The sequence below is a fragment of the Strigops habroptila genome, chromosome 3 (assembly GCF_004027225.2).
Source record: "Strigops habroptila isolate Jane chromosome 3, bStrHab1.2.pri, whole genome shotgun sequence".
In the NCBI taxonomy this organism is placed as follows: domain Eukaryota; kingdom Metazoa; phylum Chordata; class Aves; order Psittaciformes; family Psittacidae; genus Strigops; species Strigops habroptila.
Genome location: NC_044279.2, coordinates 17,340,136 through 17,412,224, shown reverse-complemented (window position 1 = coordinate 17,412,224; position 72,089 = coordinate 17,340,136).

Sequence of the window (72,089 nt, the reverse complement as noted above, 5' to 3'; positions counted from 1 at the left end):
AGCACAGAGAGAAGTTGCACAGCTGTTTGTCTACAGTATCTGTTATGCACTTTTAAAGGAGTGACAAAGGTTATAGTGGTATGAATGCCACTTCTGGTGCTGTGTTTGTACACTGGCTTTTATCTCCTGTTGTGTATAGAATTCAAGCTAAAATCTGCACTCTCCATATTCCAGCATACTGGAAGATAAAGTAAGGCCCAGTTCACCAGCTGCTGCTGCTCTTGTCATGATCTTCCAAACAATAAAGAAATTACACTCACACTGGTTGCTTTCATTCTACATATTGTTCTCTGCAGACAAAGTAGTCTGTCCTTCATTGCTAGTATGATGCATTACACATCACATGAAATATTTTGGGAACACATATCCATAAGGTAACTCCTGGTCTATCTCATGCTGTCTCAGTTTAAAAGGAGGAGATGATACACTTTCAAACTCTCCCAAAGTCCAGTCTGTTTCCATGACTGTGCTGAAGAGAATTCTACAGAATCATTAAATACACTTGAGTCAATAAAAGAACACTGCTATTATCCCACGTTTCCTTTGAATGATAGTGGTATAGAGTGTGTACTGCTGCAAAATTATCTAAGGCTTTTCATTTGAAAATAGGAAAACACAGTTTGTTGTATAGAGATCAGGTTTGCTTTGCAGATGTAGGATAAGGCTGAATAGAAGACCCCAAGTCCTATACTAGGTATTCTTACTTTATTTTTGACTAGGAGTAAATGTATCTATTTCTACCAGGAAAAAGGGGAGGACCCCTTCTTCACTTCTAAAGTGTTATTATGCTAATAATTAAAGACAGCTTTTTAAAAACTTGGCAACAGTGGTCAGGCTCTAACACTCTACCATGCATTAATTTGATACCAACACACTATCTGATATTACTTCCTTATCTTTTCTCTCTTATATGTATCCTAGAAACATTGTACAGGCTATGGGGCCTCCAAACTGAAAAAAATATTCTAAAAATCTGTCCTGTATTAATCATAGAGAACTCTTTGAAATCTTCTGTTCAGATGATGAAGGCATACTTAGTGTATGAAATCTATAAGCCAAACTTATTTATGAAATTTGTGTGGTTTGCATATATGGGAATTGTATTTAGCAGCCGATGTTCTGATTCCAGAAATTCTTGTGTATATTAGTACTTGTGTCAAGTATTTTCATTAAAATCAATGGGATTACTTTCTGAAATAAGTTTTTTACTCAACTGTTGACATTTACCCCTATCTATTTAACAAGCAAAGCCAACTAATAGTACCAGCATCTGCCAGAACAGCAGACTCTTCCCTTTGCTTTTGTGCATCTGTTTCTTTTCGTTTCAATTTTCTTTGAAATCTCCAGCCAAAATATACAGGGACTACAAAATTGTATATGTAATTCTTCATCTAAATTATGCTAGTTTTACACAAATTTGGGAATGAGAGGTACAAGTAAGCTTCCATGGAAATTTAGTTTCATTCTTACAGAAGTTATTGTTTCTTGATCATGAACTGCGGAATAGAAAGTTATTGGGTACAATACGTCAAGGAATAGAGATATGGTGCCTGTACTGTTCCCGAGGAGCAATATCTCCAAAGTTTAAGATAAGAAATGCATTTAGCAGTTCCAAGATAATCTGTTTTGCTAGTTTGTACTCAAAGTCAAAATACCTCCATTTCTAGTTCTTTCATAAATTCTCATTTTTAATAAGATTAAGATGTTTAGTGTACAAGTAATCTTGATATCTTTAAGGTAAATAAAATGTGTTTTTCAGTGTTCAGAAATTCACTTTGTTTGCTCTTTCAAGACCATTAGCAAAGTGCTGAATATCTATGTCCTGGGTTCAGCTATAGCAGTCTTTTTTCTCCTTCTTAGTAGCTGGTACAGTGCTGTGCTTTTGACTTTCAGCCTCAGAAGAGCGCTGATAACACCGATGTTTTTAGTTGTTGCCAAGTAATGTTTACTCCAATCAAGGACTTTCTCAGTCTCATGCTCTGCCAGGGAGGAGGGGAAGCCAGGAGGAAGCAGAGACAGCACACCTGAGCCAAACTAGCCAAAGGGGTATTCCATACCACAGCACGTCATGCCCAGTATATAAACTGGGGGGAGTTACCTGGAAGGTCCAGATCGCTGCTTGGGTCAGGCTGGGTATCAGTCAGCAGGTGGTGAGCAATTGTATCCTCTCCCCTTGTTATTTCCCTTATCATTATTATTATTGGTGGTAGGAGTAGTGGTTTTGTATTATACCTTAGTTACTGGACTGTTCTTATCTCAGCCCATGGGAGTTACATTCTTTTGATCTTCCTCCCCATCCCTCTGGGAGCGGGGGGAGGACAAAGCGGGTGGGGAGTGAGCGAGCAGCTGCGTGGTTCTGAATTACCGGCTGGGCTTAAACCATGACAATCTAGATGTGAAGTTACAGCCCAGTCACCAAGAATCTGTTCATTCTTTTGTTAGCCAGATAGTATTTTGCATTAACTCCTTTTCATCTGAAAATTTATTTCTTCTATTCAGGAATATCAACTGGCTCTGAGGCTGGTACTACAGAAACATGAACAAGACACTGCTGAGTTCAAGATCCCAAAGAGAGAAGTGTCAGGGAGAAGCACTGAAAGGCATAGGGCAATCTCTCAGAACCAGTTCAGGAATTTGTTGTGTGGGGTTTTTGGTTGTTTTTAGTAGTGTTTTGATATGGGATTTTTTTTTTCTTTTTTTTTTTTTTTTGTTTGTTTGTTTGTTTGTTGGTTTGGTTTGGTTTTTTATTATTCAGCTGACTCTAGTTACTGAGCTGTCGGAACATCCCTGCTAGCATAGATGAATCTTCTTTATTGCTCAGTTATTTGGCCCAGCAGTCATCCATGTCCCCTCTCCAGCTAGGATCTGAAGTGTGGAGACTGACTGAGAGGGGCCCCATATGCAGAGTGAAAAGCTTTTTCTTGCACCTGTACTCAACACCATTTGGAAGAGGAAACTGAAGCTGGGTTTACCATATGAGTGGCCTAGAAAAAGTGATTTTTCTTCAGTCTTTATCACAAGACATGAACTTGGGAACATTAGACAGACTTAATCAATGACTGATTAAGGTAAAAAGATTAAGTACGTTTTCCTGGAGACCAGAGTAGAACTCTAGAATTCGTTGCCAGGAGATGCTGTAAATACAAAATTGTGGATAGATTCGAAAATAATTGGCCAAATTCAGAATTATTTCTGAAGATTCTTATATACAAAGACATAACCTTAGACCAGGAAACCAACATGAAGATTTAAAAAAACTGCCAAGGGATTACCAGTGGAAGGGTCATTCTACAAATCTCATTTGTTTCTAAAATGCCCACTCCCGTCTACCATCAGAGAGAGGATGTGGGCTGTAGGCCTCCATCTAACTGCTTCCTATATACCTAATCTAATCTTTACCACTGTGACTAGTTAAGTTCAGAAATCACAGCATCATAGAAAGGTTTGGGTTGGAAAGGACCATACAGATCATCTAGTTCCAACCCCCCCTGCCATAGGCAGGGATACCTTCCTCTAGACCAAGTTGCTCAAAGCTGCATCCAACCTGTCCTTAAACACTTCCAGAGATGGGGCAGCCACAACTTCTCTGGGCAGCCTGTTCCCACTGGAACCACTCACCACTTTCACAGTAAAAGACTTCCTAATATCTAATCTAATTCTACCCTCTTTCAGCTTGAAGCCATTCCCCCTTGTCCTATCACTACTTTCTAATGTAAAAGTTCCCTCTCCAGCTTTCTTGTAGGCCCATTTACGGTACTGGAAGGCCACAATAAGTTCTCCCCGGAGTCTTCTCTTCTCCAGGCTGAAAAACCCCAGCTCTCTCAGTCTGTCTTCATAGGAGGGGCGAGGTGCAGAAAAGGCCTTGATTCTGTGAGCACTGCTCAGCAATAACAAAAACATCCCTGGATTATCAACGCTGTTTCCAACACAAATCCAAAACATAGCCCCATACTACCTACTATGAAGAAAATTAACTACCCCAGCAGCAACCAGAATAGTCTTTTTGTTCTTTATTCCAATGTTCATGGTCCAACACAATTTTTTTTAAAAGACAGATTAATAACATACCCAGCCATGAAAAGAAACAGTTGTGAAAAACAAAGGTATGGTTTAAGACCTGAGAGCAATCTTCACAACACTACTACTACCCAAAGACATCATATGTTGCTTACAAATAAAATCCATAAAACCAGAACTGTTACTTAGCCAATTAGCAAAGGAGAAATAATCATTCATCCTGTTATGTCCCAAAGACTAAATTTTTTTGTTGTTCATCTGTTTGTTTACTTTTGTTTGGAAACAGTCCGATTTGGAGCCAATAAGAGTGAGGACACCCCCAGCTTCGTGATGGGGAATTGCATAAAACAGGTGTAATGCTGGGAACCTGTTTAACAATGTTTTCCTTGAAACATTTTTGGGGCGTTTTTTCTGGTGAACGTTTAAGTAATTTCAAATTTTAAAAAAATACAACAATTTGCAAGGGACTAAGTTAATCTGGGAGCTCTACTATTGCCACTGGGGGAAAGTGAAGAATGTTTGATAAGGTGGATCTGATTCAGAACTTGCTCAGAGTGCTCGTATGGAATGTAAGGCTTCTTTCAATAAAATCTTTATTTCTTGTTGTTATATAGCTATTTTTCCTTTTTGCATTTAAATTCCTCTTAAATCTTCATATCCTCTGTGCTACTGAGTTTATGGATATAAACAGGGCATAGGTTTGACATTTTTACCAAGGTTGATATTTTAATAATGACCTTTATTTGGGTACAGTTATATAAATACGGTGGAAAAAGACATAGGTCTGAGAGTGACAAAAATAGAGACAGTTTCTTTGTTTTAACTGTATTTTTAGGACTATAATTTTTGTGTATTAACAAGTCCTTACTCTAAATGTCTACTGCAAAACAACTGTATTGTATCTTCCCCTCTTTGTACTTCATGAAGCTCACCACCATGCTTTTACAACACAAAGGCGGCTAATGGAAAGGCAAGACCAGGAAAATCACATTCATATATTCCAGCACTATCTTAGAGTTGTAATTTTAATTTATGCAAAAACTTATATTTCTTGAAATTAATCTCCAGTGTTCCCCTGTAAATTTGTGGACAAGCTCCAAATATTTGTAGAGTCTGCCATGCTACTATGCTGTCGGAGAGTTTTAAGATGATTGTGGGTCCACAGTGAGAGTTCTTATACTCTTGATATCTAACATTGTGACTGCTGTGTTTATACAACTTGTTTAGATCTTAAGTTCCCACATGTCTAAACTTGCTTCTGCATATACTCATAATTTCTGAAGTCTGTGTGGGACTTATGCCTCCCTTACTACATATATAATTCAGTTATTCATCTGTTTATGCGAAGGTGTTTTTTCAGGTAAGCAAATGCAGACATGACAAAAAACCAAGGTTACAGCTCAAAGTCATTAAACAAAAGATATAAATCCAATTCTGTCAGTGCCAGGAATTCCATAGTTCTCTCAGTGTCTGAAAAACTCAGTCTGTTTCTAGTTTTTGTCAAATTAGTATTTTACAGTTTTGTATATTCAGCCTTGAATTGTAAGAACCTTCAAAATTCCTCCTTTAAACATTGTTTTTGCTTGAGAAGGGCCATAGAAAATGAATTGTTCTCTTTCCCAGCACTTTTTCTGGAGGCTGTGAGAAAGAGAAGAGCATAAAAAATACCGTACCGGTTTGACCCAAGCTACGTTTATACCAGTTTTCTGTCTGCTATGGTCAATACAAGCACATGCCCAGGAAAGACTATCGGAATAAGGCAAAAAGAAATTGATATTTTTCTACATATTCTTCTAAACTCCAACTATTCACAAACTGGGGACTTCATCAGTGTGGTGTGGTTTCTCTTTACTTCTACTGTTTTAGACTAGCCACCTAAAAGAAAGCCAAAACAGAATCTGAAAGAAAAGGAACCTTGGTCAAATACAGACTACAGCATTCTGCTTAGTATAATTTGATTAATCACTTAGTATTTAATATATTTCATAATAGGATTAATAAAATATTGTAGTAAGTTGTACAGAGGCAAAGTCAATACTAGAAAATTTACCTTGATTCTGCCGAAAGTCCTACTAACTAGACATGAGAACAGTAAAGAAAAAAAAACAAACTTGAAATCAGAATGCTGCTTTCGACATTTTTCAGAATGCTTTGGAGTTGCTGCTCCAAAGATCAGCATAAAACACAGATGTGTAATTTATTATATATTGATCACAGAATGAAAAGCTAATAGCTAACAAAATACTGATTTGTTTTGACATGGGCAGCCACAGAAGGGATTACATGAGTAATGAGCAGACTAAAAAAACTTTCATGAGCAGGCACTTGAGTAAAGCTGTTGAAAGACTGAAGAGTTTGTTGGTATTTCAGTGACATGCTATATTCATTTATCGTGAATAATGAAGACACTTATTTTGTACTGCACCAATGTGCATTTTCATTTTTGTCATGAAATCAGCTATAATAACTGACAGCACTTTCCCCAGACAAAAATAGGTATGTCTCACCTACATTTCTGGCTAGGTTCCGGGACCTGATTATTTAGTCACCTCATGTTGATCTAAACAGTGAGAGAGGATGGACATGGCACCATTTACAATGAAATACCCTAAAAAACCCAGAAAAAAATCTTAAAAAATACTACATACTATCAATTTTACCCTCATTCCATAAGGTGGGTATAATTATTATGTGAAGTATTTTGCCATTCTTCTTCACAAAATTGTGCTCAAGTATTTTACAAGGAACATTTTCCTTGAATGGCATATTGGTGTTCAATTTTTGAAATCTACTGGGGCTATGCTAAGCATAAGATACTCATTTACTGTGTGACTATCTTACTACAATATATACTTCATAGAAGCTGCAATTGTAATTGAGCAGGAAATAGTACTCCATCAAGACTAGGGGAGGAGAACGTTAGCTTCAGTTCTGGGAAAATAAGTGTGTTTCTGGTTGAGCCTTCAAAAGTAGAAAAATAAAAAATCTGACAAAGAGAAAACAAAAATTGTTTGAGAAAGGGCAGGAACGGAAAGCAAAACAAGGCTTGAGTTCTGTTTAAACTGCATGTCCTTCCCTATTCTCTGAGCTTGAGGTAGTGGGAATATTTGCTTCACTGGCCCTAAGAGTTCTGCCAATAGGAGTTTAACTTTCTTCAGGACTGCCCAGACTGCACCTATCACAAGGTGGAAAATTCAGATCCCTCAGGTTAATGTACTAAGAACACAACCACCTGGTTTCATCTCAAGAGGCAGAAAAAGCAGCTCTTTCAGCAAGTAGCACGATAGCAATCAGGCAGTCTTACTTAGGCTGACAAGCTGGGAAGGATTCTGAATGAGGAGTAAAAAAGTATGAAAACGAAAAGAAGAAGACTGGATCTCAAGAAAAAACTAAACTTAAAAAAGACTATTGTAGACACAATTTGATGCTGATAATATTTAAATAATAAGCCTTATGTGGGAAGCTGGCATAGAAAAGAGGAATATAGAAATTATTTTAGTGTAGCTAAGTATCTTATTTGCAAATTCTTGTTGGAGAAAATATGTAAAACTGATAAATAAAATGCTAAAAATGTTCCAGAAAGAGGCAGTCTGTGGTGCTTCAAGCAAAGAACATATCAAAAGCACCTTGAACAGGTCAAGAAGGTCATTAGCATACAGCTTTCATGCATGTGACTAGAGATTTTGAAGTTGTGATCAATTATTATTTAAGATCTATTGCCCTTCTACACCTGAAAAGAGTGATTTCCTTATGTAAGTTCCTAGATAAAAATTTTTGCTGAATAGTTTTCTAATGGAATTTCCCTTCTGAAGTGGTCTAATATCTTCTTTTCTGACTTTATGAGGATGAATGTGAATGTCTGTATTGCTTGGCAGGATTTTTCTCCCATCATCCCTCCACAAGGAGAAACTTGAAGGAACCAAAATCCATTAAATAAGTTTAAAATTAATCTGTCTTCATTCCAAGGATCTGTAAAAAGGGCACTTTTTGCTTTTTAAGGAAAATATTAAAGGGAGTATAAATAAAACTGGCAAACATGAATAAGAAATACGAATGTTCAAAAACGTCTAAATTTAAAATAAAGTGACGCCGGAAGACACTCAAAGTTAACCTAAAAATAAAACTTCACAGCTCATAAGAGTTGCAGATGTTCATGCTACCTAACACATTACAGAAATCTAAAGAACAAAATTCTGAAACTTGATATGTTTTGTTCCTGGATATTTAGAAATAGCTGAGTCACTGGAAGAGACTGGCCATTATTACAATTTCTAGGCATGGAAAGGTCCTTCAGAGTATCCATGTGTGTTCCATCACCACAGCAGCTTGCTGTGTTTTATTTTCTGACATCAGAACAGTAAAAATTGTGGCCCAGCTTCATAAATGACTTAACCTTGCAAAACACGGTGAAGTTACTTGCAGAGTAAGTCAATGTTTAGTTTGGTAAAGTAATTATTTTAACTCAAGTAGGTTCTCAGTCCTTCATCGAACTGTATGTCATTCTAGGCATTAATTATTTTTACTCACATGTAAACACCTTAAATAGATTGTTTGAAGTAGTGCCTGTTTTACTGTCTGTTATAGCTCTAAGAGATGTAAAAGAGCTATTGTCCTTATTCTGTGTTCAGCACATATCATGGGTACCAAGGATAAGAAAGAAGGACTGTCTGAACTGGCTGAACTGACAGAATTGTGCCATGCATACTGGCTGTCAGCTTGGAGAGCTAGACTACATTGTCAATGTTTGATTGTTCCCAAGATGCTTAATATTGGCATAACATGATTTCTCTTAATCCTATCCTCCTCCTACCTGGATAAATAAGGTATTACAATGGACATCAAGGCAGTGAGGAATTTTTTTTATCTCAGCTTAGCTTTTGAGTGAATATTGAGTAAAGCACATTGGCGCCAGTTCCCCACCTTTGAAATTGAGAAAATATTTTTCACTCTAAAATGACTTTTAAATATACTACAAAGATATAAACCCAGCAATGTTCAGTTGTTTTTTTAACAATTCTGATTTCTGAAATTCTAACAATTTCAATATTTGAAAATGGTTTTATCAGTGGTTGTGATTGATCCCTTAGAAATTTTACAGATTAATTTAAGGAGCTTAAAACAATGTATAAGCAGGATGTATTTCTGAACTTCACTGTTTTGACAATGAAGCTACCACAACAAAAGTATTTTGATCTATACTTGCTAAGTTTAAGTAATTAGTTAATAAGACTGGAGCAGAGACAACCAGGAATCAAACCTCACCTGTTAGGATCCTCTCTGGGAAGTGTTGTTTCCTTCCTATCTTAGATAATCTTCCTTATCCATTCCTACCGACTTTTGGACCACACTAGTGAAGACTTTGCCTCCAGCTGCTATTCTTTTATTAAACTGTGAAACTTTCTATGTTGCAGATCTTGCCTGCTATTCTCTACCAAAGATAAAAGGGTCAATAAATCTTCACATACTAATAAAAAAATAAATATCAGCTCGTAAAATTTCCCTCTTTCCTTCTGCAGATTTATATTATCCATGAATTTTCATACGATTTTATCTTGCTTTGTTATTGTTAGAAGTGCGCAGTCCCTGTGTAAAACTCTGATGGTAACATCTGCTTTTCCCTGAATCCAGTCAACTGAATAGTGGATAGTAGGATCAAAATAAAATCTCATACATATATTTTGAGTATTTAGACCATTTGGAACAGCAACAAAGAACGCTGTAATTTAGTGCTGAGTAATATACACAAATTTGTGATTCAGCACAAACTGGGTAAGACCATTATAGACAAACACCATTAAACTTTATTTGTGTAAACAGAAAAAGGAAGAGAAATCAGTACAGGAAACTCTCATCTATACTAAAGTTCAGTCACTTCAGATGTTCATTTGACATCAACATTATTGATCAAGAAGATGTAGAGTTATTTTTTTATTTATTTAATATTTACATGGATTGACCAATATTTTATTAAGTATACTTTCTGAAAAGATGCCCACCCATGACTTTGCAGCTTGAGTCAGAGTTGTAATTCCTGGTGACTAGAGCAGATTTTCACTTGCATTAAATGTTGCACAGTTCTGTGGGATTCTGCTAGAAATACTCACAAAGTATTTGGTGGGTTTTTCTTAGTATGGTCAGTAGTTTCAGCTAGAGTATCAGGACTTGGATAAAGTTTTATGTTTTTCTACTGGTGACATGGATCTTGGTAGGTATAGAATTTCTCCAGAATAATAACCTAAGGAAAAGCATCAATAGAAATAATTGTGATTACATGTGAACCGGTTTCAGCTGATGTACAAGTAACAGAAAACTAATTACTCCTAAATTATGTGTAATATTTTATCCTAGACATTAAAATTCAATAAACCTGAAGTTTAGACTAGATCTCTAATCTGTTTTTCTATTTCTCAGTAGCTATTGGAAGACTAGATGCCTCTCTGCCCCTATTTAATGTAGAAAAAGAGGTCAAAAGAGACCTACATGGCCCAACTCCTCTTTTGCCTTTGGCAAGAAAGATTATTGTCTAGGTTAGTCTAACATTTCACAAATAATGAAGTTATTTATTATAATAGCACTATAATGAACTATTACTTGTAAAGTTCTATGATTTATGAAAATTTTGTAAAACTCAGTGTGACTTTAATTTTGAAGTTATCAAAAAGCCATAAAGCCAATAGTTTTGTTTTTAAATGTACTTGAACAATTACAGAAAAATGATTGAAAGGTAGAATTCTAAGATGCCTAATTATTCTAATGAAGTTTTATGAGAGTTGGTGAAAAAAATCATTAGAATATTTTAAATTCTAAGTTTAAATTAATACCAACAGTAACAATTTTTTCATTTAAAAATGTTAAAATACCAACACTTCAAAACATTTATTTTTTCCTGTAACTTAATGTATTAATTCAATATTTAATTGTTTTTAAAATAAATCATTTCTCTCCATAGAGAAGATCAGGTCGGATACTGTATACCAATTTACTGTATTTGTGAAAAAGTGACATTTGGAGCCTAGTGAACAGTAACAAAATCTAATCCACAGTGTCTTTGTTCTTCCAGAGCTCACTGATATTTATTGCCTTCCTTTTTACTTTTCAGCATAAGGTCCAGCAATTTCACAAGGACCTTTCCTATATCAGATACTCTGCTGTTATTTAGATGTGCTTTACTTAGATCATAGAATCACAGAATCATAGAATCATATAATGGTTTGGTTTGGAAGCGACCTTAAAGATCATCTAGTTCTAACCCCCCTACCATGGGCAAGGACACTTTCCACTAGACCAGGTTTTTCAATCACAAATCTTTTTGTATTTCCTCATAAACACTCCCTTAGACCCAATGAATACTTCTTTCCTACTGAATATGCTTTGAGAATTCTTGCTTATTCACCCTGCCACCTTATTGACTAACAATAGTATGTTCTGCCTTAATCTTTCCCTTCTGTACTTGTAATTATTTCACTTCTCTTTCCATTTCTTCTCCTACAGTATTTCAGTAATTTATTCCAACTGTGGTGCTTTTAAAACATTTTCAATCTTGAATTGCAGTTATATAAAAGCAATTATATTTTCAACATTTCTTTAGCAGCTGAATATGCATTGAATTTATATTACAGTATTTCAAGGTTTCAAATGTTTTAAAAGCGGTATAGCTAGAAGAAAACAGCATTAGAACAGATACACCTATGGTTGTATGATAGACAACTCTCAAGAAGTCTGTTTTCCTTTATTTTTATTTAAACGAATATGTTTCTTTAAAGTAACAGCCTAAGAAGACAGTAAAGTTGTGCTGTGATGAAATCTTTACACTAACGTGTGCCAAAACTAGTAAATGTGTTCTGGTTATAATGAAATGTCCAGTTTGAAAATATGAACTAGATTGATAAACATCAAGTTTAGGTGTATTTTGCTTTTCATTGTATTTGGCATGAGCACTATTGATCAAAAAGATGCGGGGTTATTTAAGCTCTGTATTTCTATGAACGGAGAAGGAAGAGCATTTAGCTGGTATCTTCTCCTAGGAACTGTTTTTTAGAAAACTGTTTCCCAAGGGATTCTCTATGACTCCTCAAAATGAATTGTAACTTTTTTTTTTAATAACGTATTACACAACAATGTCTGTAGAAGAATTAATCCCCTAACCCCTTGAAAACATGACCAGTGATATGTTTGTACTCTCGTGCCTTTCTTTGTGAAGATCTCAAAAAATTTTTTGTTGCTGTATGTTTTTGCAAGTGTTAGAAAACACGGTCCTTATCTTATTGTTGTATGAAAAGTATGCAAAGTAAAATAAACCCCACTGACTTAAAAGATAAGAATAATGAGTCATCATCTCTACAATTTTGAAGAAGAATATATACCAGAAAAACTTAATTGCTGTCTTGAAAAGCCTCAGCTAAAGTGAGAAGCAGTATGACAAAGAGGGAATGCAGTTAAAAGTTTAACTCTTACATTACTTGTTTCCCAGGTTTTTCTTACCACTGTTCCCACTGAATTGTTCAGCTCTGGTGCAGCAAGTGACTAGAGACTAGCAGTAGTTGCAGGTATCTGGGGGGAGATAATGTACGTGTATCTGTGTATATGTCTACATATATGTCTATGTATAAGCAGGTTTTTTGTTTGTTTGTTTGTTTTGATTCAGTTTGGGTGTTTTGTGTGTAGCAGGTGGCTGACCATTTCCTCTTGAATTATGGGGGCTTCATTCTGCTTCTTCCAGCTGCTTATAGAATATTTTGTCTGCTTTTTCATCCTGGTTGTGTGGTCTATAACAGGCTCCCACCATGATATCTGCCTTATTGACCTTCCCTCTGATTCTTACCCATAAACACTCAACCCTATTGTCACTGTCATTAAGCTCTGGACAATCAAAGCACTCCCAAACATATAGGGCTACTCGACTGCTTCTGCTTCCATGGCTATCTCTTGTGAAGAGTTTATAGAAATTCATTGCAGCACTCCTGTTGTGCAAGTCACCCCACCATGTTTCCACGATGACAACTATGTTATAGTTTTCCCTCTGTACAATGTCTTCCAGCTCCTCCTGTTTGTTGCCCGTTCTGCATGCACTGGTGTAGATGCACTTCAGTTGGGCTATTGATCCTGCCATCTTTTGGGCAGGATTCTGACGTGACCATTCTCAAGCACTTCCATGGTTTCTAACAGATCAATAACTCTTGCATCTTTGCTGCCACATTGATCTCCATCCCTACCTCCACTGAGACGGCAGACTGAAAGACCTTGGTAGCACACCATCCCACAGATATTGGCATGCTGCCCCAGGCTTATCTCTAGTGAGCCTGGTATTGCCCCTTTCCCCCTTCAAATCTAGTTTAAAGCTCTTTCAGTGAGCCCTGTCAACTGCTATGCAAAGATCCTTTTCCCCCTTTGAGACAGTTGTATCCTGTCTGTTGTCATGTAAAGAGACCCATGGTCTGAAAGCCGCAAAATTCTGCTGGTGACACCAGGCTTTTATGGATAGGAATAGAAGTAAATGGCTTTTTTACCATATAACTTCTCTAACAAAAAAATATTAGAGATAGATAGAGGTTATATGGTAAAAATGCAGTATTTTTGCAGATGTACAGCATCAAATTGATATTAATTAGCATTTTTTTTTAATGAGTCTGTAAAAGGACTTATATTTCAACATTTATTTTCCTTATGAAACAACAGCTGTTGTTAGACTTAAATATTTCAAGTAGTCCAATAACTCAAACATTTGTGGTCAAATATTTTCATGTTATCTAGGTTTCTTTTTATAGATTTTTTAAAAATCAGTCTTTTCAGAATCCTTCATATTGTCACTGATACCTCATTTCAAATGATACACCACTTACCATTATTTGTGTGCATGAACACGTGCTAGAAATGATGTGTTCTTGGCAATTTAGAGAGACTTATATTTTCTTTTCCAAACATGTATGTTAAATAAGCTGAAGTAAACATTTCGACATCTAAAAATATTTTTTAAGAGTCCTCATCTTGCTAAAACTTCAGGTAGCTAGGTTTGAATCTGCAGCATAAAGCAGAAGGTAGTAGTTATTCTAATACTAGAGATTTAATGGCATATGAATGAGAATGATGAAATATACAGACCCTGTCACCTCATGACCCCTGATTCTATAAGCATGTATTTCCTTTTGTATATATGAGTTAGTTCTCTGAATCCAAAGAGACTTATCAAATGCTTAAAATTAAACATAGGTAGAACTGTTTTCAGAGCCATGGTCTTAGATTATAAACTTGAAATTAGAAACTGTTATGAAATATGAAATGCAGGTCATATGAACCCAGTGAATTATGCTGATAGAGCCAGTACAGCTCTTACTCCAACACCTGTGCACAGACGTCCACTTTTCAGAGATAATTCATGTTACAGTGTGAAGAAGAAGATTAAACAGTTCTCCGTTTCTTGGGTACACTCTTAAAAATACATAAACTTCCCAATGTTTCTTTTTGTTGTTTATCATATCTTTTTTAACCAAAATATATTCACTTTGGTCATGCATCTAAATTCCATCAGCTTGACTGGTAATTTATGACTAATGTGTTAAAAATGTTGATCCTTTATTTATAATCTAAGTTATCTAGAACTAATGTGGTAGAAGTTCTATTCATGATAAGTGAAACTAATATGCAAATCATATGTAAGACTGAATACAAATAATGAACAAAACCTCTTCGCTTCAAACCTATTTCTCCAGTGTTGCAAGGAAATAGCTACTTATTATTGCTAGCATAAATGATTGACACATCTCAGTGGTGTTATTCTTGCAGGACTATCAGACATAATACACAAATATAAGATAAATATTGCAGGTGTTATCTGATGACTGTATGAGCCAAGAACAGATTGAACATCTCGTAGTGCTATCCTATTTATGGATATTTCGAGTTCAACAATTATATGTAGTTCAATTGTAAAATAGGCATTCCTAATTACAGACCTATTATTAAAATTTCTGTATTTCTAAAATTAAGAAATTCTTTTCATATATAAATGTGTATAGGTAATTATCAGTTATATCACACATGATCTTAATCTCTGAAATCAGTAACAAAAAATAGAATTAAAAAAAATTTGAAAATCTTTATTTTGCAGTTTTAAGCTAAAATCAAAATGTATTGTCTTTTCGGTGATTCATTTCTGTGAGTATTCACCAGAACATAAGAAAAAATTTACAAGAGTTATAAGAAAAAATTACAAGAGTTTAGCTACCTTGTAATCGTGATTAAAATACCCAAGTCTTAACATTTTACTTCTGTATTTATATATTAATTAGAATTCCTTTAAAGAAATTCTAGGTTAAATGGGCACTTATTTATCATTGATTCAAAAAAAAGCAGGCTGAGCGGTCCTTTGTGTTGGTACAACCAAGAATAATAAACCTTGTCACTAGCCGTATAAATTTATTTTGATATGGTTTTGTAAATGACAAAAAAAACCCAAAACAACCGTTTTTAAAATACTTGCATCTTTCATAAGAAAAGCCTGTAGTTCTCTAAATCATGAAAGATCTCTCATGCTTCTATCACTGCCTGTCACTTTCTAAATGAAGATGTAGTAGTATAAAACATAAAAAAACCAAAATGATCAAAGCTTAGAGCTGGTACCACAAATACCACCTAACAAGACTATTAATATTTTTAAAGTTTTTCTTAAACAGAAAATTCCTTTTTCTGTCATCTCTGCTATTCTTTCTCTCACCATATTAAACTACTGCAAGTAACAGCAAAACCTAGCTCGTGAACTGTGGGCTGAAAAATCATGCTATTTTAATTATGGGATGCAGGATGGTAGATGCTCTTGTTAGAGGACAAAGACATCGTTTCTTTCTGCTCAGGAAAACATTTTGTCTCCCTATCCATGTTTATTATATCTGCTCTAAGATTTTACAGTTGTTTTTCATCTGGGCTCATACCTGCCTTAAACGTGGATCGGAAGGTCCTAACAAGGAGGAAATACACAGCTTAGACATGCTAGTCATCCTGAGGGCATGTTAGGAGTTCTTGATCCTGAGACATCCTTATTAGAAAAACTTGGAAACCAATGCTACGTCATCCAGCTGATACCCTCTAATGGAAAAAGCTTTATTGATCTTCTATGATTATAGTCATAGAGAGAGCCCTTCTGTGCACCCTTCAAGTTGGGTGCAATACTTCTTCTCTTACCATGGATAATTTACCATTCTGGTGCATTATTCCTGGGCACATAAGGAAAACAATGTGTTTTTACCCAGTTGGACATTAATGCATACATAGCATTGTTCAGGAAGAGAGAACCAGAGACAAGTCAGATAACACTATAGTCAGACAACTAGTGAAGACTATTTTAGCTAAGAATTGATGACACTGTGTGTTGGGTTGACCTTGGCTGGATATCAGGTGCTTTCAAAGCTTTTCTGTCACTCCCTTCCTCAACTGAACAAGGGAGAGAAAATATAATGAAAAGCTCGTGGGTCAAGATAAGGACGGGGAGAGATCATTCATCAATTAACATGGGCAAAACAGACTCAACTTTTGGAAATTAGTTTATTACCAATCAAATCAGAGTAAGATAATGAGAAATAAAACCAGAACTTAAAAACACTTTCCCCCCAACCCCTCCCTTCTTTATATAAGATTTTTTCTACCTCCTGCCCCCAAGAGACGCAGGGGGATGGGGAATGTGGGTTGCAGTCAGTTCATCACATGTTGCCTCTGCCACTCCGGACTTAGGTCCCCTGTGGGGTCACAAGTCCTGCCAGCAAACCTGCTCCAGCTTGGGCTCCTCTCTCCACAGGGCCACAGATCCTGTCAGAAGCCTTCTCCAGCACAGGCTTCCTACTGGTTCATAGCCTCCTTTGGGCATCCTCCTGCTCTGGCATGAGGTGCTCCACAGGCTACAGCTGAATATCTGCTCCACCATGGACATCCATGGGCTGCAGGGCCACAGCCTGCCTTGCCATGGTCTGCACCACAGGCTGCAGGGGAGTCTCTTCTCTGGCATTTGGAGCACTTTCTCCGCTCCTGCGCTGACCTGGATGTCTGCAGAGCTGTTTCTCTCACGTATTCTCAATTCTCTCTCCAGCTGCAATTGCTTCTGTGCAGTAACTTTCCCTGCTTATTAAAAATATTTTTCCTTATTAAAAATGTTTTTCCAGAGGCACTACCAATGTCGCTGATGGGCTCTGCCTTGGCCAGCAGTGGGTGCAGCTTGGAGTTGGCTCTGTCTGACACGGGGGAAGCTTCTGGTCCCTTCTCACAGAAGCCACTCCTGTAGCCCCCTGCTACAAAAATCTTGCCATACAAACCCAATACACACTGCTTAATAATTACAGAATTGCAGAAACTCCCCTTCAGTGAAGCAAACATTAAGTCCATTAACTCCAGCATGAGGCGATGTTTCTTTAGAATGCATCACGTGCCTGTGATTAAGGTACCTGCTTGAGAGGTAAGAGAAATGACCTAAAATTTACTTTCTTCCTGCTTCAGGCTAAAGAGGATCAAAGATTTGAACTTTGATCCCCTAACTCACAGGTGAAGCTTTTACACACTACGGTCTCAGGTTTTCTGCAGCAGAGCTGTCTTTCACTGGAGCTATTCCAGTTTTTATAAAATACTTTAATAGTCCTATACAAGTGAAATGGCTCTATCCTTTGATAGTTAGGATGTTTGCTACAAGACCTAATAACTCTCTGGATAGCTCCATCTGGATGGTTGTCTCCCAGTCCCTACTCGGGACCAATTATCTCCTGTCATCTGTTATAGCTCCTGATCAACCACATTCACCAGCTGTCAGACCCAGAGGGTACATAAACACACAACAGATACAAAGGACATCAAGATGTGAGATACCTGTTATCTAGTTCCTGCTCCAATGAAGGTGGAGAACTCTGCCAACACAAAACTGAAGGAAACCAGCCTTTTTTCTCTGCAGATGGAGAGAAAATTTCCAAAGAGGCAGCTTCAGATGCAGTCATTTCTGGAGGTCAATTACTACTCTAGCCTGAGTGAATATCCGTAATGCTATCTTTTCAGAGAGGAGAGCAGGAAAGCTCCGTTTCTCTCTTCATGGAAAGGCAGGCCTTACTCATATTCAGCTTTCTTTTTACACTTGACTTGAGAGTTTTTATCTTTCATGGAATATCATATGTAAGTAAAACCTGTGGGGTGGTTTTTTTTTTTTTTTATGTCTCATCAGAGCTCTGATTTAAGTAGGTTCTTCCTTAATTGATTTTAAGCCAAGATACTGAAATACATTTATAAGGTCATTTCTGCCAACACTAAGAACAAGTTGATGAATCAAGTTTAATATCACTCTTATCCTATGTTTGCCGTCTGGGTTTGTATTCTTTGTTTGCTTAATTAGTTTCTTGATGCAGGATCACTCTTCAGACTTCTAGGAAGTGGAAAATCCACAGCACTGAATGTATTAAAACAAAGATTGCCATGGAGCTTTGCAGGAACTCCTTTCTGTTGACATGAACACATACTGCAGTAGGCTTTCCAATAATTTTGTAATTATTGGTAGTATGACATTATTAAAATAGAGCAATTCAAGATTTATTTTAATTTGTCCTACCTCATCAGCTCTCTGTTGCGTTTTAACTTTTAAAATAAATATGGTTATCAGTCCTTTAAAAAATGGGAACTTATGAATCAAAACTTGTGTAAGAACTCCTGCTCATGCTTTCCACCAGTAGTCAATCTGCAGAATAGAAAAATTTACTAGAAATTTTTTTGAAACCTTTCTTCTTGCTGAAAACGCAATTATGATGCAAGATGCTTTGCAACTTTTCTATTGTAATTTCAGAATGGTATTTTACTTAATGCCATGAGTGTGAATAAATATGTTACTACATAAAATAAGGAGCTTCGGGAAAGAAATGCATCTGCAGCACAGCCGCTGCAAAGAATGCTTTTTACTACTGCACTTTCATAAATACAGTATATCCCTGCTAAAGCAGCTTGTCAGCAAGGAATATTAAGTAGGACAAGGGGTAATGAGTTCAAACTTAAACAGGGGAAGTTCAGGTTAGATATAAGGAAGAAGTTCTTTACTGTGAGGGTGGTGAGGCATTGGAACAGGTTGCCCAAAGAAGTGGCGAATGCTCCATCCCTGGCAGTATTCAAGGCCAGGTTGGACAGAGTCTTGGGTAACATGGTCTAGGGTGAGGAATCCCTTCCCATGGCACGGGCATTGGAACTACATGATCTTAAGATCTTTTTGAACCTGAACTATTCTATGATTCTATGATTCTGTATGTTCTTTCCGTCACCACATGCAGCTAACTGGAGTCAGAAAGGTTTAACACAACCAAGCGAAAAAACTGTACTGTGCCTAACTTTCCACTGTAAGAGCAGCAGTCAGAGTTATGATCAAGTCCACAGGTTGTGCCAGTTTTCCCAGGCCTTATTTAAGATTCTCTTCTCTTTAATAGCCTTTTATTTCATGCTATGATAAATCAGAAAACATTTGCAAGCATACACTTTCAATAGTATGTTAAGGAAATGCAACTAAGCACCATTAATCATGTCAGGGCAAATAGCTGTGCAAAGCCTGTGGAAAACATGAGGCTGACAAGAAATAGGAGAACTAGATAGTAAATATGAGAGTTCAGAGATCTGCTCATATGGAGCTCATAGTTCGCAGAAAAGGGGATATGGCAAGGTGATGAGAGTGAATTCTTCTAAGCTAGAAGTATTTCACAAAAACTTTATAGCCACTAATATTTGTTATAGCAGTTTCTGACAAAGGGTTGGGTTTTTTTTCAGTCATTCAGTATTCTCAGGCAAATCTTCATAATGAACACTGTGGTTGGTTGTAGCAAATTTCATATAAGGGGAGAAATGGCTTGAGATTACATATGGAATTGTTCCTCAATCAGTTACAATTAAAAGCAACTGAATAAGTAATCTCTATCAGTACTTGGGAACTAATCAGATGCCTTTTTCATATGTAAAAGATGCTTTATCTTTTATCTTTACCCTTTTGTTTTGTCCTTACAAGTATTATTGACAAGGGCTGTTAGTATGCAACAAGGACATTATAATAACAACTTTCGTTTTACTGTCAAAGTTATAAAAGCAGTAAAATGGACTTATAAAAATCACTTTGCACTCCAATTTAAATAGGCTGCTGGGATATTGCTGGGATAAAGCTTTCCAAATTAATATAGATGTGGATCACAGTATTTCAAAAGATAAACAAAAATTAAATCAATGCTGTTAAAAAAAAAAAAAAGACAAGAAAAATTGAAACATCAATATATTATTTAAATTCCATATTCCTAAAAAGATGAACACATTATCTGGTATATGAAAATAATTATCAGGAAACGAATAGGAAATGTGATGAGAGAGTGTAGCCAGGCAGTAGAAAGGATAGACGTTCTTTGCATAGTATTCATGATGAGTTTGGGCAGTCAAGTCCCAGATGGATTTCAGAAGTTACTTCATTCCCTGCTTTGTGCCACAGTCATTTGACTGCAAGTGCCCAACAGTTGCAAGGCTTTTCCCTGTTCAGCTGGAAAGCTGTCTTAGCTTTAGACCCATCAGGATTTACAAGCAAGTCATATTAGCACACGTATTTCAGAAGATATCTCAGGACTGCGACTGAAAGCAAAAGCATTAGTAACTAACTTTTTCATTTTTTAATATGAGTGTATGGAAAGGAATTGCTCATTACTTTGACTAGTTAAGAGAACTCAGCTAAAAAATGAGAGACCAGATCTTCCAGTTCCTGACAGTCATGAACTCTTTCTGAACTCCTACTGCCATTTCTGACCCAACGCGTAGAGAAGAGGCAAACAGGTGTCTATGGCTGTGAAGACCTTAACTAAGACCGCTATATTGTGGTTTAGACATCTATATCTGTTGTAGTTTGTTCATTCAATAATCAGTATTTTGTATAATCACTTTAGTGATTACTCGAAAGAACATTAACAAGGATGCAGGAGGAGACCACAAGCTTCTGCTGTGCTAGCTGTTGCTTACCCACAAGGAAATGTCATTCTGTTGAAGTGATCTTCCTCCTGTGACATGAGCTTCTGCAATCTTGGCTCCAGAGGCTTGTTCTAGCAGCAGGAATGGGGGCCCTGCCGTCCCAGACTCTTCCTAAGACTGCATCTATGCACTCCTCCAGACAGTGGACTCCGGCCTTCAGTCACAGCCAGAGTTGGAAAACAGGCAAAATTTTCAGTGCTGATATTACATTCATATGCTTGTGCTCACTCACTGATGACACCTATCATGAGCACAGCAAAATTAAGTATTGATAACAAAATATCTAGTGTGCTCTACTGAATCTTCTAATCTCCTTATTTCCTTGATTGCCACAAAATATATTTCTAGGTGAGGCAATTCGGGTAATAAGGGGTGAGAAGTATGAGGATAGTTAACAATCGTTAAAATATCTCATTGTGGTGAATTTGCTGAAGACGGAGTACTTTAGTTTTGATTTTCAGTTGGTCTCATTTCCTCAAAAAATCATTCTGTAGTTGAACTTCTTGCCCAAGTTTATTTTTACTCAAGACTCATTAGCAAGTCTAGACCACTGCAACAAGTTGCTAAAAAACTAAACTGCCTGTACTTTATGAAAACCCCTTGTATTTGTCTGATCAAAAAATTCTCCTTCTTTCATTAAAAACATTTTGTCTTTTGAATGGTGAAGTTTCCTCAACACTAGAGAGAACTGAGATGATTCTCTCATCTGCCACAGAGTTCCAGGATTTTTTTAAGTCTATATTAATTATATGGTGCAGTCTGTTATGAGGAGATAAAAATGCAAAACAAAGGGAAAACAAGTGAGTCTTTAATTTGACTTGAGAGATTCAAGAAGTGGTGACATCCCTGTCAGATTTGTGAAAGGAATTCTTTACTGAAAGTGAAAACCAGCTGAATTAATAGCCATCCAGTATTGCCTGTTTAGACATGAGTAAGGAAATAAAAAAGGATTAGCAAGAGATAATTCGTCATGAACAATTTAACTGGCACATGAAAGGAAACATACAGATTCACAGTCCAGGCCTATGTAACTTGATCATTCAAAATTTTTACTGATATTAAGGGAATTTCTGCCTGAGTAAGAATTGCAAAGATGAGATTTTTGAATCTTTTTTCTTCCTTCCAAAGACTTCAATTTTTTTTTAACCACTAAAGTTTACCCTCTGCGTTCTCAATATTTCTTTTTTCTTTTAGACTCAGATTACCATTTTCTTTTTTTAAGGTTCAATTTTGACTGAAACATGGAATGTACTACTATTTCTTCAGTAGTTCTGTGAATACTGTTGACAGAAATATTCACTCAGCCATCATTCAGTGACAGAATACAGTTTTTCTATTTAATTCCTTGAAAAGTGCCTTGGAACACTGCAGTGGTTATTTCACCTAAACATACTGGTTATGGAGCAATCAGTTCACCTTACTTTGCCATTGCATTATGTTGGCAGAGACAGCAGAAATAAGCAACAGCAAGAACTGTTATCTAGCTCTGTGTTTTAAACTGTATCCTAAGAAGCTGGTGCAGCTTGTGGATTAACTTCCCACAATAGTTGCTCGAAGGACATAAAGACTTAGGGAATTATAGAAGCTAAAATCATGCCTAAAATAAAAGTAAATAAAACCAAACTTTAGCCAACACTTTCCACACTAATTAACTTGAAATTCCTCAACTTTAAAACTAACAGTATGTTAAAATAACCTAATTCTTAAGAGATAAACTAGGGGCAGATGGTGGCAGTAGATTATAGAGTGAAATTGAACACATTTGGTCTAAAAATAAGCACACATTAAAGGCAACTGGACATTTGCAGTTCTGAATACAAAATTTGCATTGCAAAAAATAGATATAAATGAAGTAAAATATTTTCCAAAGGAGGCTTAATTTTAATGTAGGCAATGCCACTGGATCACCAGCAAGCTAGTTTACAATTTCTAGCAAGATTTTGTAAGAACAAAGGGTAGTTGTGCAAGTATATTTTACTACCAATCATGCACTTCATTCCAGTATATCACCTAATGACAGTCTGCCAGTGTGGTTTGTTGTTGGGGTTCTTTTAAGCCATGCAGCTCAGGCTACTGTGTAATCTTCCATTTGTTACGAGATTCGCTGTGGCACAAAATGATCAGGGAACTGATTCTAAGCTCATGCAAGGGAAATACTAAGAGGTTTTGTTGTTGGTAGTGTTGTGGTTTTTTTTTTTAAATTCTGAATTTTACTAAAATACATGTCACAGCTCTTCTCCATGTGACCTCTGTAGTGAGCAAAATAACTTTTGCTTTCATAATGGTGAAAGGTGTAATGAAGGGAAGAGAATGATCTCTGTACCTTTTGCTATATTTCGGTAGTAAATTAATGGACCGCATTCTTACTCAGTGTCTACAGCACCAACTTTGAAGACCTTAGCAAGATATGGGAAATACCATGGTAAAAGAGGAGTACTTATGCACTGGTTTTGAGAAGCTTGGGAAAAAGCAGTATGTGAGAGAAAAGGAATATTAATCAACTTTTACAGACAAATGAATTTCTGCTCCTTCTTTTAATATAAAGGTCCAACTCATGCATATTCAGCTTCTGTTTATGGAGACGCAGAACTTATTGTTGTCTGGTTAAATTGCATTTATCCCTATAAGCTTCCACTCACAGCTCCACAGTCTCGTTTATGTTAATTATGTGTTGGTCTTGGGTTGGGGTTTTTTTTTGGTAAAAGAGGTAAGGTTTTCATTTGTGGGATTTTTTGTGTATTTGGGGTTTTTTTAGTGCATTAGTAATTTGGTTAACAAAAGGATGTCAGTTGTTTTCTTCTCAGCCTACAGTTTGCACCCTTCTCCTGATATTACTGCACAGCACACCTAGGGGTAAAAAAAAAGGAAAAAATGCATATATAAAGTGAGTACCTTACTTACACATCTGTCACACCAAATCCGTCTTTTCCTCCCTCAGCTCCACACTGTATCCCTACCACCCCACCAAAACAAACATATCTTTTCAGGACTTCCTTTTGCCCTGGACTCACACACTCCAGTAATCTCCTTCCTGATACTGTTTCTCCTCCTTCAGGACAGCTCCTTGAGCAGCAGTCAAGCTACAACTCCAACTCTTTGACTTTTCTTCTGAATGCAACTCAAGACTTCTTTCTTCTGCTTTTGAAATTGGCCATTTATCTATTCCCCTCACCTCAAATCATCTGATATATATCCCCAAGGTTAGGCCTTATTGTTTCCTATTTCATCTGTTCAGCCACACTAGCTCTTTTTGCCTCATCTCTACTTCTGATTCTTTATCACTGACACCAAGGGCCAAAATGGATCTTCATTACCAACAGGCAAGAACCACAGAGAAACAGCTTCCCCAGATGGTGCAACAAACCTGAAAAATACATGCTCACATACTCAAACACACATTTACTTCTCTGTCTGCAAACATTAAGGCTAGAAAGACTACCTCATTTTTCAAGGTCTAATATTTCACATAGTTATGGAGTTAGATTAACAATTCATAATAATGAAATGCAAAGCTCATACTGCATGTTCTTCCAAAGTAAGGAAATTGCCGCAGATGCTGAGTTTACTGCTTCTTCAAACTTGTTCATATGGAGCCAGGGGGAAAGCACAAGAGACACAAGTTGTATCTTTGATTAAAAACATGCAGGAACTCTTAAGATTCTGGTGCCAAAAGTTTTTCCCTGAGGAAAAAAGACCTGCAGTGCTACTAATCTCAATATCATATTGCGGTCAAGAGAGTAATTTTCTGCAAAGATTACATACAGTACATATGCAATCCCAGAACATCTGATAGTATCCCATGGAGGCACTGTATAAGAAACAATAAAATTCTTCGGAGCTCCCGTGTGCCCTGCTTAGTTACCTCCTATTTTGGCTTCTTTCTTTAAGGGGTTAAAATTAATTAAATCCTAACAGTGAAGTCAGTTCTGCCTCTTTCAAAATTTGTTTCTTGGAGGGAACTGTTTAGTGCTGTATGAGAAAATCTTACATGAGAAAAACAAGTATGTATGTGCTTTTACATTTTACATTGTGGTGTGTTTTGCTATCTATGTGGCTTACATGTTAAAAAGGTCAAAAGTTTTTGTTTTAAAGCCTTAATAAAGTTCCTCTACAAGGCTAAACATTTCATGTTTCATGACTCCTTGATTCATTTTTTCATGCTTTCTTAGATGAAAGTAAACTGTTAGGCCAATAAACATGGAAAGCGTTTCTACAGATATTCTGTTTCTCACTTTTTGTTCTTTTATTCATTGTCCGTAGAAGAAAGTAGCTAACAGCCCTGAACTTTGCAACCTCTGAAGGATGAAACTGTGTGGTTCATGTAACTCTTCAGCACCTGAGTCATTCTGCTTTTGTTTGCTACTAAGGGCAGTCATTACAGCTCCTCCCCATCTATTTCTCTGTTTTTTGCTACTTCTTTGTTAAACTGTCAAGGATGTTTGAAAGCAATATAGTTCTTTTTTCTAACTTCAAAGTTTGCTAGTAGATTGATAACAGACTTATTGATCTCTGCACCAACATAATTCTTGCTTCTTTGTAAACACAATGAAAGAGAATACGGTATACTGACAGACAGTTAACCAATATATATTTCTTACATCCTTGTAATCAGGACTGGGGAATAGAAGTTATCTTTTTACATCAAGCTTTTTAAACAGAAGGATAACACCTTCAAATGTGCTGAAAGTATTTAATTTATTTTTTTTTCAGATACCAAATTAAATAGTTGATTTGTCCGAGTTAAAATACCTGAGATTTCTATTCACTTAGGTAATTTTTGCTGTTCTAGGGGCCTGAGAGAAGGTAATGGATTTTCATAGGTTTGAAGTAAGGTAAGGCTGTCTGAATGGGCGCTCAACTTTGGATGCAGATGTGTGACAGAGAACTGGCGTAAAGATGACATTACCATGCCTTACTTTTAAGCACTCACGTCTGAGAGAATAATTCAAAGGTGAGGTAGATCCACAAGTTCTTTGTAGAATATGTCAGATAGATTAGTCACATGAGAATAGAATAGAATAGAATAGCAGTCAAAATATCTATTAGGTAAGCCACCTCCAAAGAGGGCATCTGAAATGCATTGCTGGACTCCAGAGCTTGGCTCCTCCAGTTTTCTCTGGTTTTGTCTGACACCCTCTCCTGTTTTTGTCTCTCTCTCTCAGGTCCCATTCATTTTGGACTATCCACACAAGGGCAGAATTTCAACAGGACAGATAAGAAGCATCTTACCCTCCTCCCCAGATGTCACAATATTTAGGGCACTTTTCTGGGAATCATTCATTATCAGTCATGAGCTTTCTCAAATTTAGAAGCCTTAGGAGGAAAATCTTTTACTTCCTAATTTTTCCAAATATTAAATTATTATTTAAAAGATACTATCTCTTTCCGGTACATATTTCTTGTTTATACTTACTTCTATTGAACGGCAAAATTTACTCTTGATTGTCAGTTCAAAAGTCTGTATTATTGTATCTATCTGTTGAAGGATCACTAATAGGTTGAGCTGACATCAGATTCCAGTTGTTAGATGTAAAGTTATTTTTAGGATTCATTTCAGACTTATCTTATTTGCAAAGTGTTGTGGTTCTCTTCCTGTCTAGCCCTGATCAAGTGACAGTATGATCACTACATGCACTATTCTCTTGGAAAAGTTTTCATGAAGCATAGTTTTCAACATACAAGATTATTTGGGTCATAATTTTGGCATTTTTGAACCCTACTCTATCATTAGCGAGGACTATTGCTTTCAAAGAGTTGGTTTTGGTTGTTTGTTTTTTTTTGTCCTAATAGATAATGAGAAAGTTCAAACAATGTTTGGCACATTTTGTTTACTCTCTGGGCAGAGGAAGGCTCCATCTGTTAAAGCCAGTGGACATCAGCCATTCTTAAACTACTCACTGATAGTCAATAAACTTTTAGTAGCCATGTGGTGAACTACTGTCCTGATCAGCTTCTTAATTCATCAAACTCATGGGAGAAAGAAGTGACAGGTTTTAATCTAAATATAATCCAGAAGGAATTATTTGAAAAGAAAATACATCAAAATCTGAAATTTAAGTGGCTAGAAGAACCTGCCTGGGTCCTGGTGTTTCACGTACATGCTATGAAGTAGTCTAGACATGGTTGCAGAATCAATGTGGATCTATACACCACTGTCAAGTATTACAAAAACTACAAAAAGGCATAAGATACAGAAAAGCATTTCAATCGAAGCCCAAAGTCATATAAAAGAGACATGATGGTAAAATCACGGCCACAAGAAAATATCCTAAGTGTTACCATGACAGTGTATAGCAATATTATGATATGAAGTGTGATATCAAGTTCACAAATAAGTGTGTAATCAAGATGTTTTAGTGAGCTATTCATCTGTATAATTACTATATTCATATAGACTTTTTTTTTTTTTTTAATGAGAATGTTATGGTAAATGCTAAGACACACAGTGCAACAGCTTTGAATTTGATGGAGTTATCTTTCAAATATTTAATGTATCCCTCAAAAAAGCATTAATTCTGAAGTTACTCTATAATAAACCAGTTTCTTTCTCTGTACACATTCAGAAGAGACACCTTAAGAATACAAATTGAGTCTTTGTTATTATTTTTAATATTTTGTTATCTATCTCATTCCCTGATAGTAATGTCAGAATAAGTAGTTGTATGTGCTTCAGCTTACAGTTTACACCAGCAGATACTTTGTTTTCTTCTTACCTATCAGATGTAGATGTTATGAATCAAGAAAAATGCAAATTTACTTTTCATAAATAAAACAACAAAGTAGTAAAGACTTACAGTTTAAAATGGGTGTATAAGTCTATGAACATGGGAATTTGGGTATCTATATCCCAAGTAACTGCCCTACCATATGCATAAGTTTCAGTTAAATCTTCGAAGATCAATCCCACTTGGCATTCTTCTGCTCTACCTTAAAATATATGAGTAATTGTTTTCTGCTAAAATTCTCAAAATGGCTAGAGATTTTTTTGCTACTTAAATCTTGACCATGCAAACCATTTCAGTTGTATCTACACAGCATAATTGACTAACATGTGCTAGACTATCTAACTAACTAGGTCCGCACCTCCAAGCAATGTAAGGAAGTGAGACATTTCACCCAAATGTAAGCCACATTACTGTAGTCAACTTGGGAAAATACATGTGGATATCGTGTGGAAAGCAAGCCCATAAAAATTTAAGTCCTATGAGCATCTCCTCAGTCTGATAGAACAGGTATTTTCAGATCTAGAATCAGATTCCACAAGGGGTATCTTTTTCCCAGTAGTACCTCTAGGTTACTTTTGTACACTGAACAGAAAACATGAGAATTTGGGACCTTTTTTGGATAGATGCAGTCTCGTTCCGAAGCTCCTTGCCTTTCTGTCTTTCCCCTATGAAGAAAAATACTTCAGATTTCAGATCTGAAACACTTTTTGGAGGTGCCAGTTACTTTGTCAGTGACAGAGCCCTGGTAGATCAGGTTCATAACGCTGGTGTCTCCACTTGGCAGCCAATGTTGTCAGCAAATCCTGACCTTCTTGATGCGAAGAACTTTCCACTGAGCTGCTTTACTCTGTGTCCATTTGCAAACGGTTGTGCATAGTGACCAATGCTATTTAAAAGTAATTTAGACTCTTCAGCCACTGAAAGCTCAAGCTTTAGTACAAAAGAGAGTTGTGGAGAATGATGACACGGACTCCGATAGCTTTTTCGTCCGAAGACCTTTATTACTCTAACAAAGCTGCTTTTATACTCTCAGTATATGTTCACGTGCTATCAGGTTACTTCTGATAGGGTACAGCCTTATGTTCATGCACTTACTTCTAACTAACAATTGGTTACTGCTCTGTGGTCACACGCACAGCTGTTGCAACCCAGATACCGACTTTCTTGCTGACACTTCCCTTTTTTGAGGCCAACATGTCCAAACTTGTTTATCTAACTTCTTCAAAGGCACAGGGCCCCACCATCAATGTCGAATACTCCTTATTCTGTTATCGTCCAAGCCACAGGGCCCCATCATCAAAGTCGAATACTCCTATTCTGTTACAGTCCAAGTCAGAGTCTCCTACTACAGAGAGTCAGGTAGGGACTGTTGGGATTAAGGCATTTTAAGCAGTGTTTTTTGATGGTTGTTTTTGTCGTTTCGTTGGGGTTTTCTTAAATTAAAATGTCATTTCTTACTGTCAAAAAAAACCTGCTACTGCATTATGACCTAAAATATGTTCCTGCCAAAGAATGGATTAGGGTAGAATAATTTTATTTGCTTACTGTGTCTGAATTGTTCCCATATGGAAAGGGCCGATAGGTTATTATTTCATCACAGATTTTTCCATACTCAGAATGAATATATGAACACATATTCTTTTTCTTCTCTGATTGTTCTTCTTTTAAATAGCAAGGACTTCCAGCTATCTACGAAAAACCTTGAATACATGATAAACATTTATTTACAAACAGACCTCTCTGGAACTTTTCTAGAAAGGCATTGGAAAACAGCAGTCCTAAGTATGCTCAATCATAGAATCATGGAACCATAGAATAGTGTCGTGGTTTGAGCCCAGCCGGTAACTCAGAACCACACAGCCGCTCGCTCACTCCCCCCCCCCCCTTCTTCCTCCCCCCGCTCCCGGAGGGATGGGGAGGAGAATGGGAAGAATGCAACTCCCACGGGTTGAGATAAGAGCAGTCCCGCAACTAAGGTATAACACAAAACCACTACTGCTACCACCAATGATAATAACGATTAGTGAAATAACAAGGGGAGAGGATACAATTGCTCACCACCCGCCGACCGATACCCAGCCCGACCCGAGCAGTGATCTCGGCCTTCCGGGTAACTCCCCCCGGTTTATATACTGGGCATGACGTGCTGTGGTATGGAATACCCCTTTGGCTAATTTGGGTCAGGTGTCCTGTCTCTGCTTCCTCCCGGCTTCCCCTCCTCCCTGGCAAAGCATGAGACTGAGAAAGTCCTTGGTTGGAATAAACATTACTTAGCAACAACTAAAAACATCGGTGTTATCAGCGTTGTTCCCAGGCTGAAAGTTAAAAAACACAGCACTGCACCAGCTACTAAGCAGGAGAAAAATGACTGCTATAGCTGAACCCAGGACAAATAGTTAGGGTTGGAAAGGACCTTAAGATCATCTAGTTCCAACCCCCCTGCCATGGACAGGAATGCCTCACCCTAAGACTGTGTCACCCAAGGCTCTCTCCAACCTGGTCTTGAACACTGCCAGGGATGGAGCATTCGCCACTTCTTTGGGCAACCTGTTCCAGTGCCTCACTTCCCTCGCAGTAAAAAACTTCTTCCTTATATCTAACCTGAACTTCCCCTGTTTCAGTTTAAACCCATTGCCCCATTTAAACCATCAGTCCCTGATGAAGAGTCCCTCTCTGGCGTCCTTGTAAGACCCCCTCAGATACTGGAAGACTGCTATAAAACTAACATTCCTCACTATGGTTCAGAACTAAAAAAGGGGCTACTCAAGGCCATAAAACATCAGAAACATAGAAAGGACTGAGACAGATGTGTATGGATTACACTGATTCATGAATGCTAAGTTGCCCTTGGGCAGTGCTACCTCATGCAGCCAGCACTTATGCAGCTAATTAACTTTATGAAGGTAATTATTTTCACAAGGATGAACTGTTCTTGAACAATTCCTCCAATACTGGATATGTAAGGCTGTTCTTCAGGTCTTGACATAAAGGTCTTCATTTGCGATTATTAATTTCTTCAACAAATAAATATTTACCTAGTTGTAATATAGATCATATATACATATGCTTTCTTTTTTTTAACTCAAAGTGAGGTAAAAATATTCTCATTTTATTCTGAGGTGTCTTAAAAATTAAATTAGAAAATTCAAAGTATTTTGCAACTTTGTTAAAGAACTTTGCAATAATATATTCATTGTATTTCCATCATAATAATGATGGAAATACTAGTAATAATAATTATTATGCCACGTCTTGGTTCAGACCCCAGATTGATTTACCTCAATAGCTTTTCCTGAGAAATCAGCACCAGGTATTTGGTAAAGAGTTGAGAAAGGAAGATCAAAAAAGTTTGTATCCTTCTATCTCTATCTGAAAGTCTATCTTCTAAATTGAGGCAATCACAGCGGCAATAATTCAGTTCCCTGGTAGACAGACTGAAGAGCAATATTCCAGTTTGCTCTCTTTACTCTTTCTTTTGTCATCTTTTATCTTCTCTTCCCTTATTCTTTTCTATGACTTACAATTATTTATTGCACAATGGAGCAGTACCACCAGGAGGAAGAAAAAATATTGTGGCGGGGAAGTTATTGTCTCCTGAGGACACCCTATGTCCTCATAGAGACATGTGAAGGAATCTCTTTAGGTGGAGAGAGAACTTGAGTCTTCAATTTCAGTTAAAGACTCAAGTCTTTAGCTTCCTGATATCCCTCTCACACTAGTAAGTGACCTAGCCACTGAGTGATTAGGCAAAAGGAAAATTCATATATGCAGAAGGGAAGGAGTCTCTGAGATGTTTGTAACATGGCTGTTTTGAGGAAATTTATCAGATAGATCCATGGAAGATATGTATTAAAAATAATGCCAATTTTTTTATGATTTCTTGATTTGGAATCATCTGTGTGCCGAGAGCTTTATTATCCTCAAGTAGAAGTTGCTAGTCTGGGTCAAGATTTTAGCAAACCTAAATATAGAAGCTGTAGTGCCCATGGTGTCTAGGCATGGCCCTAGTTAAAGTGACAATGGAGTGGAAGTTTCCCATTTTTTATGTCTTTAAGCATTTGACATCAAATCCTGATTTCGTTCCATTTTAAATATCTAAGTCAAGTCTTCTATCAATATGAGCATAGATGTTTCCAGATAATATTTTGAAGCAGATGACAGGGAGCCAGTCAATGTCTTAGATTACAAGCCAATCCCACATTAGAGATCCACAGTCATAGTATCTGCTGAACACAATGGAAATCAGTGCCGTGATCCGCCTACCCAAATACGCACCACAAAGAGACTTCTGTTTGCACTGAGGCAGGAAGCAGAAGAGTTCATGAAAGAACTCTTCATAGAAAATGTAGGAGATATGAAACTGGTAACCTGCTAGAAACAGACACCACACCAGTTTTAAAGAGATGAGTTTATTGGCATCTCACAGCATTCATCTTTTTATACATCTTCTTCTATTGAAACATTCATTCATCTTCTCTGATTAGAAATTAATTTCTAGAATCTCCCTGAAACCTGCTCTCTTCTTCTCATTGATTATTAATTAATTTGTGACATTTCAGGCAAATGAGAAGAGTTTGTCTGCATAATGTCATTAGTCTTAACAATAAGATCTGACCAAGCCTCAGTTATAATTTTTACAGATTGTTTGAACTTCTTGAACAGCATTGTACAGTGATTTACCTATAAGCCTACAGTTAGAAGAAATCAGTCCTGGGGCTTACTATCATATGTAAAAAAAACAAACAAAACCGAAACAACCTGAACAATTTTAATCACTTCTATAAGTACTGAAATGTATAAATTCATTATAAATGTATAAATCTCTATATGAGAAAAAATGTATAAATCTCTATAACCGAAAAAATGGAAGCTTGTAAAGTCATTCTGGCTAATAGAGGTAGTGGTTTTGCTTTGCAATGTACTGTAAAAACATCCTCATTCTTATTAAGCTGGCAAAGATTATTCTGGTAATATAGAGGGGAAGTACTTTTCTATACCTTGTCTTCAGAATGGTGGTCCAAGAGGCAGAACATCACTAAAGAGAAGATGGAAAGAACAAAGTGCATAAGTATTTCAGCAAGGCTATAATTTTTAAATTAAGGTATTCTTCACCAGCGATATCTATGTTTAAACTTCCCATTAAACCTGAGTATACTGATTCATTTCCAACCCACAGGAGACAAAATGACTGGAGTTTCCTAACTTTAACCACCAGCAGAATGAAAAGGGAAAATTTGCAAGCAAGCAACCTTTGTATTTATGTTCAATGAACCACTACTCTATATGTAAAGGATGTAAATTGAAGATCTAGTCTGGCCTTCATTCTAAATTAACGAATCTATTTGTCAGGCAGCTATAAAATATTTCAGGTCTTCTTGAACACTAGAGTCACTAAAATCCCACATGTGGCTCTATACTACAGTGTTTAAAGCCAAGTCATGAAAGATCCAACTGTGCAGCACACTACACAGACGAATCTGCTTTCAAACTTCTGTTTTAGTAAACACAATCTTTAATAAAGATTTCTGTGAGTACATTAAAAAACACAGTGCAAAGAATTGCTTGACAAAGTGCAAAGAACAGCCAGATAAAGAAGATGGAGAGATGCCCCATCAGTGTATTTCTATTCAACTTTTATTCCCCCTAATGTCCTCCAGGTGCACAGTACAAGAAAATTGTTGTCTCAAGTTTCAGAGAGTGCAATTCACATCTGAATTTCAGTAGTCTAATTAAGCACTGCTTGTCCATTTTTTATGAAACTGCCTGATGTCCCCCAACTCCATTTAGAATTTGTTTACGTGACCTGTCTTCGTGAATTGATCTCATTTACAGATGAGCCTGAGAGTGCTTTTGAGAGCCCGAAAACTCGTCTGTTTTCAACCTTGTGAATGCTAGACACCCTGTGGAAGCCAGAGAATAGTTACTAATTGAGAGGGTAAAACGGGAGAATCATTATAAAACATTTCTAACACATTCTATTAATAGTAGATAGTAGTTTCTAATTTAATTTTAATTGAAATGTTAAAAAAGCTAATCTTACCCTTGTTCCTTGTCTAATATTTCTCTACATGTTGAATGCTCTAAACACCATGGTACTGATGCTGTGTCCTCACAATGCATTCACTAATTCCAATTGAAAAAAAGTAACAGTGGAAGGAGGAATAGAGGAAAAAAGAAAAGAAGAAAGTCACTTATTAAGTAGAGCAGTATTAAAGTCCTTCTGTTTTATTAGGTTTGCAAAAGGACATATCTTCCAGCCTTTCTGACTGCAGAATGACACTTTAGAGAGTCTTGAGCAACACACATAAAATAAAGGCACCTTTAGTGCTTTGATTTACTCAGGAGTATCAGTAGCTGAAAATGCTGAAGGGTCATAGAGCTCTATTTTTCTGTGCATTGACACTAGAAATGTACATTTCAGAAGCTGGCTGTCCTTTGTGATAGAAGACTGCTTAATTTGACAGGATAGAGGACAGAAATCTCTCTTCCAAAATGTCAGCAGGGTCAACAGGACTTTTTGGGGTAGATTTTCATCCCTGTCTCTAGCGATGGTACCTTGTCGTTTGATTATATCCTATCACAAAATATTTAATTAACAAGAAAACTGTTCCAGCAGCAGTCTTTTGTATGTTAAAAATGGAAATGCCCAATGTTACTAAACAAACTACAGTGTCTTGTGTGTAGTAGTGGTTTTATATTATAAATAAGGTTTTGTGACTTGGCATCACTTTATCTTTTCCAACAGGGAAATATCTCTTATGTCCTCTCCACAAGTGAAAAAGTGGGCTAAATAATGGCACATAATACAATATAAAGGAATCCCCAATTCTATTTTCTTTAAAGCTGAGGAAATACTTTGTGTTAACATTTCTGTGTCTGCCTTTTTTTGGCAAAATTTCATACATGCTAGTTTACAAAGGATTTTCTCTTGTGGGATTTCCTCAATAGAAAGCTTGCCTGATACTATCCTCAGCATTGATTCCCTGAAGAAATAAAGTGTGTAGGGAAAGTGGCAAATCAGTCCAAGATCTCACAATGTTACCTCCCTGAATAATTCTAAAGGATTTAAAAATGACTCAGATTTTCCTGCCATGGATTTTTCAGGAGATGGAGGAAATATTCAAAATTGGTTCAGGGAATTATCCTTACTTGCAGTAAACCATAGAAGTCTTCATTGAAGTGAGGTGTTTTTCTGATGGTTAAATCCAAGAAGGCTATCCTAATATCACTCTGCTCAGCAGTGTGGTGTTTTCCTTTTTCTTTCTTATCTCAGACAAGACTGTTCATGCAGGACATAATCCCAGCTACAAAATTGTCCGCCTAATGGGAATCTGTCGAAGACTGTAGCCCCCAAAAGAGGTTTACTGTCCCTGCCCATCCATTCCTGGGACTCCCAACCCTCCCTATGGGCCTAGGAGCCCCTATCAGCTTGAGGCCATCGGTCCCTGCTTCATCAATGTTGTAGGTATTCCTGGCTCCAGCTTCATTTCCCTGAACAGAACTCTCTAAGTAGCTCATGTCCTGAACAGAGCCTGGGACATATGTCATAGTTTCCTCTGACCTGCCTCCAACCCTTTCTCTTGGAGAGACCTTGGACCCACATTGCAGCCTTGTTTCTAGCATGGTCAGGAGCATCTCCTCTGCTCCTGACTGGATCTCAGCCTTGCCCACTGTGTCCAGACCCTGTGGGACTGTACCCATGCTGTGAGCATGGCTGGCTCCAGGATTACCCTAAAAGTCCTCCTTGAGGAAATCTAAATGTTATTCTGTAGTTTGTTCCCCAAGTGCCATGTGCTGTGTTTCCTTGTGTGGGTTTATGCATCTGCATCCCCAACTGCTGAAGCTGTACCTCTATGCAAAAATTAACTTACAGCTCATCAGACCAAAGAACCTATTGGTGAAGAGTTATCTGAGCTACAGCCTTTACTCTGAAGGTCTTGGTTTTGGTGTTTTACAAGCAATGGTCATGAATAAAATGGATTAGCTGTCTTTTATGTATTGCCTGATATTGGCAGCTTCCTTCATTTCAAGGGGAATCTCATTTTCTTACTTCTCCTGTCCTTTACTTTTTCTCTAACTCAGACAATCTTGAATTCTTTTCTATATAGAATCAACAAGATGAGAGACAAACACTCCCTGCTGTTCTGAATAAACTGTCTTGTTGATTATTGCATTTGCCAGGGAAGAAAGAGATGAGAATTTGTATTTCCTGAGACAGAAACTGTCATTGGCCCTAGGACTCTTCTATTCTGAGAAAATAAGTTACCCATTGAGGTATTTTATAAAAATGAGAGAGTAGATACAGCATTACCACTAACAGTGCTTGAAGAAAGGTCATCCGGGTTTGTTTCTGTGAAGCAATTTGTACCAGAACTAAGAAAACATGATTTTCAGTGGATTTATTTTTTTTGTGGCTGATTAACTCTGCAGTCTATGAAAATACAATCTCTGATTGAAGCTTTTCTTTTGATTGCGACATGTATATTAGAGCATAGTAACAAATAAGGAGTAGAGTTCATGCTGAAATTTTTCCCTCAATCATGACACTAGCAGATTCTCTAGCCTTCTGCCACCAAGCTTTTTAAATAAGAAAAGGTGATGGCGGGGGGGGGAGGTCGGAGAGGATGGTTGGCAAGGCACAGGCTAAATGTATATTAATAATTGAAAAAGGCCAGGGACTATTCTCTGGCCCTGAGGGCAAAGGGCAGGACATGGCTCACATTCATGTATTTTCACTATATTTCATATCAGAATGGGCTAAGCTTGTCCATGTTTCCTTTTTAACATAGCTCTTAGTCTGCAGTATTACTTGAACCTCGGCTTTGCCTGGAAAACAGTTCCCAGTAGTATAAATATTACTAGGCCTGTCATTAACAAACGTAGAAATTGACCTATGTCAATCGCTATTGCAAATGAAAGTGCAGAGCCCTCGTTCTTTTTCAGACATAGCCATTAGGAAAAGAACACACATAAACAGTCTAATCGGGGGGGAAAAAGTTAAAATAATGTACAAATTAATTAAATTTTTACACCAGATAACATCTGGTTTTTAGAGACACTTATGGAATCGTAATGTAACAAAGCTCCTGATTTTACTGAATAAAGCACCATTGCACCTATCAGAAGTGGGATTTAAAACATCACCCCATTCTCTGTGTTTCTTTATTAATAGCTTTGTATGATTGACTAGCAAAATATGTCAAAAAGTGTAAAGCACAAGTTTAGCCATCAGCTTTCATTAAAATACATGGTCCTGTTTCTGTATCAAAATGCAGCGATATGAACCACGCTAACTTTGCTGGAACTTCTGCATAGTAAATGCCAAATAAATAATCAGAGTAGTTGTTATATCAGAACATCTTCAAGTATTCAATGTTCCATGATGCAAAGAAAATTTGCAAATCATTTATTATAATTTATGAACATCCATGGTCAGTGTTTGTGCTGTCAATTTTGACTGCTTTTTCCAGACTCCCCTGAGCATTGCCCTGAGTACTGTCTGTGTATCGATTATATACTTTGGTCCAACAGTTACAAAATATTTCAACAGTTACAAAATATTTTAGCTGCGACAAACCATGAGACAAAATAACAAAGCTGACACAATAATAATCTTATATGTCAACATATACCTATCACATCTTTCTGAATCAACGGTTTCAGTACTGTGACTTCAAAAAACTGACTTGTATGTTACTACTTTGTTTACAACTGCTAAATAGGTTTATTAAAAAATTAAAACTGTCAAGTGCTTTCAGTACTATTTTTCAGTACCTATATAATATATACTTTCTTCACAGAGACAGTAAGTAGCCATGAGTAGGGTATAAGCGAGTCATGTGTTTGCTATTATTGTTCTATAATGCAATCTCTTTATTAGAGTGTGATACATGCTAAGTAGTCCAAAAAGCCCTACTTAAAATCCAGCATATTTTGTCATTCAGATTTTTTTCAAGGTTAGACAAAGTCTGAAATTTGTGCATCATACTGTAGTAAAGCTCCTTAATAATTTCCACTGTTATGCTACTAATATTATGGCTACAGGCCTGAATCAATATTAATAATAGCAACTAACACCATTCACCATCCTCCCCAAACCCCCATGTTGGGCTCTAAGCTCTTCCATCAAAATTACATGAAAACACTTTGGTATTAAAAACTGATGATGTACAATTTGCAAATACTTCCACAATTCTTCTCACCACTTACAGTAAAATAAGGTAGAACTTTTATAAGACAATAGATTCTATTGTTGTGAAAAAAGTGCAGTCAGGCAGCCCAAATGAAAACAGATGATTGAATGTTGGAAAAAACATCCTGGCTGAAGAGTCAAAGGCATGCTAATTACACTTTCATTTCAAAGCAATAATAAGTAAGAACACATTCTTCTAATTATTTTGTAGTAATAATAAAGAAGAGGATATCTACATTTAAATAATCGAAACATGAATTTTACTTATTTATTCAAGTGACAGAAAGTCACACCTATGTGGGTTGGAGTCTTCCTAGTATGACTATAAAATAAATATGGACAAACTAAAAGGAAATGTTTCCTCATTTCAAAACAAAACAAAAAAAGCCCCTTCGTCACGGTTTAAGCCCAGCCGGTAACTCAGAACCACGCAGCCGCTCACTCACTTCCCTCTTTCTTCCTCCCCCCACTCCTGGAGGGATGGGGAGGAGAATCAGAAGAATGTATCTCTCTGGGTTGAGATAAAAACAGTCCAGTAACTAAGGTATAATACAAAACCACTACTGCTGCCACCAATAATAATAATGATAAGCGAAATAACAAGGGGAGAGAATACAATTGCTCACCACCCACCAACCAATACCCAGCCTGACCTGAGCAGCGATCTGGGCCTTCCGAGTAACTCCACCCAGTTTATATACTGAGCATGATGTGCTGTGGTATGGAATACCCCTTTGGCTAATTTGGCTCAGGTGTCCTGTCTCTGCTTCCTCGTGACTTCTCCTCCCTGGCAGAGCAGGAGACTGAGAAAGTCCTTGGACGAAGTAAACATTACTTAGGAACAACTAAAACCATCAGTGTTATCAGCATTGTTCCCAGGCTGAAAGTCAAAAACACAGCACTGCACCAGCTACTAAGAAGGAGAAAAAATGGCTGCTGTAAATGAACCCAGAACAATATCCACCCCTTATTCCATACCATTCACATCATGCTCAGATCCCACATTTTTCAATATACCATCACTTTTGTCTCACCCTTTTAGCTGCCCTATTTTTATAGCTTCACAAATTTCGATCTTATCTGAACTTTTCATAGCAAATGTGATTGCTTTCATGATGACACTGACCAAGAAAAAACAATGAAAAACCCCAAATAAGATAATTTACTCAGATCTCCTAACTCTAACAGAGATTAAGTGTAAAAATTGTGAGTTTATGTAAAACTGTTGCAGCTGATGAGTTTAATCAACATTCTTAAGTGAAAGTAATATGCCATTGGGGGACTTAAAATTCTGTAGAACAGTAGCAACAGAAGGTGGCTCAGTGGTTGCATTTGCATAGGTGGCTTTAAAATATGCTCTGTGTCAACTATCTAAAACCTCAACCTGCTTTCATTGAATCTGATGGCAAAATTCCCATTGAGTTCAGTGGGGGCAAGAACAAAGTTCTTACTATGCTTTCAGAGTAATTAATCTGCTCTTCAGTTCTCATGTTACATACATATACAGTCTATAGCTAGTAAATGTCACCTAGGTCATTCCTGCTACACACGAGTGAATTGTGCCTAGATGAGACACATGTAGTCAATACAAAATCTTTCTGCAGAAATGGTTGCATAGGACAGTCTTTTGTATGTAGATGTTTAAGAGATGTTTTGTATGCATTTTAGGTGTATCAACAGTTATGAATTATGCATGTGATGCACCAGTCATATAGGACATCAGGAGACCTGATTCTCTGTGAAAGCATTACAGTGTGCCAAGATCCCAATACATTGTTTTCTTGCTTTTTATCAAACACTCTGAGTGTCAGGGTGCACCAACACTATTAGAGTCAGTCGTATAATAAAAGGCATCAAAAGACCTTTAAGAAGCTTGAAATTATCCTGCCTGGCCTGAATCTGACTCTGTAGAAGAAGATACAGCTTTTCTCTAGGTGCCATGCCATATCTGGCTCTCTCACTTGTCTCAGTTTTTAAGTTGTCCCAAATGGCACTGATTTTATTTTGGTAACAATACAGAGCTCTTGATGTTTTCAGATCTGAAGTGTCCTCTAGGCTCCATTGACTGCATTGTTTACATGAAGCCACCAAAATTTAAGTATATTGAATCTCACTTCTCACATCCAGTCATTGCTTTTTTATTTTCCACTAACTCTTGTTTTGATATCCACTGACTATAGTAGGAGTTGTACATCTACATGTAGACGTCTCAGTATCTTGAATCTTGATCCCTGTTGCCTGGTACTGAGTGACTCAGAATCTACACAGAAAAAGCATTTGATATCTGATGGATGTTCAATGTAATATAGAAAAATTAATATTGAGAACTAGTTATTGAACACTGAAAAGAAATATGTGCTAAAAATAATCTTGCATTTTTAGCATTAAGGGCAGCTAATTATTGGAAGAGCTTATTTGGGGAGGTATTTAAAAATGAGCATTAAATATCTTTCTTGAACAAAACATGTTCTTATTCTAAATCTTCCCTCTTTAACTGTTTTGCTTAGAATAGCTTGTTGCTGTGTTTTATCTTCCTTATATTTTCCAACAACTTTAAGTTAATTAAAAACCTAAAGCTTTTTGTTGTTGCTACTTTGATGAGGATGAAGAAAACTTTTTGCTTCTCAAACTGAATAGAAGGGAAAATCGTCTTGTCAATCTGGATAATGGTTCTGCATATTGATCAAACATATTCCTTATTAGATTTTTGAGACAGAAGACTGCAGTTTAATATCTATCTAGTGATTAGTCTTATGGCAACCTAAGCAATGATAATTACACTGTGATTAACATTATGATTGAGATCTGTGTTGATTTCTTTTCCTCAGATGTTTTTGACAAGTTATTTTTCTGGCTGAAGCGCTGGTACAAATTATTGTTACAGATTTATCATATCTTTAAAATCTTGTACTTTACAACTAAATGCCAGAATTTTAATACAGCAGCAAGTAACGTGAACAAGAACTCTTCCTCTGGTTGACATTTGTAAAGGTTTGTCCTTTCTTTGGACTTGTCTAATTTTCCACATCTATTATCCTGGAGTTTTAATAGTACCCATGTGTTGTGTCAGAACAATTCCTATGTGTATTCAAGCACCATGAGCAGATTTCTCAGCTTCCTTTGAGGAACACTGTATTCACCGCAATTGAATCAGTGAATAGAAGCTCCTGGAAAATGTATGTTGGAGTGGTGTATTCCGTCATCAGGCTCCATTCAAGGATAAGGTTTGAAAATGCTCTTAAGTACTTAAAGGCAGGACATTGGTGGACTTCCTATGCTGATGAAGCCTGATAGAAAATGCTCTTTGCACCATCAAATTTGAAGGCTGATAAGACTTTAAGTTTGCCAAGCTCTGGCCTGAAAAAATAGAAAAAAAAAATCCCTAAATGCCTCCAACTGGTCATTGCATACCTGTCCAGAATGATCTGGGTGAGAAAGGGATAGCACTTGGCTCCTGCTGACTGCCTGTCTGGACCTAGAACAGACCTATACAGAGCAATACCCAGCAGCGGAGTATTTTCTACATCAGTTTTAAATGGTAAGAACTTTGGGTCTAGACGCTTGAAGATAATCTAGTTGGATTGAAGGAAGAGATCAGGATGGATCATCTATTTTTCCTGTGGATGCTTTATTACTATGTAGAAAAGAACCAAGATCCAGGCTATATGAAGGAAAAAGGAATGAGGGCACATATTCAACTGCAGTGTGGTGAGTCCCAGGTTCTTGTCTCTAGTTTAGGAATGCTGCTGTTTTATAAACAGTGACCAGATAAAAAGCAGATGAATGAGAGGCAGGGACTTAAAGCCATCATCTCATTCAAAAAATACAACTTAATTATTACAGAACCAGGATCTTAGCTACATAATTTCTCTCTGACATATTAAGTTTGTATCCTTTTTGCATACAGATGCAATCTGAAGAAAATGGAGCACCTCACTGACTCCTTTATGCCACCCTGAACAGTCCATTGCTTAAAGACTGTATTTACCCCAGAGAAATTTAAAACCTTGGATCTTCTTGGACAGAGGAATGATCTCAGCTTCAAAAACACAATTACAGGTGGACAATTGTATGACTTTTGGGATGGTTTGGCAATTTCTTTTGGAAAAAAAGCTGTGAGATTTTCAAAAAAGGTCACCTCACTTTCCCTCACAAGATCTGTGGATTTTACGCTATGTATCACAAGAAAATTATTGCCTCTTGCTTCTAATTCATGAACTTAAGCTCTGGAAAGCTATGCAATTTTGACACACTTCTGTACCCATTATTTTGTGCTGGATGAAGTAGCACTGTAGGAGGATCTTCACTCTGAATGCTTTTCTTGGACGTATTTATTCCACTTCTTCATTGTAGACAGATCCTATTTTTTTAATTCTGGCTCTTGATACAGACATAATAGACAAAGTAGTATTTGCTTCATAGGCATCTAATTAATGTAAGAAATATAATCTAAAATGTGTTCAGAGTTTGAGATGCTTGTTTAAGAACTCCAAATACAGCCAGTTTATGTTAATATATTTTTTCTGTCAATCTTTCTCTACATCAAAATACCTTTATGAAGTTAACATTATCTGCAGAAAAACACACTATTTATTTTTACAGTCTCATTATAACATGATTTATTTTTCTTTTTTTAATCTCTGTAGAAGTTATTTTGAAGTAACCAGGATTTACATGATAATTACATTCTGATCTATAAATTTTTACAGCTGTCTTTCAAGACATATAATTTGATCCAATAATAAAAAAATGTTCTGAGTAGTCTTTTTTATTTGCTGAAACAATAATTTGTCACGTAGGTTAAAAAGTTAGTATTCCATGTTTGCTCATTCCAGCATTCTGTGAATTGACTAAGGCTTTGAAGTTAAAGCATGTGTATTCAAGATACACAGTGATTAGTATGTGCAGTTTTCACAATCAAATTCTACATGTCTTTCCAATTTCTTTGTTTTCAAAGTATAACTTACATTTGAATTTAATTGCACTAAACACAACCATTTCATAGATTCTACTATCAAGTAAATCATGCTTCACAATTACACAATGGAAATGTGGCTATATCAATGCATAAAGATCATTTTGATTGACTAAAATGTAATACAGTAGAAAAAGCAGCATTCTAAAAGAAGAGGTCAAGAGGGATTACTTCTGAAATTTCCTTCTTGTTTCAACTATTTTATAAAGTCTTTGGAGATCTCTATGTTTCTCTTAAATCACTTTTGTGAACTTTTTTCTAAATATGTAATAAAACTGGCAGATGATATGTAAGGAGTATTTTTTTATTGTTTTTAAAGTAAAAAAGCTTGAGAAAGGAAGGAGAAGAACATTTTTCCTTTCCCTTTTGATGCAAAATACCCATACTCTAACTTTTTCAAATATTTACTGATCGATCTTAGGGGAGAGCAAGAGAGAAGTTTGAAGGCACAAATCAACAAAAACATAGCCACAGCCCAAGCAGAGTCAGCTGAGCCTGTCCAGGGCTTGCAGGGGCAGCTGCCCCCAAAGAGGATTCAGACAGCACATGGAGGATGGAAGTAGCCATGGAATTTCTTTTCCTATGCATGTCAAGCCAAAGCTGTTGGACACTGCCTTCATGTGGAAGACTGAATTTCCAAGGAGTTTTTGACCAGGAATGACATGAGTGTGCATGTGTTTTCCCTGTGAATTCCATGCATTTCTGCCCTCTAATTTGATGAGCAACATTGAATAAATAATATATAGAAGATGGTTTGTATCAAATTAGTTATTCCATTGGATAACAGAAGCCCCCTGGAACAGGTGTGGTCTCCTACTATGTACGCATGCGGTATCAGGCTCACCATGCTGGAAGCCTCTAATCACTAATGTTCTACAATTAATGCACAAGACTCAAGTGACACATGAATCTAGACAAAAAAAATTTATCATTCTCCTAAATCTGGGTTTAATGGGTCTTAATCTAATCTCATATACAATAACATGCATCACTACGTAGAGGTAAAGGACCTGAATCTGACTACATTTTCAGTAGCTTATGTTTATAAATGAAATTCTAGTCTTAAAATTCTTGATGTATTGTGTGTGGGCAGTAAAATTCTAATTTCAATCCCCATGTAAAGTCCTTACTTGAAAAAGCAGGTAGAATGGGTAATCCATTGTTGCCCTGCTAAATCTACCATTCATTCACTCTTACTTGACTCAGATATCTTTCTACTCCCAATTGTTACTGACTTTTCATATCATCTGTTTAAGAAAAATATTTCTATATTTAATGTGTTGAATGTTGTATGATGAACAAAATATAAAACTAGTAAGAGTTAAAAAACTAGAATATTTTTGTTCATGAACATTCATTGTCTTTAAAATATTTTGGTTTTTTTACTCATTGAGGAAAATCGAACTTATTCATGAACAGTATCTGTTTATACATTGTATGCTTATGACCACATTAATCACAGAGAAAACTTTCAGAGGCTTCAGTGAAAAAATATTAAGCTGTTTCTATTCCTTGGTTTCCGTGGACTTCTGTTTCCTCCACCAATTCTGAAAACATATACTATGTAATATACTAAGCTATTTCACATTTTCAGAAGAATTTTATGTATCCAGTTTTATAATAAAGTATAAACAGATTTGTCTTTATTTAGAACATGCCTTATATACCTGTTTCATAATATTCCGATCTGTGTATCATTTTTTATATGATTTTCTGCATATTTTCCATGTATGGACACAAGATTTTTCCTAGCTCCAGTGGTTTTCGAAAATGTCTAGACAAGTTCATGTGTTTCCATTATTATATCAGTAGCTCTTTGGTTTGAGGAGTTGAAGTGGGGGTCTGGTGTTAGGGTTATGTCATTCAACTGGCAATGTGTTGATTGTTTCAGCAGCAAGGAAGAACTGTTGAAACAAGACAGTGAACCACCCAAGAGCCTGGAGTCATGTCCAGTCTCCCCCTATTTCACTTTGGAGTGATAGGAGGTTTAGGAATCCATTGTGTTCCTACAGTTCTGTACAAACATAAAAAGTTACACAACTCTTTCTGTTAACGAATTTCAGTAGGGTGCCTTTAAGTTACAACAAAGTTCACTTTGTTAGCCTTTAATAGCCTCTCTTAGGACTGTTTTTGGTTTTGATGAGCAACAATATGTGATCTCTTTTGCTAGGGCATTCAATTTCTCCTCAAATTAATTTAAATCTTCCCTTCAATTTAAAGTTTTGATTTGTCATTGTCAATGTAACATCAATTATTTCTGGCTCTGCCCTCAATTTAGATGCAAGAATCAGTATCCTGGTACTTGTTTAAAATCTTGTTAGGAATTTTAGGAAGGGATACTGGAGCAATCTAATGATAATTATTTTTGTCATTGTCAGCTTGAATAATCACACAGCCTTTGTATTAGAGTCTGATAATAGTGCTATATTTTATAGGAACATAAGTTGTATAAACTAAAAACATAAAATGTGAATTTGTTGGGAGTCTCTAAATAAATGGAGGGTTTGAATTAACGTATGTGAAAGCTCTACTTTGTAGACAGCAGAGTTATTTTTCATATCTTTGTTTTGTATTTCATGAACATCAGAAGCTCATCTATTTTCTTTCATTATTTGTCTCCTAGATTGAATTTTCTTAATAATTTTCTTTCTTTATCAAAAGTTCTAATAGTTCTATAACTATTTAGCAAGTATTCTGATAATGGCAACACTCTTGCCCTTTCTCCAGACCTATATTAATGATGAACACATTCCCTTCAGATGTGCCACTTCCTCTGTCGGTTACTTTCTTCTTTTTCTTAATATGGATTTGATCATATGTGTTGCCTTAATGAATTATGAGCAGTACTATTATATGTCTGCAGGATAAAGTTTGCCTTCATAAAGACATATGCCTTCTCAGATATAAATATAAATTATCGACTCATTTGTACTGATACCCATACTAAAGAAAAGTTCAATGATTTCATTCTTTGCTCTACAGAACCTATTTTTAACAAAAATAGTTGAAACTAATTTATTCCTCGCCCACAGGGGGCCACAGTCTGTCAGCAAATGCAATTCTTCCATGAAGCCCAGAAGTTTCCACTGTTACAGGACACAGTCCTTGTGGTAAACAAGGTCACTGGTTCTTAATAAACAGATTTTCAGTCCTGAAGGATCCTAATTTGAATAATTATTTTATAAATTAATGGTGTCTTTCTTTCTTTTTGTAAAAGAAACATTTAGATGGGAAGGAGAAAGTAGTAACACAGTAACTGAAATTCTGTATGTATCATGAGGTGCAGATGGACTTAATACTGCTCAAAATTTCTCACAATGTTTTCAGTTTAACCAATGGAAGCCCAAAAATGGCTCACCCTAAGAATTCAGCTTCTATCCAAGCTGAGGACTTGAAGAGTTATGCTCTTGTGGTACTGTTACATGAGAAGAAGCTGTATCCAAATCTTTTTGGTGACAGGAATAAGTCTGAATTGCATCTTATCTCAGTTTGCTCACAGATATCTTCTTCCAGCGTGCTTGGAAGGGGTAACCACATGAGATTTAGTATTGTATTCTCAATTCTTTGCTTTACTTTCCTAATTTAATAAAGGAATTTTCTATCCCGTGGGTGTATGTATAACCAACTCAAAGCAGAGAAGAGAAAATTCTGAACAGGAATGAGTGACAAGAAGAAGGGTAGGAATTCACAGTATGTGGGTCTGGCAATCTAGCTTTAGATTTTGGCACAAATCCAATGTGATTTACATTCTATGTGCATATCTTCCCATTAGGCAGAACATCTGCTAACTCAGCAGTGTGCTTCTCTTCAATCAGTTTTGAGCTGAGTGTGACTATGGTTTAAGCTCACTCATAATTGTCTGTCTGGAAAGAAACTAAACAAGTACTGCAATTTTCATTTGAATACATAAATGCTAGAGGACAATCAAGAGTGCTATACCCTGAGAATCACTCTTTCAGAACTGTGAAGCAGATTTTTCTCCTCGAAGAACTGTAGTCAGAAATTAAAGCCTTTGTGCAAGAATGAAACTTGATAAAAGTTAATTCTTCATGTGGTTATTCATGCACCTCAGTTAAAATGAGAAGCAAAAGACACTATTAGTATTCAAAAAAATGGTGTAGGCTAGGACTGTATATAAGATATCTAAGAGACAAAAATAACTTGATTGACAGGTTGAAGACTAGGAAGTCTCCATTAATATACCAAGAATATTTTCTGAGGGTAAAGATTCTTGGTATCTATTAATGTAGCCCTGTAAATACAGTATTGTCATCACTTGTAACAGGTTCTAACATCAGGAAAGAGACTTGCCAGGCTTTGTCTGAAGTTGCATTGGCCTACATGGCATTTTGTTTTAGCTTGTCTAGATATAAAATGATCAGGTGGCTGTTGCCTGATTAGTTTTACTTTTGCTGATATTTATATAATTCTGTGGTACAACCAGGTTTCTATTTTTTTATAGGAAACATATTCTGTATAGAATGAAATATTCAGCATATAAAGAAATACCTGTAACTCTAGTTTAATTAGGTAGTGTAGAAGAATAAAGGCATAGCATGACACCGGAAACCCCAGAGATGTAAACAATTCACCAAATGAAGAAATAGATATTCGGGCATGGTTCAAAATTGGTTTTAAGAATAACAAAGAGAATGAAGAACAAGCATCTGATATACTTAAGACAGGCCATATCTAGTAAATTTAGATGTAAATAACATAGAGATGCATACCAATGAAGAAAAAGAAACATTAAGTATGATAGAAAATGTTTTAAAACAGCTCCAATATGTAAAAATCTCCTCTAAAAAGAAGGGGAAAAAGCTGCCAACATCATGATCTTCCAGTCGAGGGGCTTGGGAAACTCACAGCTCACTGTAAGCCTTTCTCTCCATGTGCAGTTTGAAACTTGCAGCCTTCAAATCCACTTGGAAACACTACAAGTATGAGTGTGAAAGTAGAGAAAGAGGTGTATACTAGGAATAGAGAGTGTAACAATTGCAATTGTATAATTAGTGAGACTTTACACAATACTATTCCTCATTTTCTTTTTCAGTAATAGTAAGATCTGGACTAATAATACTTTGATTAGGCTGTTAAGATTTCATCATCACTAACAAGATGTCTTACTTAGTTTTCCATATTAGATGCATCTCCTTTTTGCTTCAAGTGTAATTTTCGTAAACAGTGTGAGTCAATGTTAGTACCTGGGATGAATCTTTAACAGTAAAACTGGTAGGTTAAATATTCAATAAATTAGTGGGATCTCTGATTCTCGAAAGCTGCTAATATGAATGATTAATAACAAGAGATCTTTTCTAGAGTATTACAGAGTATGTTATATATCAGAATATGCCATGTTTACCAAGGGGAATCCAGGAAAACTGTAAGACATTATATTATGAGATTTTCAGAATGCCTGTGCAATGTATTATCTGTTCTGTTCAGTTAACATAACAAGACGGAACATTTAATTATCCTGTTTAGAGAAGATGCATACTATAGCGGTAATTGGTAGCTCATTATCCTTAATGTTAACCCTAGTTCACTATCACTTCTTTTTCTCTCAAAAGCAAACAATAAAGCACGTGAGATGATGTAATATCATGAGCAAAATATGCATTCTTGACGAAAGTGTATGAACAGCCAAACACTATGAGGAACAGAGCCTAAAGGACCTTAAGACCGTATAGTTCCAGTCCCTCTGCCATGGGCAAATATGCTTGCAAGAAAGCAACCTTTTCACAGGCAGCAATTTTAAAACGCAAAAGACTTATAACTCACTATGAGGTTCTTCAGAATTTTTTTAAAGATGAAAAAGAAATAGAAAAATGCAAACAGAAGAAATAAGCTGTAACTGTGTATGAAATGTTCTATGCTGCTGTTTGCTTGATTGGAGAAGCAGAATATTTCATTATCTCTGTTGTTTGTTTTTCTAGGATGGTATACTTTAGGAGACAAAAGGTCCTGAGACCTGCAGTTTAGATGTGTTTAGCATCGGATGTCCATGCAGTAGGGATACTGCTGCTGTCCACAAGATTCTTCTGAGAGACTTATATTGTTAACTCTCAAAACAAACTGCATGTTTACCACCCACCCCTTTAGAAACCCTGCACACTGTGCATTAGGATGGTGACTACTAAGAACCATCCCATCATGTTAACCTTTACTATTTACACTGTTTATCTTGATTAACATTTTCCTATGTGTAGATTTCCTGCTGTTGTCTCCTCCTCATGATTTCACACTACAGGGAACAAACATAACTTGATATCATTCGAAGTACTTAAAATACTGTTGACCAAACCAACAAACTACTAGAAAATATTTTTATTCTTAAGTAGGGATTAATCTATAGTTTGCTGAGGGTCTAATGTCTATTTTTTAGGTGTATGTCTTGTTTCTAATATCTGTTTCTCTTTAATTAGCTTACACTCTTGCTGTTTCATCTATGCTTTTGACAGTCTTACTAAAATCAATTTTCCTTCATAATAATTTCAATCATCATATACATCTTCATTTTAACACAAATTCAAGGATCCCAAAGGGGTTAACTGACTTAGACAAACTGTCTGTAGTTTTGTTGCCAACCACAATAAGGTGTATGGAGTTCTCAGCCCTCAAGATAGGAAAGAAGTGAAGAATACTGTGACTAATGGAATTTAAAAGATTTAGATCTGACCTCAGTCTTTGTCTTGTCTGTCATCTTGTCTTCACTTGAGCCCTCATGTCAGAGATGGTGCTCCTTGTTACATATCACGGTGGGCTGCTTGGCCCCTTCATAGTGGCTGTCACTGAAAGGATGTGCTATAGAAAGTGTTGAGGAAGATTTAATCTCTCTGTTGCACAGCTCAGTGACTTAGTATGTTCAGCAATGTGACATGCTGAATCAGCTCTGTCACTGATGTTAGGAATCTCCGACTACTTGGTGATTATGCATGGATTGGTTGAAAAGATAGTGTTACATAAGAGAAAAATGAGGGTAGGCAAGAGCAGTAGAACCACTTATAGTGAAGTGTTGTGAAAATCCCAAACAGTCTTTGTTTGGGATTTTCAATAAACTTTTCAATAAAAAATATGCATTTCAATAAACTTTTTCATCAAGCTTCATACAGTGACATTTCCAGAAAAACTTTCTTTCAGATACTAATCCCTTTGAAATACATCAAATAATGTGTCTGTAGTGTTAAATAATGTGGCAAAATAATTTTTGCCTTCTCCTCATCTTGGACAGAAGCAAAAAGAGAGAAGTAAAACATGTCATCTGTTGCTGCAGATTCATTCAGCTGGAAGTAAAACCTATTTAGAGTAATCATTTTGCAGATACTTTACCTTGTATTACAAGTTAAGAAGTAAAAGCACTTGGAAACAAAAAAGCAAAAGCATCTTTGCCAGCTGGCTTGCCAACCTGGTGAGGAGAGCTTGAAACTAGAAATAACAGTGAAGGGAGATGACAACCTTCAGTCAAGTGAGAAAATAATGAGCCAGGTTGGCAAAGGGAGTGGGGTGATGTGGAAAAGACAGAATTCGCAATCAGCAAAACAGAGCAGAAAAGGGCCAATCCCATGTGTACTCACACAAATACAAGAGAGCCAAGAGGACACCACTATGGGAGAAGGTTTCATACTTTTTCTGGGAAAGACACATGGGTGAGTGGCCCTCTCAAGTGTCTGTACACTAACACGTGCAGCGTAGGGAACAAAAGGAGGAAGTTGCAGGGTTACAATGTCATTATCAACATAGATGTGGTGGGATAGCTCACACAACTGGAATGCTCTGACAGATGGGCACAGGCTCTTTAAGAAGGTCATGCTGGGAAAGGGAGGAGGAGTTTCCCTTTATGTGAGAGAAAAATAAGATTGCAAGAAGCTGTACTGAGGACCAGGGAAAAAGCCAGATAAACAACTCCCAAGCTGATAGCTGCAAAGTCTTTTGGTCAACCAAAATACTTTCACCTTGCAGTGGCCAGATAGATTGCAAGGGTGAGAAAGTGCGGCAAAAGAAGCATATTTGGAGGGTCAGTGGCTGCCTTGGCTTTCCTACTTCCTTCCACAGAAGGATCACATTACTGCAGAGACAGATATTTCTCCATCTGACTCATGTCAGTTTGCCAACAAAAAGGGAAACACACTATTTCTGATTTGGGGATTAGAATGAGGAGGAAGGCAAGGGGGTTTATTCTTTAGGTTTTTTTTGTAAATAAATCATTTAAAAAAAAATCAAAACATTATGCTTGTCACACAACAAATAAAACTGGTCATAAATGACTGATGTTATCCATATCTAGCTAAGTTATTTTTCAATGCTTTGGGATTATTTTACACACATAAATGTCAGAATATTTAGAAATATTCTTTAGATTTTAAAAGACAGAAGAAAATGATTGTGGTGGGTTGACTTTCATGGGCTGCCAGACCCCAACCAGCTCTTTCTCACTCCCCATCATCAACAGGAAAGGGAGAGAAAATAAGATGGAAAAGTCTTGTGGGTCAAGGTAAAGACAGGGAGATCACTCAACAGTCACCATCATGGGCAAAACAGACTTTGCCTGGAGAAAATTAATTTAAGTTAATGCCAATTAAAATAGATTTGGATAGAGAGAAACAAAAGCAAAGCCTAAAATACCTCTACATACACACTTTCCCAGGTTCATCTTCGCTCCTTTTTCACCTCCTCTACTTCCTTCCTGTTCCTGAGCTGTGCAAGAAGGATGGGGATTGAGGGGCTATGGGCAGTCCATAACTGTTTCAAAAGCATATTTTGCCCTCTCTTAAATCTGTTTTCCCAGAAGCACCACTACCTTGCCCAAGACGCTGGGTGGTTCCCCGTGGTGGGTCAGTCCCAGGAGCCTGGAACTGGCTGGAACTGCCTGGAACCAGTCGTGTCTGGCATGGGACAGCTCTGGCCACCCCTCACAGAGGCCACCTTGCAGCACCTGCTGCCAGTGCCTGGGCATGGAGAGCCAATACAATAACACAACATCATTAGGATAAAATGGAAGAGAAGTATTTCCTTATTATTATGAAAACATACTCATGAGTATTTTTTATGATATGCTATTATGTAGTACTTTGAAAAATATGCCTCTACTCATAGGAGATCTATGTGATAACCACAATTTTGTAATTAAGGGCCAAAACCTCCAAAATCGGGGGTGATTCCTTCAATGGTTAAATTCTTCTCAATCATCTGTGTGTATTTAATGATCTAAATGATTGTGCAGTCTCTCTGTGCCACTTAAAAGAAAAGGTAGTTAAAACATTGTAGCAAAGGTAATAGCAAAATATTGGAAAGTGTGTGATCTGCAGCCAGAATACTTTCACTTTGTAGACTTCAACTAATGTTAATCTCTGGAGATGATGTTCTGGGGAAATCGAAGATTCCGGTGAGGAAATAATGGAACCAACAAGAATGAGTCTCTCCTTTACTTTATTACAATGGTTAGAGTAGGAAAGGAAAAAAAAATGCTTAAAATGGTTAAAGGATGTTCAGGTTACTTATTAAGTTATATGCTTACCGACCCCATTAAAGACCCCATGATCAAGAGACCAGCTCCGAGATACATCGTAGCAGGAGAGGTGGCAGGTTCTACCTTGGTGGGCGTCCCCGCGGAGGCAACGTGGACCTCGGTGGTAATGATATCTGCCTCTTCTCCTTTACGTGTCCTGGGCTTTTATTAGTTACAAAGTGCTGACTCGTCTTGGCTCAGGGGGCCAGCTTGTGCCAAGAGGAGCGGCCTAGTGACCTATTTGGCACTAGTTTGAGTTTGCGTTCTAAAGCAAAGAGGGTCTTTTAGGGGTCGGCAATTTCCGGTTACTTCCTCCCCTTCTCTCCTCTTCATCGCTATCTTCATCCCAGTCCAGCGTCTTCGTCACCTCTAAATGTCCTTGGCTGCCTTTTATGGGCAACAGTTGGCTATGGTAGCTGGTTACAACATCCCCTTCTGATGAAAATGATGAATTCAGCACAGCTCTCTGCTGCTTCTTAGTTACAAAGTTACAGTTACAAGGCAGAAAATCTTGGGATGTACACTTTCAAGGCAAGAAAGACTCGGGATGGGCCATCACAGACCATTAACTATTGTGTCTCCGGATACAGATGCATACAACCACTAGCAAATTGAACGTTGAAGGGTTTTTGAATTGTTGGTTGTCAGTGCAGAAGTGATGTTTCAGATCGTGAATTTTAAGTTGTCCATCCTTCCTTTGTTTCCTAATTATATGCATACGCACGAGAAAGGTACAAAGTCAAACCAAGTTTAGATGTTTCAACAATACCTCTTGAATTACATATCATAAATGTCTAGGTTTTTCTATACAGAAGTATAAGAAGAGGATGCTGCCTGTTGTCTTAGCAGGTTCAGCCCAGATCTCTCTTGACATATTTTAGGTGAACTAGTATGCCTTTTCGTTCTGTAGTCTTCAAGAAACTGTTCTATGTACTGTAACTCTTGAGAGCAAGTTCTATATCCCAGGTAGCATTTTCTGCTATCAGTAAATTTAGCCTTAGCAATGAGTAGAAACATCCTAAAATAATGAACCTTTTAATTGGGTATCTAAACCAAGGGAATTTTCCAAACAGTGCATTGGGAGTGAGGTGGTAAACTGAAACACAAGCACTCATTTTATTTAAATAGTTAAAAAATAACAAATGAGAGACAAATGAGAGCAGTTACTAAAACATGAAATTTTCAGAGATAGACCGCATTCCACAGATGTCTGGAAATAACTATTATTCTCTCTATTGCACCTATCTTTCCTGCAGTTCAAAGCTGAGAACTATTGAATCCCTATGGAAAGAGGCTGGTCTTCCCATTGCAGAAGGCTTCCTAACTTCTGAGAAAAACAAGAAAAAATTAAAAATGCAGAGGTGAAATCCTGTCTCCAGTAAAGTCTAATCACAACTCTGAAAGCTGTAGTTTGGAAATACTATTTTGAATACAGCAGAGTTTTTTATGCTAGTGCCTTCATGTTGAAGTGATACTGAAGTGAACTCTCTGGAGACATCTAAAGGATGAATGTTGTTAAGAAGAGTCACTATATAAAACTTAAAATGAAACTAACATGTTAATTACATAACTTCTAAATCTTTTGTTTTGCTTTGAGCCTGTTCTTAAACAAACCTCAAAAATAATGAGACTTACATTAGCTGTAAAATTAAGAATTAAAATTGTCTGCTTATTTCATGTAAAATTTCATTCCCAGCACATGCTACTTCAGATAAGTTACAATTGAAAGCAAAAAATAAATACGTTAAATGTGGTTAAATTAAGAAAGCAGGGCTTATAAGCATATTTGTCAAACTTGAATGCAAAATACTTGTTTACAAGCTGATTGAGTGGTAAAAAAATATTATTCCAAGAAACAATTTGATTTTTTTTTTGCGGGATTAGTATTAATATACATCTGTTTAATCAAAAATAGACAGTATGTATGGCATAAAGAAAAAAAACAAAACAAAAAACCACAGGGATTTGCAGGATCACAGCCTAAAAACTCTGTGAAAGCCTAGCTGAAGATTTGTATTCATAAACATCTTACTTTCAGCAAAAGCTCTTATTTATTTCAGTTGTTTTTCAGGTTCTACTAGACCAAGGTACAGTAGTTCCAAACTGCTACCAGTAAAATGTTCATATGTTCCCCAGTGCACTCAAGACCATCTGTTATTCAGTGAAATTACAATTTGATTTTCATTATGGAAAGGAGAATATATGTTGTTGGTAGTAACTATCTGAGAAATGAGTTATAAATCCAAACTTATAGGTCCAGCTTTTCAAGTTAATATTTTTTTTTCTTAGATGAAATAGCATGAATATTTGTTGTTCACTGTTTAACTATTGGTTTCTAAAGTACAGCGGATAAGTGAACAGAAAGCCTTTAACTAGGTACATTTGAAGACCAACATTTCAAGTATTTGCAACATTTCTATTTCAGTGATATTTTACTTCAGTGAAACAGCCAGTAGATGCAAACAAAAATTCATTCACTATGAGAAACAGTGCATCTGCTGTGTATTCCTAGTGGAATATGTCTCATTGTGCATAGATAAATCAGTGAGCATGCCAGAATGTTGCATTTCCCAAGAATATAGCTCAAAGGCAAGTCGTCAACAGCACTATTCCGTTTGCTGCTTGCCTAGACATGGAGTTAGAATCTGTATTACTTCATGTACAATCTTAATATTCTTATTTACCCTTCCTGTATCTTATCGAGTTTTACCTAAAAAGCTTGTCCAATTTTCCATCTGAATTTTCTGCTGACTAAAAATAATCAAGTAATTTTATGTAACTTCTTGATGAAAAGTGAACAATTGTATGCATTTGTCTTTATTGTCAGTTCTTTACTAAAAACCCCATTTAATGATGCTTCATGAGAGTTTTCTGAAAAAAAAAAAAAATAAAAATTACCCTGTTCCTCCAACAGGTCAAGAGAATTTCATAATTATATGCACATTGACAGCTGTAATTTTAAAACTATATTTAAATTCTGATCTAAAATATATATTTTTATTGTTTTTATATAATTCCTTTTTTCTTTGACTATGCAGAAAACTTACCTTATGTAGCCATTTTGTCATCTGTTACCCCTCTTTTAAGTTAACAGTATAAATATATGTGTATTCTCTACTCTGCTCTTGTGAGGCCTCACTTGGACTACTGTGTACAGTTCTGGTGTCCTCAACATAAAAAGGACATGGAGCTGTTGGAGCGAATCCAGAGGAGGGCCACGAGGATAATAAGAGGGCTGGAGCACCTCCCATATGAAGACAGGCTGAGAAAGTTGGGGCTGTTCAGCCTGGAGAAGAGAAGGCTGCGTGGAGACCTCATAGCAGCCTCCCACTATCTGAAGGGGGCTTATAAAGATGCTGTGGAGGGACTCTTCCTTAGGGACTGTAGTGGTAGGACAAGGGGTAATGGGTTCAAACTTAAACAGGGGAAGTTGAGATTAGATATAAGGAAGAAGTTCTTTACGGTGAGGGTGGTGAAGCACTGGAATGGATTGTCCAGGGAGGTTGTGGATGCTCCACCCCTGGCGGTGTTCAAGGCCAGGTTGGACAGAGCCTTGGACCACATGGTTTAGTGCGAGATGTCCCTGCCCATGGCAGGGGGGTTGAAACTAGATGATCTTAAGGTCCTTTCCAACCCTTACTATTCTATGATTCTATGATTCTATATATAGCTTGCTTCCAATGTACACTTGTCTCTTGACAAGATATAAATAATTTATAAACACAATTTATTGCAAGACAGAAATATGCTGATACAAACTACAGAGAACAGCCTTCTATTCAGGGAAAAGCAATATACTACCCAGTATTGTAATAAACTGCATATTATGTTAGGAAAGATATTTTATTGATTTACTTTTCTGCATTACGAGTTTGCTATAATTTAAGTCCTGATTATTTTTTGTTCTTATCACAGCTTAAGTTACCAGTGGAGGAAATTAATTTTTCCCACTCTTAACTTTGGTGTGAGCTGTCCTGTGTAAAATGACAGTACTTAACTGTGTAATAATCCACCATTCATGCTGAGTTGGCAAAGAGAAACGGGGTATCTCTTCAGACCTCAGCCTGCTGGATGGCCTTCTCAAAAGAGAAATAAAAAATCATCTCGTCTTAAAATCACTTGCTTGAGATTGACCTCCACATGCTAAATCCATCTGCAGGCAGATCTTAACAGCCATTTATCTTTGACACATCTCTGGTTCTCACTTTCCCTGAGGGCAGAGAGAAACACTTAGTGATATAGGATGTTATTTCCTCAGTAATTAGCAATCCCCTAGGCAGACTGGTTCAGCTTTCTCCCTCAGAGACCCTTGGGCATGGTGACCTGCCTCCCAGCCCCAGCAATTCCTATCCCTGGAGGCATCTGAACCCTATGACTGTTTCCAGACAGATACATATCTGACTGAGAATAGTCCCTGGTGGGTGATTTGTCTATGATGCAGTTCTCAGTAGCATTTCTAACCTCTTGAAAGACATTTTCTGTCCATTTTGGTTAATAAAATGTGTTATTAATAACTATGAGTAATCAAAGTACTACTTTTCATCTGTGAAAGGACAGCTAAGAAATATAGCAAATGTGCAATCTGACACATCAAATATTCTGAGAACATAAAAATGCTAAAATTGCATAGCTAAACTGAGTTTAAAGATGCCAAGATGTTTAAAGAAATTACTACCCTACACAGGATTTCATTTGTATATAAACAATTGATTTTGGTAAAGCTGGATGATTTCCATGCAGATTTTATAGTATATCAGATCCATCATCTCTGTAACAATTTGCTAATTTGACTTAAATTATCATTTAGAAATGACGGCAAACTGGTAATGGATTTTTTTTTTTTTCAGTGTTTAACTGAAAAGAAATAAAGCAGACATGGAATGGTAGTCATTTTTTAAGCAGATATAAAAATAATGTTTCTAAAGAAACTTTTTACTGCGTTTCAGAGCGTATTTGTTTCCTTTTCTTTTAATTTAAAAATTAATCTGAAGTAGAACTGTTCAGAGCCGAGATCTCTCTTAGGCTTCTTCAGTTTATGAACTGTCAGTGGAGAAATTGGGAATGCATATATTTTCTGGAGATGAGTTTCAGGGCCTATTGTAGCTTCTTTTCTGTCTGCATTCTTCAGCCTTACTCTGAGCAGAGGATATTGCCACACTGGACAGGCAAACAGCCTAAATAGCAAATTAGAAGTGGTAGGAATAACTTTGATTCACACCATTGCCTCCTTTGTGGCAGCTCCGGAATACGTATTTTAAGTGGTAGGCTGACATATAAATGTATTTCAGTCAGCTGAAAACACCATGCACATAAAAATATGTAGTATAAAATGTAATTAAAGGTACAATATCGACCAGAAAAAATAGCAATTACCTAATTTAAGATCGTTTGTACCAGCTTAATTTGACTGCTGTATGCAAAAGCATTATGATACAGACCTAAACTGCAGAATGGCAAACTGTAATTTTCACAAAACTCCCCCTACATTCGCTGCACAAAATATCTGCTCCCTTAATGAGCAAATAGTCAATATTTTGTTTTCTTCTCTCTGTTTCCTTAGAGGTTTTATAGCCCATTTACTGTGCACTGTCCAAACCCCCTGACTGAAGTATTATGTTTTGATTCAGAAAGAGCCTCTTCCTGTGTTATTTGTGTACACTTATTTCGTAAACATTATTTCATTCCATACAGTTTTAAGAAAAGAAGTGACACTATCTGCTACAGAAAGTTTGGTGTCAATGACACCTTACAGACTTAATTGTGAAGCCTTTATTTTAGCTCCTGTAGTCCTGTGCATTCCAACCTCTGATAACAAAAGTTGTAAAGATTCTACAGAGAGTAAAGGCATTTCTCATGCAGAGTCAACCCTGGCATAAGTTCAACATATTCGTGGAAGAAATGGTTCAGGAATTTCAGAGAAGAGGGTTGACATGGACGTATAAATCAGTGTTACCACAAAATACACTGGGACAAGACAGGAAAATGAACAGTGATTGTAACTGGACATTATCTAACTTTCGAGGATATCTTTGCTATGTAAAAGATGCATACTAATACTGAATATAACATCTATTTTCCTACTGTTTTAGAGAAAAAAACTGAGGAAAAAGGGAATGTTATCATAATACATCATATATTTATTTTTGTTCACATCAGGACTGAATACTTTAACTCTTTGGCTTCTGCTGCTTGACCTAAATGGCATATTTCAGTGACTACAGTAGGTTATTGACATTAGTTTGGAGCAATGCAGAAAGAAACAGGAATGTTTAAGCCTTATTAACAGCTGAAGAATAACAGGACACAGACATTTTGGGCTCTGGAAGGACAACAACCCCAAGGAGACTACCTTGCCAGCCTTCTGTTCGCCTGGACTTCCTGTGTGAGCATATTTGTAACCAGTATCAGTCTTGATTAATTTGGTGCAAAATACAACTTCAGCTTTTTTTTTGCCTGTTCCAGTTCCAATTGTCCTTCCCCACCCAAATTGTCTCTACTCTGGCATTCTAGAAATGAAGTACAAAATGCAAAATTTATCTTAACTTTCTTTTCACAAAGACTTCAGTGAATCAACTCTTGGCATTAAAAATTGAAAAATTCTGGTTTTAGCAAAACTGATTTATTCTGCTCACTTATTTCAGCTCCCAGGTGGATGCATATGCAGCTGTGAGACTGCAAGCTTGTTGTATTGTGTAGGAGCATGTATAATCTTGGGCAGTACAAATAAAAGGTCTATGTAGTCCCCTGAGAAGTCTGTCCCTGCTTAATACAAGTGAATGTAGGAATTACAGTTTTACATGATTTCATCTAAGTTGGAATCATGCATTAGTATTTGCAAGAATGCCAGATATTAGTACAACACACAGATACAGATGACCATTGAAGGCTCATATAGTGTGTTAATGTGTCAAACCTATGATTTTCAAAACCAACCCAGGTCTTCAGGATAAAGGTGGAATCTTTATAAGCAGGAGTAAAACCCAGTTTATGACAGCTAATGATTACATACTTATCCATGATATGGGAAATGCAGATCTAAATGCAGATATAAGACAAATTAGGTAGGTATACGTCGATCTCCCAGATCTTGGATGAATAATCTGGTTTCTTTTGACTTTTTTGTAAAAAACAGCAGTCTTGCGTTTCATTCAGCCTCACTTCTGTTACTCTTCTACTACTTCCCTACACAGTTTCCTCCTTGCACCTCTGAGCCACCAGTTCCCTGCCTGTTTGGCCATTCAGACTGTCTGCCCTCTGCAGTACCTTCAAGTATCGTCTTTTCTGTGAAGCCTACAAGCAGAATAAATGCAGATAGTCATAGCACAAGGAGAAGGTAGGAACAGCTGTAAGGAGAAATGGTCATTGTTTCTAGCATAAGATTTAACAGAAAAAGGCAATGACTAATGCTGCCTTTTGTGAGCACATGGAGGCTTACAGGAATGACATCTTGAACACTTTCATCCTCTGACAGTGATGTATCACTAACGATAGAGTCCCTGTTGTGAGAGAACTTCCTCTGAGTATGCTGCCAAAAGTCATTCCCCTTCAGCTAATGTGGATCTGCATCCATTGCTGGAGTTCTTAAGTTTCAAACCCACAAAGGGATTTTTTCCTATGTTTTAAACTAGTGTCTCAGTTTCACCTTTAAAGAAACTTGTTCCTCATTCGCTGCCAACTGCTGCCATCATTCGACTAGACCTTTGCCCATGTGTCCTGCTACAGCTGAACCCAGGACGCCATGAGAAGCTGTCAAAGAAGGGAAGGAAGCATGGTCAGACATAGACCTGGTTGAATTTAAATTGGCACATGCTGTTATCTAGTAACTAAGTGGTCTGTTAAGGGTGATGTTGTGCTCTCTGGGACAGAAATCTATGATGAGAAAGACAAAGTAACAGAAATTGGAGCAGCAGGAAAATAAATAGGTATTTCTCTCAAGACTCGCATATCAGCTTTCATTTGCTTAAAACCTTCCCATGAGAAAGAGTACACATTCACACATACACATGAATCCTGTGTTTTCTGGTTTCAAGGCTACAGAACAGTTCAAAGACAAGTTGCATAAACTACTCTTTTCCTTTGTCCACAAACTTACACTTCAACAAGAGAACAGAAAACCACTCAAAGTTAAACAGTTATTATGTGTGTATTCCTTAGCCTGTGACTGTATTTCTTCAAATAGTGTAGAAATAAAAACATGCCTGGAATGAGAAAAAATGGTTTGAAGAGTAAACCTGGTGATTTAAATTGTAGAAAATGTATTTTGGGGTAGATTACTGAATAAGCAAAAAGTACCAATAAGACAAAGACCAGGTAAAGACATGTAATTTAATTTACGGAGAGGAAAATGTGGGTATTCATTGTAAAGTGACAGTGTTATGAGTAAAAATTATCTGTTTCTTTGACATTCTGATGTGTACTGAAAGGTGATAGTACTATACTGTTGTACTCCTAAACAAAAGACTCAGGATTTGGGAAGAACATATCAGGTCTTCCCTAAAATACCTTATTCATGCTTTGAGGACAGATCAAACCTTTCAAATATTTGCAAGTAAATTCAGCAGTTAGTTCACAAATTATATCAAATTAAAAACTGAAAGAAACAGAACCCTGTGCTGTCTGTCCATTGCTTTTCGTGAGTAGTACTCCTATAAATTTATCAAATCTGTTAACTTTTCCACAGAGTTCAAATTATTATCACTCTTTACATAAACAACATTCCTAGAAAGTAGGTTACAGTAAAGCTAGCTATTGACATTCATTATATTTAATGTCTGAGAGCATAGAATGTACACTTAAAAACAAGAACATGGCTAATTCTGAAGTGGTTACCTTTGTGTTGCTACAGAAAATGAACGCAATCAACTGATCCTGAGAACTATCTTGCATATAGATTACTCTCCATGTTTTAGAATTTCATACAAAAATGTTGCTTTTAATGATATGGTGGAAATTGGTCCTGTATGTTGAAAAATTTTATTAGTAAACAACTAACAGAATAGTAGCTGTATTTTAAAGTGCTTGTGTCTACACACTAGTTTGGGAAGCATCCCCTCTGGTACTGGAATTCTAAAGAAAAACAGTGCTGGAGAAATAAAGCAGTAAATGAGATAGCCTGTGCTATTCCATAAAGGAATAATACATGCCTTTAGTACAGGAGAAGTTACTGTAACGTCTGTGATGTTACTCTGTGACACCATAATACAGCAGAGCTAAGATCAAATTGAAGTCTTGATTGTACATATATATCTTGAGATGTTGGGACTTACCTCAAACTTAAAATAATTTATTTCCTAGGTTTAAAGCTTTCTTTTCCAGTTATTGTAACTTGTATGGAAATGTTTTGACATAAAGATATTAGCTCTTGCTTTAATTCTCAACTCCACTTTGAAACCATTTTGCTCTGTGTTTTTGACTGCAGTATTAGGTGATGAAACTGAACTACAACAGTCAGTATTCTAATAACTTCAGTAATGTCTATGTGAGGTGTTACTCTGGGCTGGATATAAGTATTGTGAATACTTGAGCTGGGTATATAAACCATAGTGGATATTTTTCTTCAATTTATTATGTTTTAGTTTATGTAAAAGTTTATATGATAACTGTCCAATCTGCTATAAGAAGCTGAAAATTTTATTGGTGTTATTGGTATAAAAGGCTGAAAACTCCAAGATACGTAGCATTTCTGTAAGCAAAAAGTTTTAAAATGTCAGTGTGTTAGTATTTTCAGACTATGTGGGGATTAATTTTGCTCAGCTGGAAGATCATATACAGGTGCTTTGTGTGTATGACACTGCCTTCCTTTGGAGGGAAGAACAATGCCTTAGTTCTACGTTGTGTAACTTAGAAGTAATACCTCTCTGCTAAGTAGCAACCAACACCTAACTTTAAGTTTTAAACTAAAACTGTGGAAGCTTTTGGGGAAGAAAGATCTAATCTTCATCTTTGCCATTGCTACACAATTATGAACATTAAAATGTGCACAAGTATACCTAGAATTTTCCTGAAATGGCTGGTTTATGCATAGTGGATTTTAGGGACAATGAAACAAGCGGTATGCAAATGTGTGCATATATACACATTTGAATGGGTCTGTAATCCCTAAAAATTTATTTTCCTTGGCATAAAACAAAAATTTTAAACAGATGAAATTTACATAGATAATGATGCCAACCGTTATCATTAGTATTGTCTATGTTCTACTTTATCATTAACAATTCAGAAAAACAGGGAGAGATAAAAAAAGCAAAGCTGAGTTTCATAGCAAATTTTTAATCTGAGATTTTAGTTTAGAAAATGGTGTTGTACATTGCTCAAGGATAATGCCAATTAACTTTCTAAAGAATCTTCATTATGTGAAAATAGAACAAGCAAATATTATGTAGTTAACAGGACCTGCGTTACATGAAAATTTTAAAAGAATACTGAAAGTATTTACACATCTGAATTCTTTAACACAAAGGTGGTGGAAAATTGACCTCACATAAACAAAGAAGCAATTAATTTGCTGTTCAGATTTTGTGTGATTTTTGTAGTAGGCTGCAGTATTTTTTTCTGCATATTTGTTTCCTTGAAAATGCCAAAAACTTTTTAGTAACTATCTTAATAAACATCATCAGATATTATAAACCCTGTAGATGTTTCTGAGGCTACACGTGAATGGAAATCCATTGCAGATATGTAAACTATGTTGCCATTATTCAAAGTACAGGTCTATGTTGTACTTCACATTTATACTCCATATTTAAAATCTTTTGTAAACACGTCTTTTAGCCATTGAATAACAACAATTTGTTAAGAAATTGTGAACTTTTTTATCACTTCTTAAAATGTAATGAATTCTATATGCTTCCAGAAACATATATTTAAAAGAAATATTTTGAATCTTCTAAGCTTAAAATTAGACCAAGCAGCTTTGTTTAGCTTGTGCCTTTTTGTAAGTCATAGTCATCTCCTGCTCAACCTGCTGCTTTGCTCTTGTGAACCAGCAGGGCATTCAAATATGCGAACCATGCACACAGCAAACTTCAATAGAAAGCATTGGACAGCAGCTATTTCGAAGGAGAAGAGACTGGCTTCTGACAGTGTCTGTGACCTATTAATGTTTTATTTAGCTTTTATATCTAGGTAATTGTTTCCAGATGAAGAAAGATAAATATTTGGAAAAATAAACAAGGAACAGTTGCAGGTACTGAGGTGGAAATCAAAGCTCTATCTTTCTGACTGTTTTCCCTGTGTTTTGTATTTGTCTTATGTCTTTACCGGAATAAAAGGAGCATAGAGGGCAGTAGCTCTTGAGGAAGTAGACATTACCATCTTTTTCAGAGTTTGTTTAAAGGGCATAGCCAGCAGCACTGGGAATGGTTTCAAAGGAAGCAGTCAGCTGGGAAAGGGCATGGGGTGAGTATGATTGGTCTCTGCCATTATTTCTGTTCATTCTGGTTTTACTTACATGGAAATGAGAAAAAGGAGTTCTCCTAAAGCTCGAGTGATCCCAAACAATTTCAAGCATGAGAAGGAGCAATTCAGCCATACAGGAAAATGATTTTGGTTGATTTAACCACTTCAACATGAAAAGCATGCTATAAAAATCTAGATTTCTCAAGTATCTTTCAACATGTAACATCATATACTAAAGCTATTGATTTCTGCATAATCTCTTTCATTCTGCAATGTTTTACCTTTAGTTTTCTCTTAGGACTGAAAATTTTGCATTCACAAAATATTTAATCCAAACATCGTATTATAATGCATTACACTGTCAACCTGTGGTGAACCAAGCCAAGCTTTGTGACAGCCACAAAGCTCAAGGCTTCCTCTTCTACACCTGCTTGAAAGACAGGATGGTTCTTCTATTGTGTACACGTAAATTAACTTGTTGCATCTCTAGGGATGTGAACACTCTTCAGACTTGTCCTGAAAGCACCACGAGATATCGCCTCACCTTTCCCTTGACATCTACACTAAGGGTTTTTAAATACAACCTTAGCAATGTGCTGAACCCAGACTGGCAAGCATAGCCTTTTTTTTTTTTCCTTTCCTGACAAGCAATATGTGTCTTTGACAAGATGTTGTTGGGCAACCTTCTGGGGTTTTTTTTCAGATATCTGTGGACCCATTTCACTTGTAATTTCACATGTAATGTAATTTTTATGTATTCTATAAAACACCTGGGGCCCAATCCATTTCTCTGCCTTTAAAAGTACCTCAGTGATTTATTCAGGAGTTAAATCCTTCTCTTGGAATTGTAAAGAATCATAAATATATTTCTAAGCTGAACAAATATCCACTTTGTCACATTGTATGAGCCAGGGGTGAAATTCACAAGAAATATATATATAACTGAATTATAATTCAGTGCAAAACGTATTTCTCAATACTATTTTCCTCAAATTTCTACCACACATAGATCTTTGAGCATGCCTGTATTAAAGAGTTATACCAATCTAACAAAATCTTTTCAGGAACAGATCTAGTTAACCTGGTAGAAACCCTATAAGTAGATTTAAGTGAAGCAATTTTAAATTTATGTAGAATTAAATTAATTCCAACAACAGTTAAACTGTTTAGGTTGAACAAGTAAATTACCAAATTCTATTGATCTGTGGGTTAGTGCACTGGCAGCAGGGGTTTGTACTGGTTTCATTCGATATATATAAAATCTATTTAGTAAAGTTTAGAAATTCTTTGGATAACCTCTGAGCTAGAGTTTGTTTAAACTTTATCCTTTAATATGGGAGTGACACAAAACAGGTCGCCAAGTTTGGCTTCGCATTTTCAACAAAGCTCAAATTTTGTTACTGACTGTATTTTGCTTTGTGTTTTGCAGGTTCATAGGCACTTACATAAAATGACTCTTCAGTATTTTTAATCATACTTTGGACAAGTGCAAAGCAGGTCAAAGCAATTGAAAAATGGGCTGCTGATATGTTGGGAACCTGAAGACAAGAAAGAAAATGGTGACCTTATTCTCTTTGTCACAGTAAGAGAATATTTGACTCTGGTATTTTAGATTCTCATGGAATAAAAAGGTTTTGGGTGCTTTATGTTTACAGTGTAAAACTTTAAATTATAGAAAATCAACACAGACATTATAATCTCTGTAGAATTAAGGGAAAATTATGAAAATCCGTTATGTCTTGAGTATGTAAAGTATAAGTCCTTGACCTGCTATCTGAAATAAATCACGCATTTTGTTCTATTGGAAACTACAAGTAAAGCTTCTGCTTTAAGCATAATTGACTGTATTTCCCTTTTTAAAATAAAACCTTATGCTGGTCTGTATGAGCCAGCAGCACATCTTCCAGAAAAAAGTCTTATACTTCAAGCAACTGAGGAGGAGGAAAAGGAAATTTACTGCAAACTGCCCAAGGACTTAAATTGACATACGAGAATGATAGCACTTGATTTTCCATTTTCTATCAAGGAAAGACGATGATTTTGTAAATCGTCCAGACTCTATTGAGAAGTGTTACCATACCACTATCAAATCATGTTTTCTAATCTGGATGTGCCAAAGATGTAGGAAATTCTTAAGCAAGTAAAGCAGCCCTTCTTCCCCAGTTTTATGGATTCATTAACAACAGATTTTCAGACCTATATTTCCCCACTAATTGTTTTCTTTCATTTCACCATTAGATATGCCATCTGCCAAAGACTTATTTCCACTTTCATGAAAAGCAGATTCCACTCATTTGGTAATCTGCCAAATGTTTAACAGTTTGGTACACATGAAGTCAAAAACATGGGAAACAGTTTGCTTAGTCAACTCTAAAACTTATAGGAATGAAAGGCACAGTGAAGGCATTAAAATCAAACATATCTGTACATTAACCTGGTCAGATTTCAGACCATATGAGAAGAAGTGAGTGGCTAACCCCATAAATTTTATTGTGGACGCTCTCTGAGATACATGTCAAATTTCAGCCCAAGCCTTCTGAATTAGGAATGTTCTCATTTTTTCAGTGTGATTCTATAATCATATGTATTGTTATACTCTACTCCTGTTAACCACCCTTTTTTCTGCATTAACATGCATTAGGAGAGAAATACCACCAAACTGAGGAAGTCTGGCAAACAGAGGAAAGGAGTAAGGGTTCTCCCAATTTAAGAGAAGCAACCATGAACATGACTCTGATTTCCTATATGCTGGTAATCTGTGGCAGACCTTTTTCTATACACCATAGGGTGAGTGAGGCCAGTATTCTTCAGAGGGCTTGTCAGAAGAGCTTAGTTTGAGTACTCTGTAATGCCTTTGGGATTTCATACCAGCCTTCCTTGACTACAGCAGCAGCTCAGTGGTATCATTTTCCTCTTTTGGTAGATGTAGGTGGTTAGGCAGTATGAACGCCTGTCTATTAGATGTCTGTGCCGAGGTGTTGACAGTAGAGGGGGCTACAGGAGTGGCCTCGTGAGAAGAGACCACCCCATGCTGGACATGACGAGACCCAGACAACTCCACAACAGACCCACCACAGGACGTGGCTGAACCCATCAGCCAAGCTGATGGCACTTCTGGGACAATGTATTTGAGAAATGGCAAAACCATCAGAAGGCAGTGAAGAGTAAGAAGGAAAAAAGTGTGAGAAACAACCCGGTGAACACCCAGGTCGGTAAAGAAGGAAGGAGAGGACATGCTCCCTGCAGCCCATGGATGACCACATGCTGGAGCAGGTGGATATTTCCTGTGTCCCACGGTGTGATCACACCCAAGCAGGCTTATCCTAAAGGACTGCAGCCCATGGAGAGGACCCATGCTGGTGGAAAAAGGCAAGGAGGAATGAGCAGCAGAGAGGAACTCTTATGAACTGACCACAGTCCCTATTCCCAATCCCTCTGTATTGCTCAGAGGTAGGGAAATAGAGGAATTGGAAATAAAGGAGTGAGGCTGAGTGAAAAAGACCTGGGAGGAAGGTGGGAAGGCATTTATATTTTGTATTTGTTTCTCACTATCTAAAGCTACTTTGACAATACCTTAAATAAGTTTTCCACAGGTTGATCTGTTTTGCCCATGATGATAATTGTTGAATGATCTCTCTGTTTTTACCTTGACCCACAAAATATTTTCCCCCTTAATTTCTCTCCCTGTCCTTTTGAGGAGGGGGAATGAGAGAGAAGCTGGGTAGGTTTCTAGCAGCCAGCTAAGGTTAACCCATCGCAAACAAGAACTGCAACTTCTGCATTGTGTTTCTTGTCTCAGCATAATAGTATTTTAAAATCTAGAGTAATAACATTTAAAAATACTATAATAACAGATTTATTAATAAAAATGTAAGTAAAGAGAGAAATCCATCAGATCTTTTAATTCCTCTAATAACTCAGACCACATCCTCAACAAAATTCCTGGGAAGTAAAAAACTCCTTTTTAAAAAGAGATCAGAGTGTGCAGTGTTTAGTATTAATCGTTTAAACATTTTTAGTCTATATTTTTTTATTTAAGGAGCTTCCTTCAAAAAAAAAAATATACTGCTGTCTATCTTGTCCAGAGGCTATACTCTTTTTGTGTTATTTAATGTGTTTTATCTACACTGAGATTAATATTATGCATACATATCCTTGAGGTCTTTCATTAACTTCCTCCCTGACTAACTTTCTAAGATAGAAGATTATTTTCTCTGGAAAGTTTTGATTTTTGATACTGCAAAACCTTGTCGCAGCAGCTAATTAGTGTATTAGTCAAATAGAGTGAACTCTGCAGGCCAGACTCCTCTTTAAGATATGAGTTGGAAGCAGGAATTAAAAATTCATCAGGGCTGTATGCTAAGCTACTGATTGCTGGCTTCATACTCTACAGTGATTTTATTATTACATGGAAATGAAAAATGGAATTTTACTGAAATCCTATTCAAGTCTTACATGAAACTATGCTTCAATCAGAAAAAGACAATTTCTTGAATTTTTCACTCCCCTTTTTGTTCAAAATAGCCTCTCATTCAATTTTGCTGTTTGTAACAGTTCCATCTATAACACAGCACCAAGTCAGAAAAGGTTTTGCAGGAGTTTGAATGAGTAAAATGTTACCAAGAACAGCTGGTGAACAGCTGATTGAATATCAAACTGCTGCATCCTAAATGACTTTGATGAAGTGGGGGATTATCTGCCCTGATTTTACTATAGGGCCCTGATTTTACTATAGGGCTGTGCTGAGAGGCAAGTAAGAAAGTATTGAGGATCGCACAGAGTATTCTAGTTCCGTGATTTCCCATGGAAAGAAAAAAAAGAAAAAGGTGTTGTAGCCTTTATGCGTAACACAGCATGAGGATTTATTAGATCAATGAACAAATATTTTTTTTTAAACTGTGAGATGACACCAAAACCATCTCTCTGCTTTTTTCACAGGATGACATGTCTAAGGAGGAAGAAATAATGCAAAAGATATGGCTGAAATTGTTAAATCATTTTATTTACTGTTTCAAGTTAATATATATTATGTGTCACCATATACATAAAAATATAATTTAATATTTGAATTTATTATCACAAGGGACCTATAATATATCTTTTACAGGAGCAGAATCAACATTTCTAGATCAGGAGCTAAATCTACTGAGTGCCTTAGATACTTTAGTGTTTACTTTCACAATATGTTAATTTTTGTAGCAAAACATGAGTCTTAATACCTCTTCACTAAAAGCAATTCCAATCAAAGTTGCAGATAGTAGCATTCTGAGCAGAAGGTAGATTTTGCAAGGTCAATAATGCTGCAGAAAAAATATCTCTGGCATATTGAAATGCAGATCTTAGAATCTTTTACTGAAGAGAAGGATCTGATTTATCATTTCTCAAAAAAAAAAAAAGAGGAAAATCTCCTTTCGCCTTCTGAAACATGGTTGAAAGTGCTGTTGTTGCTGTTTGTTTATTTGTTTTGCAGTAGCTCATGCAAGCTGTGAAAGACCTTTTTGTCCTGCAGAGACTTAGATTTCTGTGTTGCACCTCCAAGCATTTGATTAAGAAAAAGAAAAAGGATGGCTATGTATTTTGCACATAACTCACTTTTGCAATTGTTTTCTCTGTGTGCATTGAGCACTAGATTGGAGGTTTCAAGTGGAGACAGCTAATCTGGGGTCCTTTCTCTGTTGAGCCATAAGACCAATTCTGATCTGTTTTTTCTCAACAAGAGGCCTGTTGTGCTGCGAATGCACAGAAGGAAAACTTAGGTCAATTTGAAGGCTAGAATAAGGACTCTCACATAGCAAGGTATCCCTTTATGGAAGCAATCGATGTTTTTCACATGTGTAAAGCCAGTAGAAAATAGCCAAACTTAAAAATATTCAATTATTTGACATTCAAATAAAGAGATGTTTAAATAAAAAAGTTCTCAAACAAGTAAAATACTTAAGGCTAGAAAGAGAGAGATTTTAATATCATATTATTCTGAAATTATTTCATTTTTATGTTCTATTGTTAGGAAAGGACACAATAAAAGGCATGGACAAGAGATGCTTTGGATAATTTTCCAAGAACTGATTATGTCGGGGATACATTATATTATGTTTCAAGGCAGCTTTGTGGGTTCCATTAAATTCCCAGTCTCACTAGCTATTTCACAACAAAAAGAGTTGAATTACTATTAAAATTTTAAAGATCTCTTTGTTTGGCTGGACTAAATCAGTAGGTTCAGTGAAAAGTGAGAAAAACAGATTTCGCTGGATCATCTAAAGGTATTTGAATCCATATCTTCACCTCTGCTGACAAGTCTTTACATAGTAAAGAAGATTGACCTGTGTGGGAAATATTTTTCTGTAGACCACATGCTAAACATGCATCATTTGAATTTATCTTCTTCAACCCATTTACCAACCAAGAATTATTAAAATAAATTATTTGGAAAATAATTTCAAATACTGAATAAATTAGAGAAAAGTCATAAACTGCTCATAGAAAATTTATGCATAAGAGAAAGTAAAATCCATCAAATAAATTGCTAGCTGTGAATTAACTGCTTAGCTCAAGGCCTAAGTAATAAGCTCTGTAACCAGAGTACTGAACAGTGCAGATGCGAAAAGTAAAATTTGCATCAAATAAATACTTAACATCTTTCTCGCTTGAAGATGGACATAAGTTCCGTTTTTGTGAGTGCTTGCAAACAAATACATCTGGGGAAGTCTAATCATAGATTACTGAGCTCACCCAAACTATTTTCAGTTTTTCAATATTCTGTTCCCTCAAGAAACTATCTAATTTTTATTAAATTAAGCTTATTTGAGATAGTGTTGAAATGGGTCGTTTCCTCAGTGTTCATCTTCCCTGGTTTCATTTCTATCCCCATATTCTGAACCGTTTGTAGTCAGTGAAAAATAATACCTGGACGTGAAATCATAGACAAAGTTAAAGATTTAATGCACCTGAATTATATCTTAACATCTCATTCTGCAGGCAGTATTAGTCTGGTTTCCTAGGCTGATCTTCTAACTTTCTTTTTATTATTCTAGAATAATTATATTCTTTCTCTGGTTTTGCATTTATTTATTTTCTTTCTGAACCAGACTAAATGCACTTTTCTGAAGAAATATAATTTAAAGATAAGAAACCTTATTTGTTGGGAGGCAAGAGCAAAAAAATCTCCTCTGTAACAGGCTAAATAGGTGAAACTATATGTGCTTGGAATGATCCAAAACCACAAATGAGAAGCTGATAAAGTGTTAAATCAGGTAAAATAAAACTATTCTCATTTCTTTCAAAAAATAAAATGTTTTGTTATGTGCTTTCACTGTTCTACCCCAAATTTGGTCTGGATTGCTCTTTCCAATCAACACCAAAAAAAAAAAAAAAAAAAAATGTTCTTTTGAGTCCAGTATTTTTTGAGTCCAGTATTTCCTATCTGGTGAAGTTCAAATACAAGCCCAACTGCCAAAAACTCTGTGCTTGATCACCTCAGATCTATCTATCTGCCACATCTTCCTGCAAATTGAAAGGCTGGGAACTATAGTAAAATGCTAAAGTTGTTATAAAACCCATCAGTCAGCTACAACTGGATTTATGAACTTGGTTTCAGTGCTGGAACTGCCCAAGTTGACATTAGACTAATAAGCAACTAATGACAGTTCAGAGTGAAAAGTATTGGCATGAAAAGACAACAAACACCCACTGGTTTGAATCCAGGAAAGGAAAGGCAAGAGAGAGAGAGGTAGCACAGATTATGGTGCGTGAAGAAAGAACAATGATCTGAAGCCAGTGAGGCACAAAGTAAGGCCAGGTTTTAGAAGAGAGGTTTAGTTATACAGCAGGTGCAAACTGGAAGTTTTAAATACCATAAAGAGAGATTAAAAAAAAAATTAGATTTATTCTCAAATTGATTACTACTCAGATCTACTTGCTGAAAGAGGCATGCATGAGTATATAGTTTTGGTCAAACTCAGCTTTCAATAAAGAAACAAATTCAGCTCTTCATTTTACTCTGACATTTTTACTTCGTTTCACAGTGTAGTTACAAATATTTCTAACATATATTAGTGCCATGTGCTTCTTTCCTTACTTCCCAGAGAACAGTGAACCAACTCAAATATGCTTAATCTTAACAATATGCCAAGACTATAAGGTATTATGTGTACTTCTGTATATTTTTTAATGTATTAAAAGATTTAAAGATGTGATTTCAAGAGAAATAAATGAAGTAGTATTCCAACTTGACTCTATTTGTATTCTTATAAATGTAATATGAGGACTACTTGTGTTTTCCATTATCTAGAG